The sequence below is a fragment of the Moschus berezovskii genome, chromosome 22, assembly GCF_049115385.1.
Source record: "Moschus berezovskii isolate FMDL1 chromosome 22, NW_MosBer_1.0, whole genome shotgun sequence".
NCBI classification, from domain to species: Eukaryota; Metazoa; Chordata; class Mammalia; order Artiodactyla; family Moschidae; genus Moschus; species Moschus berezovskii.
In genome coordinates this window covers 10,740,146-10,807,404 of record NC_142481.1, presented here as the reverse complement: position 1 = coordinate 10,807,404, position 67,259 = coordinate 10,740,146, and the positions used below count along the sequence as shown (strand labels likewise).

The 67,259-nt window shown below is 53.3% G+C and overlaps 4 protein-coding genes and 1 long non-coding RNA gene across 14 annotated transcripts in view; 2 read left to right on the top strand and 3 right to left on the bottom strand.

The window, feature by feature from the left end:
• The window catches only part of ERCC2 (ERCC excision repair 2, TFIIH core complex helicase subunit), a 16,378-nt gene extending 402 nt beyond the window's left edge, over positions 1-15,976 (bottom strand). Inside the window, exons 1-23 of one of the 2 annotated variants that reach the window (XM_055411878.2) lie at positions 15,919-15,976; positions 15,516-15,615; positions 13,483-13,560; positions 13,338-13,400; positions 13,054-13,167; positions 10,643-10,759; positions 10,444-10,560; positions 10,017-10,140; positions 9,829-9,925; positions 9,611-9,744; positions 9,367-9,535; positions 7,261-7,379; positions 4,931-5,000; positions 4,771-4,840; positions 4,576-4,677; positions 3,525-3,588; positions 2,908-3,029; positions 1,433-1,525; positions 1,263-1,335; positions 1,010-1,080; positions 781-924; positions 539-682; positions 1-164 (exon numbers count right to left, since the gene is read on the bottom strand). The exon at positions 1-164 is cut by the window's left edge and continues 402 nt beyond it. In XM_055411878.2, coding sequence (XP_055267853.1) covers positions 72-164; positions 539-682; positions 781-924; positions 1,010-1,080; positions 1,263-1,335; positions 1,433-1,525; positions 2,908-3,029; positions 3,525-3,588; positions 4,576-4,677; positions 4,771-4,840; positions 4,931-5,000; positions 7,261-7,379; positions 9,367-9,535; positions 9,611-9,744; positions 9,829-9,925; positions 10,017-10,140; positions 10,444-10,560; positions 10,643-10,759; positions 13,054-13,167; positions 13,338-13,400; positions 13,483-13,560; positions 15,516-15,615; positions 15,919-15,923 — 2,283 coding nt within the window. In that variant the 5' untranslated portion in view covers positions 15,924-15,976 and the 3' untranslated portion in view covers positions 1-71. Of the gene's footprint in view, positions 165-538; positions 683-780; positions 925-1,009; positions 1,081-1,262; positions 1,336-1,432; positions 1,526-2,907; positions 3,030-3,524; positions 3,589-4,575; positions 4,678-4,770; positions 4,841-4,930; positions 5,001-7,260; positions 7,380-9,366; positions 9,536-9,610; positions 9,745-9,828; positions 9,926-10,016; positions 10,141-10,443; positions 10,561-10,642; positions 10,760-13,053; positions 13,168-13,337; positions 13,401-13,482; positions 13,561-15,515; positions 15,616-15,802; positions 15,865-15,918 lie in introns of those variants that run through there. The other variant, XM_088829941.1, reaches the window with a different exon arrangement.
• Positions 15,977-22,864: 6,888 nt separating this feature from the next.
• PPP1R13L (protein phosphatase 1 regulatory subunit 13 like) lies at positions 22,865-39,160 on the bottom strand. 5 transcript variants are annotated; one of them, XM_055411869.2, is made up of 13 exons: positions 39,065-39,160; positions 32,995-33,075; positions 32,740-32,885; positions 31,887-32,391; positions 31,681-31,779; positions 31,515-31,606; positions 30,751-31,219; positions 29,138-29,592; positions 26,644-26,775; positions 26,421-26,554; positions 26,163-26,329; positions 24,321-24,520; positions 22,865-23,460 (listed from the first exon to the last, which is right to left on the bottom strand). In XM_055411869.2, the coding sequence occupies exons 2-13, from the start codon at positions 33,047-33,049 to the stop codon at positions 23,422-23,424; spliced, it is 2,493 nt and encodes an 830-aa protein (XP_055267844.2). In that variant the 5' UTR covers positions 33,050-33,075; positions 39,065-39,160; the 3' UTR covers positions 22,865-23,421. The 5 variants fall into 5 exon arrangements, with proteins under 5 accessions (XP_055267844.2, XP_055267845.2, XP_055267843.2 ...); XM_055411870.2 differs by lacking the exon at positions 39,065-39,160 and adding an exon at positions 37,994-38,498; XM_055411868.2 differs by lacking the exon at positions 39,065-39,160 and adding an exon at positions 37,683-37,898.
• POLR1G (RNA polymerase I subunit G) lies at positions 26,008-42,012 on the top strand. Of its 2 annotated transcripts, none has more exons than XM_088830848.1 (3): positions 26,008-26,169; positions 39,973-40,114; positions 40,289-42,012. In XM_088830848.1, the coding sequence occupies exons 1-3, from the start codon at positions 26,043-26,045 to the stop codon at positions 41,718-41,720; spliced, it is 1,701 nt and encodes a 566-aa protein (XP_088686974.1). In that variant the 5' UTR covers positions 26,008-26,042; the 3' UTR covers positions 41,721-42,012. The 2 variants fall into 2 exon arrangements, with proteins under 2 accessions (XP_088686974.1, XP_055267848.1); XM_055411873.2 differs by lacking the exon at positions 26,008-26,169 and adding an exon at positions 39,033-39,492.
• Positions 41,842-56,083, bottom strand: ERCC1 (ERCC excision repair 1, endonuclease non-catalytic subunit). Of its 3 annotated transcripts, none has more exons than XM_055411875.2 (10): positions 55,963-56,083; positions 55,354-55,465; positions 54,148-54,363; positions 51,133-51,236; positions 50,218-50,317; positions 49,163-49,239; positions 43,804-43,903; positions 42,538-42,609; positions 42,238-42,306; positions 41,842-41,950 (listed from the first exon to the last, which is right to left on the bottom strand). In XM_055411875.2, the coding sequence occupies exons 2-10, from the start codon at positions 55,444-55,446 to the stop codon at positions 41,897-41,899; spliced, it is 885 nt and encodes a 294-aa protein (XP_055267850.1). In that variant the 5' UTR covers positions 55,447-55,465; positions 55,963-56,083; the 3' UTR covers positions 41,842-41,896. The 3 variants fall into 3 exon arrangements, with proteins under 3 accessions (XP_055267850.1, XP_055267851.1, XP_055267849.1); XM_055411876.2 differs by lacking the exon at positions 55,963-56,083 and adding an exon at positions 55,822-55,843; XM_055411874.1 differs by lacking the exon at positions 55,963-56,083 and adding an exon at positions 55,685-55,716.
• A 6,377-nt stretch (positions 56,084-62,460) lies between these two features.
• On the top strand, positions 62,461-63,941 carry LOC129546203 (uncharacterized). 2 transcript variants are annotated; one of them, XR_016035969.1, is made up of 3 exons: positions 62,461-62,746; positions 63,361-63,697; positions 63,841-63,941. It is a non-coding gene; the product is annotated as an uncharacterized LOC129546203 (long non-coding RNA). The 2 variants fall into 2 exon arrangements; XR_008683841.2 differs by having other exon boundaries at positions 62,517-62,746; positions 63,476-63,697.
• Positions 63,942-67,259: the final 3,318 nt, after the last annotated feature.

The following is a 67,259-nucleotide window of genomic DNA, read 5'->3' as shown; positions in this document are numbered from 1 at the left end:
GGACCTCCAGGCCCCTCTGAGCACCAGGACCTGGGCCGGCTAAGACTCGGGCGTCACGGCACCACCTGGCGCTACATCTGCTGGGCAATCTGCTCGATCCTCCGCAGTGTCTCCTCTGACTCCAGCTGCTCCAGGCTGAGCAGGGACAGGCCCAGCTGGTCCTCCTGGGAGTGAGGAGAGGGGTGTCAGCTGGCCCACGTCCCCCACAGGGCTCGGTAGTGACAGGAGGTGCCACCCGGGGGCCCAGGACAGGGTGCTTGAACTTGACATGCCCGGTTAACTCGGGGCATCCAGTCCCTGTGAACAGAAGACGGACCCAGGGAGGGAGATAGCAGAGTGCCAGGTCTGAGTCAGAGAGGGCTGGCCTTCCACAGGCCCCACGACCAGCTCGGGACACCCGCTGGGGACACAATGACATCAGGAGCTCTCAACTCTTCCCCCAGCTGCCAGGCACAGGGTGGGGGGTGCCCCTGTCTGGGGCAGGCTGGGGTTGGGGCTCAGGGGGGAAGCCCCGGGGTCTTCCCGGCAGAGGGCTCACCCGGTGGAAGGGCTGTGCCATCTGCCTCAGGAAGTACTTGGCGACTTGGACCCCCTCGTCAACGGTCAGGTTGAGGTTGGCGTCCGTGAGGTGCTCCTGGATCCACCGGGGCAGCTTCCCTCGCTTGTCGGCCCGAGCAAACCGCTGGTGGTGGTGGTGGGGTGTCAGGACCCTGGTGGGGGAGCCCAGGCACCCACAGCCTGGCCCTCCCCCTCTGGTTGGTGAGGGCCCCAAACCCGCACCTTGTCAGCAAAGACCATCAGACCATAGTCCGTCTTGCCCCGGATGGCCCGACCCACACACTGGGCAGCGTGGCGCATGGCATCAAAGGTGAGAAAGTCATTCTCACGAATCTGGAACTGGTCCCGAAGGTATTCTAGTCGTGCCTGTGAGTGCAGAGATGGGGGCCAGGGCCTTTCCTCACACTGGCCCCAGGGGAGGCCTTCACCCGCCCGCCCCTGCGAGGCTCACCTTGAGGATGCGGCTCTGGGTGTAGACGTAGGGCACCCCGAACATGATGACGGCCCGCCCGTAGTGGTGCACTGCGGGGCGAGGGGCAGTGAGAGAGGGGGATGACGGCCCGCCCGTAGTGGTGCACTGCGGGGCGAGGGGCAGCGAGAGAGGGGGATGGAGGGAAGGGGAGGCCCCTGTGTGTGCAAGATGGAGGGCGGGTGGGTGAGGTCCCCTTGGGCCATCGGGGGCGGGGAGGGCCGAGTCCACTCACCAAAGTCGATTCCCTCAGACACTTTGCCTCGGGCCACCGAGAGCAGGATGGCCCCACGGCCGTTCTCGCAGGCCTGGGGAGGGGAGGCCAGGACACGGACGCGTCACCAGGGAGCTGTGCCGCCTCTGGCCCCTCTCCACCTAGACTGCCCTCGTCCCCCCAGTACCCACCTCCTGGTACTTCTCCAGGGCGACGCTGGTCTCAGCCCCATCCTGGGTCTCGATGAAGAGCAGCTTGTTCCTCTGGATGTTCTCCAGGATGCCCTTCGGGGAGGACACGGGGAGGTCAGGATGTGGGCAAAGGATGGTGGGTTCAAGGACGGGGGTGTCCTGCTTAAACTCAGCTCTGCCACTGACTCCCCTGCGACAGGCCACCCCTGTCCCCTGGCCTCGGCCTGCCCTCTGGAGATCTGGGGAGGGTGGTGGCAGAGTCCAGCCTCTCTTCTGTGATTTGGGGAGGGAACCAATCCCCATCTTTTGGACAAGAGGGGTGGGCATATGGCCCAGGGTGACCAATCAGGATGCTCCACCCCCAGCTGGTGATTGGTGGAGAGGCTGATGTAGGCCAGGCAGAGCCAATCAGAGGCTGCCTGGAGCGTTCACATTTGACACTGCAATAGATGCACGGTTCTGATCAAGGACAGATGCATGACAGACCAGAGAGACAGCACGGAGGGTCCAGAAACAGCCCCCAACACAGACCTGCCACATGTGCCACTCGGTGTGGTAGGGGAGCTCTCTGCAGTAAATGGGTCTGGAGCTACAGATTTCCAAATGGGAAGAAAATGAACCTTGACTTACAACCTACACAGAGATGAACCTGCGGTACCTCACAGAGCTCAGATGTGAAAGTTAAGACTACAAAACTGCTAGACGGAAACACAGGAGACCATCTTTGTGACCCTAGGCTACACACAAAAGACACCGAGGTCGTGGGGCTCAAGTGGCTGACACTGTGTGGAAAGAGCCTGAGGACAAGACCGAGGTCTTGCCTGTGTGGGTGACGTTCCCACACGCTCCCTGGTGCTCACATTAGCCACGTTCACTTGCCTCACCCCAAAGGAGCGCTTGCTCTAACTTACCCGAGGGCCGGGCTCATGATACAGATTCGTATCCTGTCAGGGGCCCAGTGCCCAGCTGTGGTGAACCCCATCTCCAGAAAGCTCCATGACCTCGCCCACACACACCCCAGAAGGGACTCCTGCAGGCTCTTTGCCCCGAGTCTCTGTTCAGCCTTAATTCTCCGGAACCTTCCTCTGATGGCACGGCACCCCACTAGTCATGCCTGCTACCCAGTGTCTCCACACCGCACCACATGAGCTGGAGGGACAGTTGGGGTAACCCCCCCAAAGAGCAAAGAGGGAACCAGGAACCCCTCAGGTGGGGTGTGGTCAGCCCTCCTGAGGGGCATGCCTCTGAGGAAGGGGTCCAGCGAGGCCGCTGATGTCCTAGTTCTTAACCTGGATGTAGGGGCACAGTAAACACAGGTCTTTAAACTGCCCTCTGTGTTTTATACACTGTCTTGTCACTTACAATACACATCACCATTTAAAACACTGAGGAAAGAAGCCAACAGAGGAACAGAGCCGAGTGCTCAGAGGGTCCAAGCGCTCAGAGGGTCCTAGCGTGGGGCGAGGCAGGCATACCTGCTCGTACCAGGAGGCCACGGTGCTCTCCATGTACTGGTAGCTGGTGAAGAAGGCCACAATGCCATCAGGGACCACGGCGGACATCTCCAGCAGGAGATTTCCATAGTTCCGGATCACCGCTGTGAGGGGTCAGAGGTCAGACCGTCTCCTGGCTTACGTCCTCCTCCCCACTCCCCATCAGAGCTTTCCTGTCTGAAACTAGGGGTTCCTAGAGACCCCACTGCCGGCTGTTCACACGCATCCCAATTCTCCTTCCAGACACATGGGAGGACTGCCCCTTGACCCACCAAAGTTAGGTGTGGCCACATGACTTGCCACAGCCAGTGAAGAAAGGGCTGTGTCACTTCCAGGTGAGGAGCTTTACGAGCCAGTGCACAAGCCACCAGGACCCCTCCCATCCCGTCTTGCCAGCGCAGTGATGTGGCTGATGGTGGAGGTCCCCAGAAGGGAGAGATTCGTGGAAGGCCCCCACCAACCCACAACGGCACGCAGCATGGGCAGGAAACAACCTCTGTGCGAAGCCACTTTGATTTGTTGCTGCATCATGACCCGGCTGCTGACCGGTCCACCTCCCCTCTTGGGACCCACACAAACCACCCTCGTGGGAACCATACCAATATCTTCCCGGGTCTCAAACTTGGAGCTGATGGCCACCTGGTCATTGCCACGGCCGATGATCTGGAGAGTGCAAGAGAGGTCCTGCTAAGCACTGGCAACAGTCACCCCAGTGTGTGCCCGCGGGCTGCGGGCTAGCGCTGCTGTGTACTTTTTATAGACACAGTGTCAGCGAGTGAACCCTCAGCTACCCTCTTATCTGCGGGGGTGCAGACGAGTGACCTCAAGCTCACAGAGGGCGAGTCGCCCGCCCAAGGTCACCCAGCAGATGGACAACAGAGATGGAACTGACCCCAGGCCTGTCTGTGTGTCTCACCAGCAAGGACCCTCTAGTCTGCCCCGGCCTCCAACCAGGCGGTTCCAGGAAGCTGTCCCTCACCCCACCGGCAAAATCACAAAAGCACCATGTGGTGGAGGGTCCTCACCAGCCCATGAGCCCTGGAGGGCAGCTCCGAAAGCCAAAACACTCAGGAAACTCCAGGTACTCAAGTCTGGCACAAACTCATCTGGTAGCAAGAGTTGCCCTACACGGAGCCTGTTCAGTGTGCTCACGGATCTCCCTTGGTCTGACTTGTCAGAATGTTTGCTGAAACATGATTTCCACTAGAGGGATTTGCTCAGACCCCTTGGGAATGTTTCAAGTCTGGAAAATTCTCAACTCTAAAACACATCTGCCTAGCAACTTCAGAAATGGGACTGAAGGCCCATGTTACAAGGTTCATTTTACAGAGAAGAGGACCAAGGCCGAGTGGTAGGGTCACTTAGCAAGGTCACTGCCAGATAGGCCAGGCAAAACCACATTAAACAAGTAGCAGGCCCTGGGCCACGAAAGCCTGTCACACTCACTGTCTCACTAAATCCCCTCAGCCACCCTGGGAGATCAGAGAAGGGGTATTCCCATTTCACAGATGAGAAAACTGAGGCTCGGGGAGTCAAACTCAAGCCCAGGTCCGTCAGAACCCAGAATCCGTGCCCTCGGCTGCCTGAGCAGTGAAGAGAGGAAGGACAGCCCTCGCTCCCACCACCCTCCCCATCACCTCCCCCACGCACCATGGGGCAGAGGCAGACCCGGGCCAGCGTCATAGTGAAGGTTGCCATGGTGACGGGGTGGAAGTCCAGGATCTTGGGGTAGATATCCAGCGGGGACAGTGTCTACAGTGGGGACAGCAGAGGGATCTCAGCAGGACTGGGCGGGAATCAGCAGCCCCCTGGGGAGGGGTGGGGGCCAAAACAGAGGGTCCTCACCCCGGATGTGATGATGACAGACTGGAAGCGCTCAAACACAGGTTTGATGGCCAGGGAGGCATCCATGCAGCTGTGAGGAGCAGACCAGGGTGGTGAGGGCCAGACAGCAGGGGCCAGGCTCCTGTGGTCCGCTGACATCCCCCCTGGGGTGGGATCTCACCTGAAGTGCAGGATGGGGTTGGCAATGGTCGGGGTCCTGTCATCGAAGGGTTCGATGATGATGGTGAAACCTACGGGGGGCCGGTGAGACTCCTTGAGGGCCAGTCATGACCCTGCCCACTCGGCTATCCCGCCCTCTTTCTCCCTCCACTCCAGTCCCCCTCTCCTCGTGTTCCTCAGTGAATAGGACCAGCCATCAGCAGCCCAAAGCTACAGTCCAGGCCCCTGAGTCCAATATATACCCCAACCTGCCCGCCCCTCCCCTGGGTTGACACCTATGCGAACGTTCACTGAGGACACTGAGCCGGGCACCAAAGGCTCACCCCTCACCCTCCAGGGACCACGGGGTCCCACCACGCCCCTCCAGCCTTCTCCCGAGCAGCTTTCTGTCTAAGCGGTCAGGAGGCTGGTCAGCTCTGCTCCAAAGTCCAGCTGCCCTCTGACCACCTTCCCTGCCCCCGCCCAGACGGGCCGCCATCACCCCCTGCCTGGCCCACCACAGTCGCCTCCTGATCCCCGCTCCCTTCACAGTGGCCAGAGGATCCTTGAAATCTAGTCAGGTCACATCTCTCCCTGCTCAGAAGCCCCCAGGGCTCCCCACAACGTCCCTCCCAGGGTTCAGAACTGTCGGGGGGATCCTGCCACCCCGACCCCCTTTCCTCTGTGCTCACAGGCTTCCTGCCTGACTTTCAAAACCACCAGGGTCACACACACACAAAAAAACACAACCCCACCAGAGTCATTACACCCCAGGGCCTCTGCACTTGCCCCATTGTCTGGAAGGCTTCCCAAGGCGGCTCTTGGTCATTCAGAACTCAGCTCAAATGTCAGCACCTCAGGAAAGCCACCCTGGCCACCGCGGACACTGTGCGCATGCTCCAACACAGCAACATGTTCGTTTCCCGTGAAAACTATCACTTTCTGGAATTATCTTCCTTACCCATGCTTACATCTTTGCTACCCGTCTTCCCTGCTAGAAGTTCTGGGAGGTCAAGAATGAGGTCTTTCTTGGTTCCTACCAATTCCCCAGGGCTGGGCATGGCCCATTTATTGAGCAAATAAATGAATGAACGCATCCACATAATCAATTTCACTTAGTCAATATTTTTTTTAAAATATCACATCCTTTGTGCCGAGCCCTGTACTAGGAACACAGCAGTGACTGAGAGCCCTGGCCTCGCCCTCTCAGGACTCAGTCCAGGGATGGGGACAGAGCTGTCCCCAGAGTGACCACTCTGAGTGGGCAAGGCTGGGACAGGGAAGCCTAAAGGAGGGGCCTGACTCAGTCTGGGAGCCAGAGGGGCTTCCTGGAGGAGGAGGAGATGTATCTCCTGAGCCAAGAACTGAGGAGCGAGGGGGAAGAAAGTTGGGGCTGAGGAGGATGGGGAAGGCTGTTCCAGGTACAAGAATGTGAGGTGTTGGTAGACGGAGAAGGGGAGAAGAGAGGACAGACAGACCGAGAGGGAGGATGGGATGGACAGAGGGACAGAGGCAGAAGGAAGATTCCAGTGACACTTGCCCTGGGGTGGGGGACGGGCTATCTTCCCGCCAAGGCCGGGCCCGCCCGCGGGCCGTCAGACAGGCTGACCTAGTTTGCTGGATAGAGGAGTAATCCCCGGGGATGAGACTGAGCCCTTGGCAGCTTAAAGCTGATGACTGGGGGGCAGAACACTCCCCTGTACCCTCCCAGCAGGCTGGAAATCTGAGCATCCTCTCCCCAAGGCCCTGCACGACCAGGCACCAAGTCCCGGCCTCTTCACCTCCCACGACTCCCTCCAGCACCCCTCCTGCCCTGGCCCAGCCTCTGCCAGGAGAATCCTCTAAAGCACAATCTGACCCTGCCTCTCCCTGTTCAGAACCTGCCATGGCTCCCCAGTGCCGCTAGGAGCAGAATGACCACCCCTTCACCCGCTCCCCAGGGTAAGCGGACCCCGCAGAATCTCTCCCTCCTCGTCTCATGGCACTGCCTACTCCCACCCTCCTCCGTCTGCAGCCAGAGGGAGCCTTTGAAAATAACCCATCTGAGCACAAGTCTCACTCACTCAAGGGCTGTTCGTGGCTCCCCACTGCCCTCAAAGCCCAGAGCACTTCCCTGGTGGTCCAGTGGCTAAAACTCCACACTCCCAACACCGGGGGCCCGGGTTCGATCACGGTCAGGGAACTAAAGATACTGCGTGTCACAGCTAAGACCCGATGTGGCTAATGAATTTTAAAACAAAATCCAAACTCCAGAGCCCAGCTTGTCCAAGTCCCAGGGGCGACCCTCTAGCCTCTGCCGGATTCTGATTCCGGCTGCCGGGGACCGGCAGAGGCAGGGAGAGGCGAGCTCACCCTTGGCGTAGGTGCTGACGAGCGTGGCGAAGTTAGCGAGGAGGGTGAGTGGGGAGAAGTCAGTGAGGTCTGAGATCTCCAAGGTGTGCAGGAGGGAGCGGAGGCGCTCGGCACAGAACCTGGTGGGGTGGGAGATGGGCAGGTGAGGAAGGCAGTGGCCGCAGGCCGGAAGCCCCCTCGTCACCGTCAGAGCACGTGCCCATGCGCCGTCTCCCCAGCTGCCTGGCAGTTCTGGGAGGTCAGGGTCTGGGTCACTCTGTGTCCCTACCTTGTACCACTGCCCATCATGGGGGGCTGCAGCCACAGGAGGGTACACAGAGCAATAATCTCACAGCCCAGAGTCACCGCCTGAATTCTTAGACAGTAAGGAATCTGCCTGCAAGGCAGGGGACCCGGGCTCGATTCCTGGGTTGGGCAGATCCCCTGGAGAAGGAAATGGCAATCCACTCCAGTATTGTTGCCTGGAGAATCCATGGACAGAGGAGGCTGGTGGGCTACAGTCCAAGGAGTCACAAAGAGTCGGACACGACTGAAGTGACTAACACTCCAGAGTCACACAGTCCTGTCACATGAGGCAATGCTCTCACACACAGGTTCTCAACCAAAAGGGGTGACCCGCGACCACCCCCAGCATCCCACAGTCACCACGTGAACCCTGCATGGCCAACGGTCATACACTCCCACCCAGATCTCCACAAGGTCTCAGTCACAGTCCTTGGTGACAGAGTTAAGAGCTCCACACGCTCCCAGACGATCACCTCACACAGCCTCACTGAGCCTGACACAGGCTCTATCAACGGCACACACGCAAGGCCACCCAGTTCGAGTTAGGGACAGGCCATGCATGGAGTGGAAGCACCAGGCTTTGGGACCAGGCAGACGGTGAAGTTTAAAACCTGCCTCCTGGGACTTCCCTGGCGGGCCAGTGGTTAAGACACCCAGTGCAGGGGGCCCAGGTTCAAGCCCTAGTCAGGGAACTAGATCTCACATGCCAAGCGGTGTGCCCAAGAAAAATAAGAAATAAAATGAATAAAACCTATCTCCTGTGTGTCCTCTTTTTCAGTCTGCCTTTCTATCCCCCAGGCTTGATCAGACGGCCCCTCTGTGTTCCCGCAGCCCCCAGGACTCCACCCCCCAAGCCCTGGACTGTCCCTGTCTGGGACGAGTCTGTCTCCCCAACTGGACTGTGAGCCCAGGAGGGCCAGGGCCGTCTCCGCCACTGCTGTGTCCCCAGCACAGAGCAGGCCCTTGGAACACAGATCCTGCGACTCAGATCCCCTCTGTTCTCACAAGTCTCTCGTGAGGGGAGAGGGGTGAAGCCGTACCAAGGGCTCCCACTTCCTCAGAGGCAGAGCAGCCAGAAGCCTCAGAGCCCCACTGGCCGGGCTCCGGTCACAACCACACACAGCACCCTGTGGCTTCCCCTACACGGGACACAGCGTCCTTATTGGCAGCACCAGGCAGGGGCGGTGTTGAGTCCCCGGGACGTGGACTGCAGAGCGCTTGGCTCGACCGGGGTAGGGGGGTGGGGTGGGGGTGGGTTCCTGGGGTCGCTGCTTTGTCATTAAACCACCACAGGAACCTGGGGGTAAAGGGGCTGACTCCCTACCCCCTGCACAGAGGAGGAAACTGAGGTTCAGAGAAGACCAAAGGCTGATCCACAGCAGCAAAGGAAAAGCAGAGGACGTTCCACCCTGACTTCGGAGTCCCTTCATCACTGGCCCTGCCCCCAGACTGCATGGAGGGTTGGATCCTGCACAGGGGTTGGGGGTGGGGGGCAATGAGAGGCCCTGGAGGGAGGAAACAGGGAGTGGGGGGCCCACAGCATTTTCTCCCAGCTCCCACCCTGCTGGCCCTCATCATGAGCCCCTCTCCAGGGCCGCTCCCTCCAGGGCTGGAGTGAGAACACCCCTGAGCACGGCCAGGGCCCTGGGGTCTCGCCCCCACCCCTCCAACCCTCCTCTCCCTGCACACAGTCTTCCATCACACTTCCCGAGGTCAGTTCTCTGATCATGGCGACTGACGCCGGTGACACGGCGACCCCGGGCGCCCACCCCCTACCCCTGCCGGGACCCCCTCCATGCCCAGCCAGGCCGGGGGGCGCACCTGAGGGGCTTGCGCTGGATGCAGACGCGCTGGGCCAGGCCGCTGAGGAAGGCAGGCGGGCTCTCCTGGACCACGTGCTGCACCCGCAGGCGCCACTTGACATACTCCAGCAGGCGGCGCAGGAAGCCCAGGAAGTGCTCAGCTGTGCGGATGGAGCCGGGCACCGCCTCTGCGGGGAGACGGGATCAGCCAGGCGCTGGGCGGGGGGCGCGGGGTCGGGGGCCAAGGCTGGGGCGCGGCTCACCCTGCAGCACTTCGTCAGGCAGCACGGGGTTGGCCAGGTGGGCATCGGTCTCCCGGGCGGCGCTGGCCTCCCGCAGCCCCTCCACCAGGCGGCGGTACTCTTCTCGCAGTCGCTGCTCGTCCGTCTCCTTGATCCTGCGGGGAGTCGAGGTGTGGGAAGAGCTGGGCCACTTGCGGGGCAGGTCAGGCACCAGGGTCTACGGGCCGGGGCACCCCCACCTGAGCACCGTCTTCTGCAGGGTCTCCAGGTTGGCCTGGCACCGATCCAGGGTGCGGCGGGTGAGGTTGACGCTCATGGAGTCGATGCAGACGTTGTCTGGGGGGCCGGGGAGAAGGCCAGGCTCAGGCAAGCGGACGCAGCAGCAGCGGAGGGGCCGCCTCGCTTCCCCGCCCGGCTCTCTGCTCACCGATGTTGTGGGCCTCGTCAAAGACGACCACGGCCTTGCGGGCCAGCTCCTTGGACACCAGGTCAGCAATCTTGGGGTCCAGCAGGTAGTGGTAGCTGTAGACCACCACGTTGGCGTGCAGGATCTGGGAGCCGAAGGGGCAGGGTCACCCCAGCCCACCTGCCAGCGCCCACCACCAGGGCCCCGCCGCCCAGTGGACTCCCTCCAAGGTGGCAGAGGTGAAGCAAAGGGAGGGACCCAGGCAGGTGGACAGACACAGACATGCAGGCAGAGGCGAGGAACAGATAGAAATGAACAGGTAGAGACAGACTGACAACAGATATAGGCACCGACCAGTAGGGAGATCTAGGCAGGCAGGCAGATAGGCAGACAGGGGGTGGGCAGCCTGTATCCCTCCCGCCCGCCCGCAGCCCCAGCGCCTCCTCACTGAGTAGCGGGCCAGGAAGTATGGGCACCAGCCCTGGCGCCGCCCCACAGCCTTCAGATCATCCAGGTTGTAGATGCCCGTAGGGAGGGGCACCTGGCGCCCATGGACATCAAATTCCTGGGGTGAGAGGGTAGCTGGGGGTCAGGGGGGTTGACTGTTGCAACTCACCCTCCCTTGCCCCCCGCTGCCCTGCAGGTACCTCGTAGAAGCGGCAGTGGGGCAGGCTGGAGTCCCGCTGGTACTGCGCCCGCACGTACGAGGCCGTGAGGCTGTGGCATTTCCCGTCCACGTCCTTCCCAAAGCGCAGGGGTGTCACCTGGGGGCCAAGGAACATCTTAGCACTGGGACAGGCCAAGAAGCCCGAGCACGCCTAGAACCCGGGGCTCAACACCTGACGGCTAGGTGGGGTGGGAGGTCATCCTGTGAGATGACCAGAGTGGGACTCGGGCATTTGTGGCAAACTTGTCCTGAACCTGCTTTGTGATTAAACAGTTAAGGCACCTGCAAACTTACTGCAAGGATGCAAGAGTGGCCCAACTGTCAGCCTCTTATTCTTTTTAAATGTGAAACCCTAGGACTTCCCTGGTGGTCTAGTGGATAAGAATCCGCCTGCCAATGCAGGGGACACGGGTTCAATCCCTGGTCCGGGAAGAACCCACATGCCACAGAGCACCTAAGACCACGTGGCACAACTACGGAGCCCACGAGCCTAGAGCCTGTGCTCTGCCACAGGAGAAGCCGCTGCGATGAGAAGCACGCGCCGCAACGAGAGAAGGCCCTGCTCGCTGCGTCTAGAGAAAGTCCGTGTGCAGCAGTGCAAGCCCAACACGGCCAAAAGTAAATAACAAAATGAACAACAGTACGCCTTGTACAGTGTCAATTATACCTCAGTTTTTTGTGGTTTTTTTTTTTTTAACATTAAGGCTTGAAGAACCTTCAGCACGTAGATTAAAGGCAATCGCTTTATCTTTTAAAATGCTACAACAGCCAGAACCCTTGGCAAGGTCTGAGAAGCAGAGGAGGTTCTGATCGCAGTCTGAGACCTTCCTTACCCTGCTCCGAACCCTCCAAGGCTCTGTTGGTGGCACGGTCACAGCCCAGGGCTGCCCTTCCTCGGAACGGAACTGTTCTCTCCCCAAAGTGAGGGCTCTGAGGCTGTGGGCCCCTCCCTCTCCCTTTCCCCTTTCATCAGTTGCAAAGACTATGCTACTTCTTTCTCTTTCTTTACATTTTATTACTATTATCTTTAAATAATAATAACGCCTTTACATTGTATTATCACTACTTTTAACAGGCAATACAGGGGCTTCTGTGGTGAGCCAGTGGTGAAGATTCTGCACTGCCAATACAGGGGGTGCAGGTTCGATCCCTGGTTGAGGAACTAAGATCCCACATGCCGTGGGATGCAGCCAAAAGATGATAAATAGGTACAAGTATGTCATATAAGGCTCACAAGGTTAAATGTGTCGTAGATGCTCCCACAGAAAAGTATTTTAAAAACTCTGAAAACTTTCACTAGGACTGAAGCAGAGAGCTAATGGCAAATCTACTTTGAAAAACTCAATTCAGTCCAGATGAAAACTACAGCTATGCTGTTAAGTCCTTCCAAAGCAGCAGGCCCATGGAGGGAAAAAACCAAGATGGAAATATCTGGCACAACCTTCAGCCTTATCCAGGTCACTATACAGCTCTAGAGACAACTAAGACACCGCCCTGAAATACAGCATAATACTGCTTATGCCCTTACCACATTTCCAGCAAACCTACTCCAGTTTGTTAATTCTCGACTTCCCATTATCCTAAGGGGGATAGAACCACCCTTTGAACGTGTTCTGGACACACCCATGCAGCGATTTACTACATGGTGCCTCTTCATTTATGGCTCTTAATTTAAAGTTCTAAGTCAAACTCTTATTTAAAAGCAAGCATCTCAAGGGACTTCTCTGGTGGTCCAGTGGCTAAAACTCCCAGCACCCCATGCAGAGGGCCCGGGTTCGATTCCTGGTCAGAGAATTAGATTTCACATGCTACAACTAAAACCCAGCCCAGCTAAGTAAACACATAAATAAATAAAGTGACCTAGCACAGTTGGCCCTCCTGATCTGCAGTTCCCGATTCCACAGATACGAAGTGTCAACTCTACATTACATGACTTATACGTTTTATAACTAGAAATCTGTACTTTTTGACTGCTTCACCCTTTTCGCCCAGCCCTGACCTCCTTGCCCAATCTTATCAACAACTGTATGAAGCAGGTAATTAATTAACCCCATTTTACAGACAGGCTGACTGAGGCCCAGACAGCAGAAATCACCTATGCAAGAGTATATGGCTAGTGCATTTCAGAATCAGGAAACCAGGCCTGCCAGACTCCAGGAGCTACCTTTTCACCTCTCCCAGGCTGGGGGAAGTGGGAAGGCTCCCCGGAGGAGGTGTGCCTGAGCCATGAACGATGAGTTGGCATGTGATGAGTGAGAAGAGAACTTTGTGCGTGGCCCCTGCACATTTCCCTGAGAAGTCTGGTCAGGGTGGGGATCTAGAACTCCCGGCTGGACGGACGAGTTTCCTCAACCCTGATGCTCAGGGGAGAGGGGAGGAATGAGCGCTCACCTCGGGATGAATACACAGGTTCTTCCGGGAGCTCAGAGCCAGCCCCAAAAATGGCAGCTTCTCGCCCTCCTGTTTCTCATAGAAGCTGAGTAACTTTCGAAGTTCTTCAATCACCTGTTAAAGATGATGAGGGAGGGGGGAACTGGCCTCAATGGAAGCACAAGCCCCTGTCCAGGCAGGTTCTAGCCCTTCCCCACAGCTCAAAGCTATGATGGCAACCACCAGAGGGACAGATGGCTTAGGGAAGAGTGAGGGCAGGGGGGCTGGGATAGCCCAGGGCTCACCTTCTCAATCTCAGGCACAGTCCTCGAGCAGTAGATGAGTTTAGTCACCTCCAGGGGATATGCCTGCCGACAACCAAGGGCTCAGCCTCGGCCCCCGTCCAGCCTCCTCCTTCTGCCCCCTCCTTGGGCCCAGGGAGTCACTTACCCGCTGGTATGCCATGATCAGGGCCAACAGGGACACTGTCTTCCCAGTGCCTGAGGGCATCTCCAGGACTCCATGACCCTGTTTGTGGTGGGCAGGAGGGACATGACACAGGCACTCAAAACTCCAGGGACACAAACTCTGGGACCCTCCCCCCCAGAATGAAACCATCTTGGAATAATAGGACAACATAGCAGTTAGAAATCTGGGACCCAGGGGCAGTGGATTTGAACCCCACTTTTGCCACTTTGATTGAGTGGTCTTAGGCAAGACCTCTCAACCTGAGGACTCTGTATCTCTAAAAATTTGCCTACAGAGGTGAGGACTCCAAGCTTTCGCTACCGAGGGCCCAGGTTCAAACCCTGGTCAGGGAACTATGATGCAAGCCATGCAGTGCAGCAAAAAAAAGAAAAATAGGGGCTGGGGGTCTAATAAGCTCTTCTTCATCACATGACTATGAGGATTAGTGACAAACTGAGGGCCAAATATTTAGTACATTATCTGATATGTATGTACGCTAAGTCCCTTCAGTCATGTCTCTTTGCGATCCCATGACTGTAGGACTATAGCTCACCAGGCTCCTCTGTCCATGGAATTCTCCAGGCAAGAATACTGGAGTGGGTTGCCTTTCTCTTCTCCAGGGGATCATCCCCATCCAGGACCTCTTGTATTGCAAAGACTCCTTACCATCTGAGCCACCTGGGAAGCCCCATATTAAACTGCTGCTGCTGCTGCTAAGTCGCTTCAGTCATGTCTGACTCTGTGTGACCCCATAGATGGCAGCCCACTAGGCTCACCCATCCCTGGGATTCTCCAGGCAAGAACACTGGAGTGGGTTGCCATTTCCTTCTCCAATGTGTCAAAGTGAAAAGTGAAGTCACTCAGTCGTGCCTGACTCTTAGTGACCACATGGACTGCAGCCTACCAGGCTCCTCCGTCCATGGGATTTTCTAGGCAAGAGTACTGGAGTGGCTTGCCATTGCCTTCTCCGCATATTAAACTGAGGTAGGTGCTATTACTATGGCTATTTACCAAGGTGAAGACCGCAGAGGGGAGATTAAGTGATTTACACAAGGACACACTGCTGTGGATAGCCAATTCCTGAGTCTCTGTATGCCTAAGCCAACCAAGGAGCAGTTCAGCCTTTGATAAAGGTCAACTGCTGCTATTTTTAAGAACTATTATTTGTGATTGCAGCCATGATATTAAAAGACGCTTACTCCTTGGAAGGAAAGTTATGACCAATCTAGATAGCGCAGAGACATTACTTTGCCAACAAAGGTCCGTCTAGTCAAGGCTATGGTTTATCCAGTGGTCATGTATGGATGTGAGAGTTGGACTGTGAAGAAAGCTGATCGCCGAAGAATTGATGCTTTTGAACTGTGGTGTTGGAGAAGACTCTTGAGAGTCCCTTGGACTGCAAGGAGATCCAACCAGTCAATTCTAAAGGAGATCAGTCCTGGGTGTTCATTGGAAGGACTGATGCTAAAGTTGAAACTCCAATACTTTGGCCACCTCATGCGAAGAGTTGACTCACTGGAAAAGACTCTGATGCTGTCACGGATTGGGGGCGGGAGAAGGGACGACAGAGAATGAGATGGCTGGATGGCATCACCGACTCTATGGACATGAGTTTGAGTGAACTCCAGGAGTTGGTGATGGACAGGGAGGCCTGGTGTGCTGTGATTCATGGGGTCGCAAAGAGTCGGACACGACTGAGCAACTGAAATGAACTGATTATTTGAGATACCAAGTTTGGCAGCGCTGGCTATCACAAGGACCTCACATTTCTAAACTCTAGACCACGGGTCCCCAACCTCCAGGATCTAATGCCTGATGATCTGAGACCTAATGATCGAATGTCCTATAGACCTGATGTAATAAGAAATAAACTGCACAAAAATGAGTTTGAATCCCTCCGTCCGCAAATTGTCCTCTCCAAAACTGGTCTTTGGTGCCAAAAAGTTTGGGGACCGCTGCAATCTCAGTCTTAAACGCGCCTGTCAGATGGGCAGCGGCGGGCCCGGCCCACCCACCTTGGCATCCAGAGTGCGTTTGAGCTCCAGCATGTACGAGAACTGCTCCGGGTAGATGTAGTCGTAGGGGAAGTAGACCAGCAGCCCGTCCACGTTGAGCCTGGCGGCAGGGGCTGCCGGATCAGTCCCCCGTCCCCCCAGGCCCTCTCCAGCCCCCACACTCCACTGCCGTCGGGCCGAGAGCGATTGCCGGCCGGCTGGTCCGTCCCGCACATCCCCCCAGTTTCCTAGGAGCCTCCAGGTCCCTTCGGCATTCCCTCGCTGGCCCTCTCCGCGGCTATCCCCACCCCAGTGCGGCAGCCTCCCTTCGCTCCGCCGGGACCCGAGGCCTGACCACGCGCCCCCTCATCTTCCGGACCCCCACGCCCGCCCGCGAGCCGCGAACCCAGGGCCCTCCTCTCACTTCATGGCGCCGGTCGCGGCTTGAAGCGTCGTCGGCCCGCCTCCCTCATGAATATTCAGGAAGACAGGCTCCCTAGGGCATCCTCGAGGCGCTGCTCCACCTTCTTCGCGACGCCATTGGCTGAGCCTGCCCGTCACTCCCCACGGGAATGACTTCGGGCGGCACAGTGCGCGTGCGCACGGCAATTGCGGGAGGCGGGCTCTGGGGGAGGCGGTACCGGAGGCATCGCGGAGGATCGCCGAGTACCCAGAACGAAACGTAGATCGAAGAGAACTGAGAGAATCGATCCCATTTCGCTGGTATTCGGTCATCCCGCGTCTGTCCCGATTACCTGAGCAGCGAATGCATACTCAATTTTATTCTATTATATTCCTGGTTTTAAGAGGTACCCCTCCCTTTTCCCCCAACTTCAATAAAGCAACCAAGTCTAGAATGGGAGAACCCAGAGAGGGTCAGAGCCTGGGGGATCATAGAGGGCTTCCTAGGAATCTTCCCAACCCAGGGGTCAAACCTAGGTCTCCCGCATTGCAGGCGGATTCTTTACCATCTGAGCCACCGGGGATGCCCTGTGCTGTATACAGTGCTCAGTCGTATCCTTCTCTTCGCGACTCCATGGACTGTAGCCCACCAGCCTCCTCTGTCCATGGGATTCTCCAGGCAGGAGCTCCCAATTATCTAATATCCTTTGTATTTGCGCTTCCTTACTTCCGATCCACGCAGTAGTAACCGCAGCTTGCAGCAAGCAGAAGCGAGCATCAGCTGGGAACAAGAGCTCAGTTCCTGATCAGGGAGTCTTAACCTCTAGACCTCGGAGGTCAGACGCTAGGACCTGGATTCCCAATCGTTGCCTGCCGTGTTTAGAAAAAATTCGGGGGAGGAGGCAGAAGGTAAAGAGAAAAGGAAAAAGTTTATTGGAAAAGAAGAGTACGTGTGGAAAGACACAGGGGCAAACTCTGGGGTTACACCTTTGGGACGTTTAAATCTGTTGTAAGGGGGCAGTTTTCCAGATCTTGGTCTTTCTTCAGGCCAGTCATCTTGCTTTGTCCCCCTTCCCTCCCCTGAGGTGCCCACTCACCCCTCCGCCAAGATGAATCTGGAGGTGAAGTCTTCCAGGACCAGCAAGCTTCATTATGGCCTGGAATTATCCCCTGACTTTTGACATCCCGGAAGCCTTTCTGCCAGCATGGTGTGTCTCCCTTGTCCCAGAAAGGAGGGTGGGAGCGGAGATCCCTTAATCCTTTACTCAAACAGCGTTTTGCCCCTCTTTGTCCTTGCTGTGATTATTATCCTAAGGTGTTTACAAGAGACAAAACAGGCTATTTACCCTGTATCTGTTGTTACTTCCACTTCTGAGGGCAAACAGAAGGCTGATTGTAAAGGCCTAAACTGGAGCCCACCTATCTCCTGTCTCAGGAAATGCTAACAGAAGGCTAGTTGTAAGTATCCAGCCTGAAGCCCACTTCTTCCTGCCCCATGAAATGCAGAAAGGAGGCCAGTTGTAAATGTCTAAACGGGAGCTCGTCTGTCTCCTACCTCATTCCCAGTTTGTTCTCCTGCTGTATGGTACTGCAAGGAGCATCACTGTGGCATGTCTTAAGGCTCAGGGTCATGTGTGCAACCTCACTAATTGGCTCAACACCCACGCCACCGCTGCCACCATTACGAGTTCTACTAGCTCTCCAGCCCCTATTTTCAGGGACTTCACCTAACTGGGAGTGTATTCTCCTTTGTATGACTGTGATAGAATGTCCTTTTTTTTGAAGTCTTTATTGGATTTGTTACAATATTGCTTCTGGTTTGTCTTTTTTTTTATGTTTTGACTTTTTGGCCACAAGGCATGTGGGATCCTAGCTCCCCCACCAGGGATCCCTCACCACACCCCTGCACTGGAAGGTGAAGTCTTAATCACTGGACTGCCAGGGAAGTCCCTAAATGTCCTGTGTTGGTGTAAGTGTCATTATCCCCACTTTAGAGGTGAGGAAACTGAGTCTCAGAGAAAAACTTGCCCATGGTTTGACAGCTGTTCCCCATCCCTCCCTTAGCACCACCCTGCCCACTCTGGGTCATGGCTGTCTGGGACGGCTGTCTCCCCTACTGGACTGTGAGCCCCAGGAAGGTAGGGCTGAGACTGTCTTGGTCACCAATGTGCCTTTTGCCACACAATAAAGAGTCAGACACGACTGAGTGGCTAAGCACAGCACAGCACAGGACATGCACAGAGCAGGGGCTCAAGTTCTTTACAATCTGTCCTCCATATCCACGGATTCAGAAGCCACAGATACATAAGATGAACTGCCCTAGGGCATTTTGTTGCGGAGCTTCAGTATTCAGAGATTTTTGGTATCTGTAGGTAGGGGGCGGGGATGGTATCCAGAACCAGTCCCTCCACTTATACCAAGAGACAACTGTATTTTCAGTCCACTGTTGGTCCTCACTGATAGTGAGGACCTAGTGTAGTCCATTCCTTAGAATCCATCAATGCAACAAGCCCAGGGTCAAGGGGAGGGCTTACTCAAAGCCATCAATACCAGAAGGCAGGGGTGATGGACAGCCATCTTAGAATGACTGCCTCCTACCTGCTCCGGGCCTTCATAGTTGCTGCTCCCTGTGTCTGGAAGGCTCTTCTCTCAGATCTCTGTGTGGCTTCCTTCCTCACCTTCCTCAAGCCTTCCCTGAATCTTCCTCAAGCATCCTTCCCTCAGCAAGATCTTCTCTGACTTCCCTATTTAAATTGCAATACACAGCAGAGCACACACTGGATAGGCCAGATGATGGTCCCCAAAGATCTCCTGGTCCTGATCCCTGGAACCTATGAATGTTCCCTCACGTGTCAACCAAAAACAGAACAAAATACAGAAGGTCCCAAATAAGAGTTTAGGGAATTCCCTGATGGTCCAATTTAGGGCTTCCCTGATAGCTCTTTAGATAGATTCTTTAGTTGGTAAAGAATCCCCCTGCAATGCAGGAGACCCCAGTTTGATTCCTGGGTCGGGAAGATCCACTGGAGAAGGGAAAGGCTACCCATTCCAGTATTCTGGCCTGGAGAATTCCATGGACAGTCCATGGGGTTGCAAAGAGGCAGAGCAACTTTCACTTCACTGGTGGTCTAATGGTTAGAATTCTGTGCTTCTACTGCAAGGGGCTGAGGTTTGAGCCTTGATCAGGGAACTAAGATTCCTCAAGCTGCATAGCATGGCAAAAAAAAAAAAAAGTTTATTTAGGGTCTTAAGAATTGCAGTTCGAGAAACAGATTTGGGTAAAACTGAAGGAGTATTCCAGGCTTCCCAGGTGGCGCTAGTGATAAAGAATCTACCTGCCAATACTAGGGATGATTGCAGGTTTGATCCCCGGTACAGGAAGATTCCCCATGCTGTGGAGCAACTAAGCCTGTGTGCCACAAATACTGAGCCTGCACTCTAGAGCCCGTGAGCCGCAACTCCTGAGCCCGCATGCAAGGATCTTACCATTTTTTGCAAGTGTTCTGGATGCCTATGTTAAGACAATAGGTGATTAAAAGGTGAGGTTCTAGCCAGGCTGGGATGTGCAGAAGTCACACTTCCTCAGTGGCCTCCTAGCTCTGTTTTAGAGAGCTCTCTTCGCAATACTGACTGCATTTTAATTTTCCCCCTACATAAAGAGTCTGCCTGCATAACGGCAAGAGGGAACTTACAGGTGTGATGAAGATGAGCGTCTTGAGCTACCAGGTGCATCCTGAGTATAATCAGGTGTCCTCATAAAAGGGAGATTTGACAGCAGGACAGAAACAGAGGGAGTTGGACAATAAAGCAAGATACCACGCCATGGGCTTTGAAGCTGGAGGAAGAGGGCAGTGCCAAGGAATTCAAAGAATGCAGCTCTAGAAGCTGGAAAAGGCAAGGAAATTGATTCTCCCCTGCAGCCTCCAGAGGGAGTGCAGCCCCGCCAACACCTTAATTTCAGCCCAGACTTCTGATGTGACGAACTGCAAGAAAACAAATGAGTGTTGGGGCTTCCCTGGTGGGTCAGGGGTAAAGAATCTGCCTACCAATGCAGAAGACACGGGTTTGACCCCTGGTCTGGGAAGATCTCTTAGAGGCCTCGGAGCAACTAAGCCGGTGCGCCACAACTAATGAGCCTGTGCTAACTACTGAGCCCACATGCCTAGAGCCCGTGCTCAGCAACAGGAGAGGCCACCGCAATGAGAAGCCCGAGCACTGTGACTTGGAGAGTAGCCCCTGCTGGCTGCAACTAGGGAAAGCCCATGCAGCAACGAACACCCAGCACAGCCACAAATAAATACAGACATTATTTTTTAAAAATGTGTGTTGTTTTAAGCCACAAAGTTTGCGGTCATTTGTGGCAGTAGCCATAGGAAAGGAATGGATACACCTGCAATCAAGCACAATACATCCACTTCTGCTTTCTGATGGACTATGTTTTTTGCTTATCACTTTGTGCATGGTCTGTCTCTTCTGCTAGCATGTCAGCTGTACAAAATCGGGGGCATTTTATCAGCGGGTGTTGATGACAGGGAGAGAATGAAGGGACAAAATAGGTGCTTAAATAGTTAATCCCAGTAAGGGATTGTAAGCAGAAAAATAGAGACCCCTGTAATTTAATGATGACTCGAGAACACTGGTTTGCTTACCCGCGAAAACAAGCAGGCTTGCTTAGCAACAAAACCAGGCAACAGAAGCACAGGACACGCCCCAAAACAATAAGACAATGGTGGCATGAGCCCCACTTCCTGCCCAGTGAGCTCAGTAAGTGAATGATGCCTAGGACATGCTCTCTGTACACATAAAAACAGTAATTTGTGGACATAGCTGGACCACGCAGGGACAAGAAAACTCTCCTGCTCAACCTGGAGGAGGAGCTAATGATAAAAGCATGACATCTACTCAAGAAAGAAGGTCTTCTCCCCCTCCTCACTCTTCCTTTGATAATGAAACCGTAGCCCACTAAGTTCTCCGGGCGGAGCATTTCTCACTTGCCCCCTTGTCAGCCTCACAGTCGTCCTAGTCTAATAAATCCCTTCTTGTCTACCACTTCGCTCTCGCTGAATTCTCTGCACTGAGACCTAAAGGGCTATGGTAGCGGAGCTCTCTGGACCCCCCTGAGATGACACCTAGGGGTTTTATTAAGGATAATTTCAAATGTTTGATCCCCGATCCAGGAGGATCCCACATGCTGCAGAGCAACTAAGCCCCTGTGCCACCACTATCGAGCCTGTGCTCTAGAGCCCAGGAGCCCCAACCACGGAGCCCGTGTGCCGCAGCTACTGAAGCCAACGTGCCCTAGAGCCCGTGCTCCACAAAAAAGAAGCCACCGCAATGAGAGGCCTGCGCGCCGCAACTAGAGAAAAGCCCGTGCAGCCGCGGAGACCCAGCACAGCCAGAAAGTAAAAAGAAATAGCAAAGTCAGCATGTTTAGAGACATACAAGAAAATATCAGAGGAAACAGCTAAAGCAGTTGAAAGCAGAGGCCTCTGGAAAACAGATAGGAGCGGGGAGAGGTGGCAGAGGGGACCGTGTTTCTTCGTTACACATATCTTGGCACCAGTACCATTTGACTTTTAAAGTATATTCATGAAAATTAGGCAGCAGTGATAGAAAGGATTACTCCTTATGGGGAGGAAATGTGTATATACTGAGAAGAGGCACAATGGAGCTTCTGGATGATGGAAATGTCATACGTCAGCTTTATCCAGTAGAACTTTCTGGGATGATGAAAAAAGTTCTATATCTGCACAGTTCAAAACAGTACCCAGTAGCCATGTGGCTACTGAGCATTTGAAAAGTGGCTAATGTGACTGAGGAATTGAATCCTTAATTTTTATTTAAATCAATTTAAATGTTAATTTAAAATAATTTAAATACTCGCATGAGTTGTTTTGGACATTGAAGATAATGAGAATGACTGGGAAAATGTTCACAATATAATGTTTATAATGTTAAATGAAAAACAACAATTACATACCATATGCATAGTATGGCCCCAATCTTAAAATATATATCATACTGTATATGAAGTTTAAGAAAAGACTAGAAGGAAGTATACAAAAATTTTTCATAAAAGTAGAAGCTTTATGATTTGTAAAGAAATGCAAACCAGAAGAGAGAAAGGCTTGTGATTTATCAAAAATCTTCACGGAGCAGTTTATGAAATAAAGAAGTGGGGCAGAAACCAAGGAAAATCACTCTTTGGGGTCAGACCCTCGAAAAAAAACACGTGGTAAAACCCTGTTGAAGATGATCTCACAACCCATCATTTCAGGACACTTGAGGAAACAAGCCACCGTGAGTGAGAACCAGCAGACACAACAAATTAGAGGAGCAGATGGTCCCAAACTGCAGATGACAGAATCATCAGCCATTTAGATCCCCTGGAGGAGGGCATGGCAACCCACTCCAGTATTCTTGCCTGGAGAATTCCATGGACAGAGGAGCCTGGCGGGTTACAGTCCATGGGGTCACAGAGTCCCTCACTGAGCGACTGACACTTGCACTACTTTCACTTTCACGTCTTTAAGCTTAAGTAAGTGTTAGCGCTCAGTCCTGCCCAACTCTTTGGGACCAAGCTCCTCTGTCCATGAGATTTTCCAAGCAAGGATACTGGAGTGGGTTGCCATTTCCTTCTCCAGGGGATCTTCCCAACCCAGGGATCGAACCCAGGTTTCCTGCACTGCAGGCAGATTCTTTACCGATTGAGCTACAAGGGAAGTCCAGTTTAAAGAAGAAGCCAGGAATTTACCTGGTAGTCCAGCGGTTGAGACTCTGCGCTTCCACTTGCAGAGGTGTGGTGCAGTCAAAAAAAAAAAAAAAAAAGCATAGTTGAAAGAGGGAGGATTGGATTCACACCAGAGAAATCCCTTCCAAAGGGACCACTTTAAGACTGGTTTACCAAACATATTAACAATGACAAGCACTTATTAAGTCAGGATGGAATTCAAAGAGAAGGAAGTCAATTTCTGTGCAAACTACCTTTATTTAAAAAAGAAAACTCCCCGTTTTGTTGTCATACCAGCGCTATGTGAAGGCACGCGACTGGGGAGAGGTAGAGCAGGGATGCTGATAGAGACAAAGACGCCCACGCCTCACCTGGCCCCTGAAGGCTGCTGGTCGATAGGGGGCACAGGTGACTCCCAGGGTAATCCAGTAGCGGTGACCCACTCCAGGCTCTGCTGGGATGGTGGGTTAGCTTGCTTTGGGGGCGCGGGGGGTGGGGGGGTTGGCAGTGGAAGTAGGAGGCACTTCGGATGAGACCTGATTTGGCAAATGGGGGGATATATCTTGCCCCCGATGATTCCCAGACCCACCACGACCTCCCACAGCTAAGACAGGCTTCTAAGTTTAAGGCTGGGGTCCTCGTTCTCCCCAGGGTTTCCGGAGAGCTGTTGACAAGGACCCCACCGCTGCAAGGGCTTGGGGGTGCAGAGAGATGCAGCAGAAAGGGAGGAGGAGGTCTGCAGTGAAGGCAGCTGTTGCTTCATCCTGTCTCCCTTGGAAACGTCCTTCTCTCCAGCTACACCTTACTCCTCTGAGGCTTCACCCTGGGGAAGAGCTGAGGGAAGACAGGCTCTTCAGACGCCGGGAGCTCCCACCCTTTCGCTTCACCCCAAATGTAATACAGTCACTTAATCCAGCCCCCAAACACGTGTACCGTCTCCATCCTCCCATCCCTTCCTCACAGACCCTCTCAGCATTTCGCAGACCACACTGGAATCCCCTGGCAAGCACCAGATGGAGCCTTCCAGTTGGCAGCGGGGCCGGATGAAATGGAGTCTTCTCCATCGTAAAAAAGACGCCCACCTCTCCCGCCCACCATTACTGCCTGATTGGGACCCACCTGCCACCTATGCCGTAATTAAAGGCATCTTCTTGTCTCCCAGGAAAGTCATGAGATCTTCCTGGTCTCCTCCCCTTACCTAGCAGACTCGCAATCCTACCGCGATCATATTAACGGATTCTTCCTCACCCTGCCCAGTGCAGTGTAACAAAAACTTTCCATGCCGGTAATACACAGTTCTTCAAGTGCCCCCCATCACCAAACTGGGATTCTTCATAATCCTCTTGGCTAAAATACATTCTTCTTTACCTCTCCATGAATATAATTAGGGATAATAAAAATATTTGCTTGAGCAGAAACCAATCACATAATCGGGGAATAGAGTACTGGTGAGTACCGCTATGAAGTACCACCAGCAAGGGGTTCTTCCTCTTCTAAGAAGGGATTTCCCTTACCTCTCCTGTTATTATAATGGGCTCTTCCTCACCTCCCCACGACAGATAATGGACTCTTCTGACCGCCCTTCCACCCCAGTATAAAGGGCTGTCTCTTTTGCCATTCTTCCCACCCCGTGGGATCAGCCCTTTACTCAAACAGCCAACAGGAGACCCACACAACATTTCTTCTGGGCTCACCCCGAAGTAGTTACGGGGCACGTAGCCCTCCTGGCCGTGCAGCGTGGCCCACCACCAGTCGGTCTCCTCTAGTCCGTCCCTCCGCAGCACGGTGACCGAATCGCCCTCTCGGAAGGACAGCTCGTCCCCAAACTCGGCGCTGTAGTCCCAGAGGGCGTACACCACCCCGTTGTACATCAGCCCCATGCTCTGCTCCACGTCTGAAACAGGAAACCGCAGGGATGGTCAGCGCCCGGTTCAGGGCAAGCCAGGAACACTCAGGGACAGAGCCTGAGACCTGACACCAGCCCCACCTGGGGGACTGAGGCCCTATTAAAGTTGTGTGTGTTGCCCTGTCTGGAGTGGGGCGCCTGAGCTGCATTCAGCTGCTGGGACTGGGAGTCTCTAATGGGGTGCATCAGGCCTGGCCACGAACCCCCAGGGAAGGGTCGGTGTCCCCATTTCCTCTTATACCTGGTTAAGTTCCTGGACCGCTCCTAGAAGTGTAATTGTCTGCAGCTCCCCCCCGTCCCCCCTACTTAAGAGCTTCAGTCTCCATAGAGGACTCAAGCCGTCCTTCCAAAGGTACAGCCCTACTCCTCCCCCGGAAGTGGTCCCAACGCCCCGTTTCCAGATGGAGCAGTGCACACTGCGCACTTCCCACTCAAAAGATGAAGTCTCCAAAGAGGATGTAATCGTTTTCCAGATAGTATAGCCCACCCGCACCGACTCCCGTAAGTGTTGAAATACCCAAGGATTTCCCCCCTTTCCAAATGGTACAGTCCGCCAGGCTCCCCCCTTAAATGGTCCAGCCCAGCATGCTCCAGTTTCTTCGCCCCTCCCTCCCCCTGCGTGCGCTGTCCAATCTCCGCTGCAGCCTCACAGGACTCTCCGGGTGCAGGCTACTACAATCAGGACGCTACAATCCTCGTATCTCTAGGCTCCACCGACCTATGACAAAGGGGGTCACAGTCCCCCCTAACCCGGAGGTTACAGCCCTTCTCCTCTTCGGTGGAAGGTCTACTTCTCCCCTTTCATCCCCCAGTCCCGGTCTGCCGCCGCTCACCGCTAAGGCAGGTGTTACAGCCCCCGGCTCCAGCCTACTTACCGCCACAGCACAGCATGCTGTCCTGTAGTCCCTGCAGGCTCACCTCTTACAAACGCTGTCCCACCCCTACGTCCTGCAGCCTGCCTTACTCCAACTGTGCGACGCTCTGGAGCCGACCTTAGGCTACAGTTGACCCCACCTTAGGCTACAGTTGACCCCTCCGCTCCAGACCCTAGGCACATCGCCATGGTACTGCCCACTTAGCTCCTCCCATCACCTGTTTGGATGATGTGATTCCACCTCCCCGCCCCCCACAGCTCCTGGAGATACAGGGTACAGTATCCCGTCTCCCTACAAGTGGAGGAGGCCCCAAGCCCCTCCCCAGAAGCTAGGGCCTCCTCACCGACCACTGTGTGGCACTGTATCTCCCCCAGGTAGCCCTGGGCCAGAAGACAGTATAGTTGGAACGTCCAACTCCCCCACCCGCACAGATGGGAAAGCAGATAAAGCGGCGCAATCTCCGCAACCGCTCTCGTTCCCACCGGTGTCCAGCTTGAGGGCACGGTTGCCCTGCCCCCCTTTCCCTGGAAGGTGGCACAATCTGCTGCCGTCACACACCCTTCTCGCACCTGCCAGGTGGGAGGCCCCTTCCGCCACCGCCGCAGGTGGTCCCTCCCGCCGGCCCCTCCTCGGTGATGCTGTCACAGGTCCATACAGCCTCTCGCCTCCCCAGGCATCCTCTCTGGGGAGCCGCAGTCGGCTTCCTTTCCCTGCCCAGTATCTCTAGCAGCTGGACCCCTCGACCCGCCTCGCACCTGCCAGGTAAGTGGCGCAGTCGGCGTAACCCTCGCGGTACGGGTCGCACTTCTCGATGGCGGTGGAGCCGTCACTGAGCGTGGTGGCGAAGATGGCCGCGCCGTGCTGCACCAGCGCCGTGCAGATGGCCGTGTCGTTGCACGACGCCGCGCAGTGCAACGGGGTCCTAGGCGTGGGAGGCGGGCGTGAGCGGCCGCGCGGGGCGCCCCCAGCGCCGTCCCCGCCCCACGCCGGCCGCGCGCGCCGTCAGGGCTCACCAGCCGTGGCTGTCCGGGGAGTTGACGTTGGCCCCGGCCGCGATGAGGAAGTCCACGATGGGGTAGTTGGCGCCGCAGATGGCATTGTGCAGGGCGGTGATGCCCTCCTCGTTGGGCTGGCTCGGGTCGTTCATCTGGACGGGCCGGGGAACCGGAAGGCTCATTCCCGCGTCGGGCCGCCCCCACCCCGCCAGCCCTGCTCTCCCGCACCCCCGGCACTCACCTCCTTCACGGCCTGCTGCACCACCTCCAGCTCCCCAGTCAGTGCGGCGTCCAGAAGCAGCACCAGCGGGTTGAGGCGCGCACGGCGGACCTTGCGCGGAGACCCGGCCTTCCGCAGCACCGAGCGCATCTCCTGGGGGACAAGGGTGGGGATGCTTCAGTGACTTGGGGGGCGGGTAGCTAATATACCCATTCCTTGGAGGGGAGAACAGAGGCTCGGGAACCCGGTGACTGCTCCAGGTCATCCACCTAGACAGGGCTGGAATTGGAACCCAGGAAGGTACAGAGCCTGAGTCCAGAGGGCCATGGGGAGGAGGGTGCCTCAGTTCTATAGTCTCTGGTTCCCTACAACACTCAGGGAATCCAGAGATTTTGGAATCTAGGGCCCTGAGGCTTGAGAGGAGGCCGGGAGACCATCAGGTTGATGACTATGGAAGCCAGATATTCAATTCATAGTTTCATTTCATTTAGATAATAAACATGACGTTACCAGGTGTTCATTTTAGATGTTTGAAATTTGAATATTTGTCATACTATTCCTTCTGCTTTCCTATTTTTGATTTTCAAGTATTCTACAAAATTCATTTATTCTGAGCACAAAGCATTTGTGATTCCAGCCTTTGCTGTCAATGATTTCAGGATTCTGGAATCTGAAGATCCCAAGAGCCACTGATTTCAAAATTCTCTGATGTTGTTTCCAGTATACTGTGAGTCCAGAAATGCTAAAGTTGTGCCATTTCAAATTGCTGGGGACCCAGGACGTTGCATTCTCAAGATTCTGTGATTGAGAGCTTGAATATTTTATGGTTAGAATTTCATTCCAGCCTCTAGAATCTAAGAAGGTTATGAAAAAGGTCCATAAAGTGGCCCAGACAGCCTGCAAAGAATGTCAAACATCATCGCCATATACCATAATGTTGCCTTACAAATTTTTAGAAAGGATAATTTCTTCTCTTCTATCAAAAATTTTCTCAACAGTAGCCAAAAAAAAAAAGAATTTCATTCCAAAATATTGGAAGGAAATGCTCAAAATGTTCATCACGGTTCTGAGTGTTTGTGATTTTGGCCTCTTTATTCTATTTCTTCCTAGTTACTATGTGTTCCTTTCTAGTGGTAAATGCTCACTTAAAATCTTGTATTATAACATATTAGTGCCCTCATCTGTGATTTTTTTGAATCAAATAAGTCTTTCACTTTCAGTTTTGGGGACTTCAAGAATCAGTACAACCAGGGTTTGTGCTACTAATTTTTTACTTCTACTGTTAGCATCCTCAGTGTCCTAGGATTCTGAAATTTCAGTTTTGAGTTTGTGACGCCAGGATTTAATGATTGAATGCTGTGAGTTTTCAAGTTTCTCTGTGGCCAGGACTTTGTGATTCTACCGTGAGGCAATTTGACCATTTCAAGACGTTTTTATTCTTCCATTCTTGATTCAAGATCCTGAACCTCAGGATCTTGGCTGAGCCAACATTTCTTGGCTCCACCCTCAGGAAGGCCTAGGAATCGGCATTTGGGGGTCCACCTGGCCCCCACTTCTTCTCTGGGAATTGTTTCTCTCCCCGTCTACCCACGCTGAGCAATTAAGATTATTCCATGTGACTATGCTCCCCACCCCCAGCCTAGATGCAGAAACCTGAACAAGATCAGCAGGAGACTGTCTCCTGGTCAAATGATAACAGTAACAATAGTGGTTAACAGTTAAGTGCCAGGCACTATGCTAAGCGTTACATTAATGTATTAAATTCTCACCACAACTCTGTAGTTATTCTCATTCCCATTTTACAGATGAGGAAACTGAGGTCCAGGGAGGCTAAATGTCTGGCCCAAGGTTGCACAGCTAATAAGTACAGTGTAACTGGGATGTGAACCCAGGCAGCCTTGCTCTGCAGCTGGGACACTTAATCATGAAACCCACAGGCTCAGAGACCAGAGACTGGTTCTTGAAAATCTGAATGGAAGAAGCTCTGACTAGAGTCAGAGGACACCACGGACTTGAACTGAGAGGTCATTTTGAATCAGGGCTGGGTGGGCCATTTCTAGCCATAGCACGGGCTTGCTGAGGTGTAAGAGGAGAGTGGATCTCCAGAGAAAAGGGACATGAGAAGCTGTGCAGCAGCTCAAGAGAGAAATGGTGACCGCCTTGATTTCGGCAGGCTTTTCAGATCCCAGAATAAACCCTCTGTCCTGCCAAGACAAGTAATTTCCAGGCTGGAAGACTCAGATTCCTGAAGGGAAGCCATGGCAGGGACAGGTTACTGGAGAGGAGCAGAGGAAGCCTCTATATGGTCAACACTTCCAGATGCCCCTCCATATATGTTCTCTTTCTTTTGACCCTTGGTTTAAAAACTACATTTCCCAGCCTCCCTTGCAATTGGGTTCCTGGCCAGTGGAATGCAGCAGCTGTGAGGTGTGCAATTTCTAGGTTCTGTCCTAAAAGGGAAGGAACACTTCCATATGCTAAGTGATATACCCTGGGTTCCTCCTGTATTACTTACCATGCTCTGTGGCTGCTCTGGTGGGCTGCTCTGGAGAGGGGCTGAGGGTGGGATGGGAGCCGGTGGGGCTGGAGCAGGGGGCCCGGCCCTGGCCTCAGATCCTTCAGTGATGGGGGACAGCTCAGGTTCTGGGCCCCCAGGCCCACCATGACGATGGAAGAGGCGGCTGATGATTTGTTGGTATTGCTTCTTGTGGGTGGGGGGCAGGGCTACAGCCGGGCTCTGCTCCATGGAGCCCCGGCGTTTGAGGGGCCGTGGAATCTCTGCCAGCACCCGGGCCACCTCCTCCAGCTCCGGCACTGACTGTGCCTCAGGCGGCAGCGCTGGCTGCAGCCGTGTGGGACTAAGGGGCCGAGTCACAGCACCTTCGTCTGCATCGCCAACCTCCAGCACGGGCGTCAGCAGCCCCTCCAGCTCTGGTTCAGGTTCCAGATCAGCGGGAGGTTTGGCGAGGCCTAGAAGGAACAAGCGCCCCATTAGAGGAGGGATCCCTGGAGCCCCTCAAGACTCCCTCCCCAGAGCTTCCAGGACCTGCCACCAATGCCTGATTTGCTGTGTGTCCTCAGGGCAGTTCTTGCTCTCTCTGGGCTACAACTTCCTCGGGTTGTAAATAACAGACAACTATGACCTCCCCCATCTATCACGCACTCAAGCTTGTGCCTTGTGCTTTCTCCACGCCTGCCTTACTGAATTCTCCCCACTACCTTGTGAAGTTGATGTGACTATCATCTCATTAAACTGAGTCTCAGAGAAGGCAAGTCAGTTGCCCAAAGCCACACAGCTGGAATTAGAACTCAGTTCTATCTCACTCCAGAATCTCTACTCCTACTATTATGATAGACTTGACTAAGACTAATCATTTCCTCTCTTAACATCTCAGGCAGACAATTGCTGGGACTAGAATCCTGGTATTTGATGGTCTCATCGCTGTTTCCTGCCTCCCAATCAGTTTCTAAAAGCAGGTTGAAATATATAATGCTTGTTCTCCTTGTTTTTCTTTTAATAATGATCATTTTCTACATGATTTCATTGAATGCCCATCATAATCTATGAAGTAAGTATTATTCATCTCTCTTCACAGATGAGAAAATGGAAGCTCGTATGGCTTAATTAATTTATCCTAAGTCACACAGCATGTCGATCGCAGAGAGGGGCTCAAAACCTACTCTGTTTAAGTCCAAGCCCTGAACTGGTCTCACCCAAAAACTATTAATAATTATTATGACTACTATGATAGCTACTGAGGGCTTAGTAATCTATCAGGCCCTATTTTAGCCCTAAAGCCTTTATAGGGATTATATAATCCAATACCATACCCAGTGAGGTAGGTTCTACCACTATTCATCTTTCCACTCAAGGAAATGGAGGTCCAGAGAGGTTATGTAACTTGCCAAAGGTCACACAGCATGCAGCCAGCCAGTCTGACTCCAGAGTCCCTGCTTAAGCACTGTGCTATGGCTAGTTCCTGAGCAAACCCCCAAGCTCATCTGGCCTCGTGCTCTGCAGGGACAGTTCTACAAAGATATTTGATTGATGGGTCTCCCAGCTGGTTTGGTCGCCAGCCATCTGTCCTCCCTTCACCCAGCCCTCCAGAACCCCCAGCGCTGACTCACCTTCACTTACAGGGGCCCAAGTTTGTTGGGGGGCTTGGGGGGCTGGGGCAGGGGCTTGTGGCTGAGGCTGGGGTTGTAGTTGTGGCTGGGGCTGTGGGGGCAGCTGGGGCTGTGGTTGGGGCTGGGGCTGGGGGGGTGCCTGGGGCTGGGGAGGCATCTTAGGTGGGGGAGCTCGCGAGAAGATGGAGGAGCCCGGGAGCATGGCCCTGCTGGCTCCATGCTCCCAAAAAGCATTCTGCAGCTTGAATATCATGCTGAGGGGGATGGGGCGCTGGCGGGGGGCACTGCGGGGCTGCGGGCTGGAAGGAGGCATGGGGATGCGACTGACAGGCTGCCAGCTTCGGGGCAAAGTGCCTGACGGCCCCGTGGAGCCCAGTGATCGGCGGTAGCTGCCCAGATCAGAACGCCTGTCGTTGGCCAGAGGGGAGACCTTGTAATTGCGGGGCAGAGTAGCGCTGGTGAAGTTGTCCTGGGGGAGAAAGAGGGAAGGAAGGAAGATAGAAAGGGCTCAGGTGGGAGAACGATAGGCTTAAGGGGACGAAAGATAGAGGAGTGGAGGAAAGGACGAGGGAGGTCAAGGCAAAAGGCAAGAAGGGAGAGAAGGAGCGGAGGGCAGAGGAGAGAGGGAAAGAAAAGGGGGTCGGGGAGGGGGTGGAGATCCAGGGTAAAGCCGGGGAAGGGTATGGAAACTGCGGGCGCAGCCAGAAAGGGGAGACTAGTCCTGACCCCACAAATCCCCTCCCCAAGTTTCTCTGGCCGCTCACCTTGCCGGTGGTCCCCAGCCCATCCAGGCTGCTCTCTCTCCAGGGTAACAGCTGCAGGCCTGGCGAAGCAGGTCGCGGGAAGACATCCAGACCTGTGAGGCGGGAATCATTAGGGTCTGAGGGATGCCTCTCCTGCTCCCCCACCCTCTGGCCTTCCATCACTCACGTTCATAGCTCACGGTTTGCGAGGGCTTCTTCTCATAAGCCACATCCAGGTCGGACTCGTTCCAGGCTTTGGGGGGCCGCCGGCGCAGGGTTAGGTCGTCTGGGGGAGAAGTTGCTCATGAGGATCCCGGGTGGGGAGTAGGGGAATAGAGGCTGGTCCCGGGCCCTGCACCCCTCGCACCCGCCAAGTTGGGCCCCGCGGTTCACCTTGAGCGCGCAGAGGCGGGGCGAAGGCGCTGCCGCCGGCGCCCAGCAGAGGGCTCCCAAAGGCAGCCGGCGCGTCGTAAGCTGCGGTCCCGGGGCGAGGCGAGGGCCCGCGCTCCGGGAAAAAGGCCTGGGGCCCTTCCGCCAGGGGGCTGCCACGCGGGGAGCCAGCGCGGCCCAAGAAGTCAAAGGGGGTGGGGGGACCCTGCTGTCGGAGCGGGCCGGGCCGAGGGGAGGGCGCCCGGCCGTGGGGGCTGCCTGTGCCATCGAAGGCGCGGGGCCGGGGCGAGGGCGAGCGGTCTAAGCTGCCGTAGGCGTCCGGCTGCAGGTAGAGCTGGGTGCGCGGTGATGACGGCCGGCCCTTCGCGGATAGCGAGCTGTAGGGGAGCAGAGACGGGGCGCTCTCCGAGCGTCCGAATGGGGTGTCTGCGCCGTCGGTGGTCGCCTTCCGGGAGGACCCGCGGCTGCCCATGGGCTCAGGGACCGGGCTGGTGCTGTACCGGGACAGCTGTGGGGACATTGTGGGGTCAAAGGAGACGTCAGTAGAGGATTGGTAAGTCAATCGATAGCGGTGATCGAGAGCCAACCCTGGAGAGGTAGGCGGGGTTGGAGATTCAGGCCTAGGGAGCCCTGCCGTCGGGGCTGGGGCCAGCACACACAGTGCCTTTGTGCCGCTTAGAAAAAAGCCCCTTTTCTTCCGAGGGTCCTGACAGACGTCCGCTTCCACTGGCCCCCTTTATCAGATGCCCTTAAACAGCCCACCGCCTGCCCCATGGGACAGGCTTGCCTGAACTCCTGGACAAAAGAAGCTGACATTTCAGGGTGCCAGGGTGGGGACCAGGACCCGCGGGCTCACCCTAGCCGGCGCTGCAGCCTGCGAGCCAAGAGGCGCAGCGGGAGAGTCCGACCACAGCGACTCCAACTGCTTGGTCAGTTCGTCCACCTTGGCCGCCGCCGTGTCCAGCTCCATCTGCTTCAGGTCCATATGCTTCATGGCTAGAGCTGGGCGGGTGGGAGTGGCAGTGAGGACCGGGACCACTGGGCTCCGCCCACACCGCCCTGCCCCCCGAGAGCCGCGCCCCGGAAAGCCCCGCCCCCTACCCCGGCTCACACTGGAATTTCAGGTCCAGAATGTCCCCCGAACTCTGGAACGACTCACTGTCCATGGTGCCGGCCAGCCGGAGCGGGGCGCCTGCGTTTGGGGAGGCGGGGGCGGGGAAGAGTCGGCTCAGGGCCCGCCTACAGGGAACCTGAGGCCCTAAGGAGCGCGAGGGTGCCTTTACTCTCCTAGTTCCTTCCACTGGAAGTTCTGTGCCCCTCCAACGCCACTGCTGGGAAATGCCAATTCCTGTAAAACCCTCTGGCTCAGGACAATTCACTTTCTTTACGTGACTCCTTGTTCATCTCTGTCTCAGCCTTAATAAAACTGGATCATTCCTTCAACCATTATCCACTGACCACCTACTATGTGCCATGCATTATAGTGAACAGAGGTTGCAATAATAATAACTATCAATTACTGAATGGCTACTAGGGACCAAAAGACACTGTGCTAGATGCTGGAAATCTTTTTAAAAATAATGATGGTGTTGCCTTCTATATGTGCCTATTATGTACCGACTCAATGGACATGAGTTTAAGCAAACTCCGGGAGATGAAGGACAGGGAAGCCTGGGGTGCTGCAGTCCATGGGGTAGCAAAGAGTCAGACACGACTGAGCAACTGAACAACAACATTATGTGCTAGGACCTTTGCTAGTTGCCTGAGGGTTTAATGAAATAAAACAACTATTTATTGAGAGGTCACTGTCACCTAGAATTGTACCAAGTGCTTTACACCCAGTACCTTATCCCAAGATCAAAACCTCCATAGCAGGCATGAAAGTGAGGCTCAGAAACATACATTTCAGATCACCCTGCAAGAAGTCAGCATACTGGGTTTCACATTTGAAACTAACTTGACATTCTGGGTCATCTCTGTCAGTCTGGAGCGGCTCCAGAGGACAGGGACCATTCAGCTTCCTCTCCCCAGAGTCCCCGCCCAGAGCAGACTCAGCGTGTTCACACAGGCCCAGCGTCAACAGAACTGGGAAGTGACCAGGGGCCACTGAAGTCGCCAACCCAGTGGGAATGAGCCAGGACCCCAGGAACCAGTCGGGCCAGCACCACCCCCATCTCCAAGGTAACCGCCACGCCCGCCAAGTCTGCCACCTCCCCGCTGCACCAACCGGCGGCTTAGCTTTGATTTGGGGCACAGGCGTGGGCAGCAGGGCACGCTGGGGCATGCTGATTTTGGCTTCAGTCTGGGAAGCCTCAGAACAGAACCTGTTGGGGCTGGTGGCTCATTTGGGTGTGTTAGGAGTGTGTGACCTTGGACTCGGAGTCCCCTCCACTCCTTGGGCCTCAGTTTCCCCAAATTGTGAAAGGAGGAGGCAAATCGGCTATTCTAAGAGGCCTCCTTAATCCCTCAGAGCCCTAGATTCTGAAATTATAAGCATCTTGAGGTTGTAACTATATTCCTACGGAACCTAAAACCCTCCGCTTGAGAAGTCTATGGTTTGAAAGTTCTGAGTCCAAGATTCTATCTTTGGGACATTCTAAAATTCTCCACTTTGGCTAGCCTAGACTTCTCTGTCTTCCTGCACCAAGTTCTATCTATTCTAGGATTCCAAAGTCCTAAAAGTCTAGGTGAACGTCTAGTTTAGTGGAGCTGCTGAAAGCACAGTTAAGGAGAATTCAAATCTGGTAACACCTGTCCCACTTGACCAGATAGCCTCAGTTTCCTGATCTGTAAAATTAGAGTCAATAGCAGTTCATTTTCAGAGGACTGTTGTGAGGATCCAACTGGCCAGAAAGTGCAACAGGAATTCAGGTTCTGAGAATTGAGGCCTCAAATTCCCTGGTGGCTCAGAGGTTAAAGCGTCTGCCTCCAATGCGGAGACCCGGGTTCAATCCCTGGGTCGGGAAGATCCCCTGGAGAAGGAAATGGTAATCCACTCCAGTATTCTTGCCTAGAGAATCCCATGGACGGAGAAGCCTGGTAGGCTACAGTCCACGGGGTCGCAAAGAATCGGACACGACTGAACGGAACGGATAGGAACCAAAACTCGGCATCTTTTAGAATCTTAGAGATACACAGGAAACACTCTGTTAAAACACAAAAACGAACGATCTATGCTACCTCCAGGGCCAGCACTCTGGTAGCAAGTGATTCTTTGGGCCAGTTTCTGATTCTCAAATTCGAAGACACATCCCACGCTGACGTCCTCTGGGTCTAAGGAAATGCCAGGGCTGGGCGTGGAGCCGTCCCTGGGCTGACGCGGGCGAAGGGGGCGTCGGGGCCGCCAGGGGGCGCTCCAGGTCACGGCACGACCCCAGCTGGGAGAGCGGACAGCGCCTGAGCTCAGACCCCGGGAATGCGCGGCGGGCCCAGGCAGGTGCAGCACCTCCCGCGGCAGGAGAGCGGGGACCGGGCGGGGCGCAAGGGTGGCGCGGGCCGCGCCTCTGCTCGCGGCCCCTGTCCTCCACCCCCAGGTCCTCTCCACCGGGCGCCCCTCTCCTCCGCTCTTAGGTCTCCTTCCCCAGAATCTTCTGCACCCAAGCCAGGTTCTTTGGAATTAAAAATCAGGGGCGGAGGTGGAGGTCCTGGAGGAGGCATCCTCCGTAGGAACCGGGTCAGAGTGCTAGGCTGGACTGGCAGTACCCAGGTTGGAATCCTCCTAGACAGACGCTGGGAGCCGCCACCCCCCCATCCCCCCACCATCCCCGCCCTGGGACTTGGTTTCCTCCTCTGTGGACATCTGTGCAATGAGCTTGGGCCTTCCCATTCTTTAAATTATTTATCTTCTCTGTGCCTCAGTTTCCTTAAGTGTATAAAGAGGGAATCAATACCTTCACCTCAAAGAAATGTGACGTTTGAATGACATAATTTATGCACAGAGTTTAGAACACTGCAGGGCAGGGTAAAGTTCACACGGAAAAGATTCCTAATTCCCAGGCCTGGAACAGACAGAGAGCTCAAAACCCAAAGTGACTTTCTCCAAAACGGCCCTTTCAGATCTTTCTGAGATTCTAAAAGCCCTGAGCTTTGACCCTGCCATCTTGATTTCAGTCCTCGGATTTCAGAACCCAACCTGTGGCCTCTATGACTCAGCTTACCCCCTCCTCTCTATATAATGGCTGTATTGTGCAAGCCCACCACCGCCAATCCCATCCCATCTTCTCCCCTGCTTTCCTGAGTTCTGGCCATCTCTAGTTCTGGTCCGTTCCAGGGCATAGGAATCCCTGGAAGATTCCAGACAGAAGGTGGCAAAAGCCGAAAGTATTGCCTTCACTCCAGCCCCAGTTTCCCCAATGGACCAAAGAGAAGTCATTCCCTGGGGTGGGCTCAGCAAACCCCAGTGGAAGCAAGACCTTTGGGCAATTGCTGGAGACTTCTGTAGACAGTGGGAACCATCTCTCTACCTGCCAGCCCTCAGCCTGGCACGCTGTGAGCTCTGCCTTGGCAGCCACGGTTATTATTTTTAATTTCATCCCAGGCTATCAGCAAATGCCCTTCAAGCCCAGACATTAGGAAGTTCTTCCCTCTCTCACCAGAACCCCCTGCCTCCCCCACCCCCTTGTATAATCCCTTCACGTGACACATAGGGGTGGAGAGAAGGGGGGGTCTTGGGAGGGAGGTGCCGGGCGGCTGCCCTCCCCCAGCTTCAAGGACAGACACACACCTCCAGAATTAGCCTCTATCCTCCCTTATCTGCCACACTACCTCAGGTCAGACAGATGGGAGGGGAGGTGACATTTCTCACCCCAGGGTCAGGGCCAGGAGCCCTAGGAGAGAAGTCAGTCAGAAAATCCGGTGGGAGGGGATGGAATCCTGACGCCCAAGAGAGCTGTGTGGAAGGGAGAGGGCAAATCCTGACCCCCAACGATGCTGCCACTGTGATCTCTATGACTCAGCTTACCCCCTCTTCTCTGTGTAACGGCTGTATTGTGTCCAGCCTTGCAAGCCCCCCTCAACCCCACCCCACCTTCTGGAATTCTGCCCTGGATTCTAGAACCCTCTTTGCAAATCCCAGATATTTCCCACCTTCAAGGGGTAATAGGAGGTTCCCCGCCCCCACCAGGGGGCGCCCTGGGGCGGAGGTCCCTCCTCTGGTTAGGCAGGTCTGACGCCCCGGTTAATGACATGTTGGGGATCGTGCAGCGGCACAGAGAAGGTTGAAGACCTGCCCTAGTCCTCCCCACCCCAATCCCGGCCCCCACCCCAGAGCCAGAAAGAGGGGGGAACGCCGGGGTGCAGTCTTCAGAGGGACCAAGAGTGTTAGTTCTGATTCATTTCAGGAACCCAGGTTCCACTATCCCCACCCCGTCCCTCATTCTGCTCCCAGACCTAAAGACTCGGTCGAAAAGGCAGCTGAAGGGTGGCAGGGATGGCCACCCATTCCAGAGCCCCAGCAGTCCAAGTCTCCCATTTCTCCCCAAGAGATCCGATATCCCAATTCTACTCAAGGTCTCAGGATTCCTAGAGCTCCCAACTCGAGAGACTGAGGAGCCCCAGTTCCGAACCTTTCCCCAGGACTACTGTGTCCGCGCCCACCCTTCCAAGAACTCAGGCATTCGAGCCCCCTTTCCTTCTGCCCAGTAAAGCAGGTATCCAAGTTTTAGCCTTCTAATGTCCCTGGCATCCTGCGCACCCCCAATTCCGCCCTGGGACCTGGCGTCCTAGCCTCTTCAGGACCCTCCCAGGGACGCGAGTCTCGGGCTCCACCAGAGCCGCTGAAGCCAAGGGGGTGTAACTCACAGATCCGGGGCAGACTTTGGCACCGGGGGGCTTCCTCCGGCTCCGGCTCCGGCTGCGGGGAGCCGAGGACGGGGCGGGGCAGGCGCCGGGAACAGGTTAGACGACGTGACTCCGACCGGAGGGAGGCGGGTCTCGGAGGGGAGGGGGAGTGGGGGTCGCCTCGAGCACTTTGGGACTTGTAGTCCCGGAGCAGCGGGACAGAGCCGGTACGGTCCCATTCGAAGTGACAGAAAGTCCATTTCACAGACAGGAAGGGCGAGGTCGAAAAGCCAAGGGTGACCTAACTAAGTAAATAGAATTCAGACTCTTACCTTGCTGCGGTTGCAAGAGACGAAATCCTGAGTCCCTGCCCCACCCCTCCAGGCTCAGTTTCCCCCTTCTTGAATGAAGATTCGGACACCACCGAAGAGGTAGAAAGTTACAGAGGCTGGGGGAGACACATATCCCGCCCCCAAGGCGAGAAGAGGGCTTCGCTAAAATTAGTATCCCCTCGAGTCTCTAAGCCTCAGTCTCTCCATCCGTAAAAAGAGTGGTTGGGATCTTGACAGAATTTCTCAGTACAGCTCCCAAAGGTGGAGGCTGGGACTACAACTCCCAGCAGCCTCCTCGACCGACGTCCGGCACCACCCAGTCTCGCGTCCTCTGGGAACTGTAGTCCCGGAGCTCGCAGGGGCGGCGCCCGCCTGTCTCGCCCACGCACGGGAAACTGGCGATCCTGGGAAGAGGCAACCCGTCCTCTTTCCCTGACCCTCCCTTCGCTCTGGGTAGCCGCTGGCTCGCTGAGAAGGTGGGCGCCCCAGTTCTAAAGTAGGATCCGCAATCTCGGCAGAGGGGGCGGGAATCAGCGCTGACACACCGGTCAGGAATGCAGTCTGGTCACCCTGTCTAGTCACCGTCCCGCGGCTCCGCCCGTCTCCCCACGCGGCACGATTCCCGTGGGAAGGGACGTGGGCGTGTCCCCCAGATCTGCGTCCACGTGCCGCTGTTTACACGCGCCCGGGGACAGAGACGGGGCACTGATCAGGACTTCTAATCATTCTCCCTTTCTCAAAGGCTTTGGAAATGCCCCCAACGCACGAGATTAAATCCTCGAGGGAATCGACCCGTCTCTTCTGGCCCACTGCCCCTTCCCCTAGTCCGCAGCCCCCCACGCGAGTCCAGCTCGGGAGCCCCGAGGCTCCTCCCCGGGATCCACAGGCTCCTCCCCCTATATTTCCCGCTCCCCCGGAGCCCCGAAAGCCCGCCCCTGGCTGGTAGTTAAAAGCCCTCATTCCTCGGCTTTCGCACCTCTCCCAGTCAAGTTCTGAACTTCCGAGGCATCTGGGCCTCCCTAGAAGGGTTTGTAACACTGAAACCACAGTCCTGCCCACCTGGACTCTTACCGGTCTCTTTAAGGTTTTCAGACCACTCGATCTTCCTGTCTCTTTAAGAGTTAGGGCCTATGAATGTGGCGGCCCCTTTAAGGCAACGTTGGACCAAATCACGTCTGAAACACTGTGGGGATACCCGCCGGGACCGTGTGCGGCTCTAACTCCTCCCCACGCCCCAGACAGCGAATCAGCTGCTTTTGGGAGTAGACTTTCAGTAAAAGATGACTTTTCTCGCTTCTCGGCCGTGCACAAGTGGAAATTTCCCCTAGTTATGCTCACAGACAGAGCGGGATCCGAGCGACACCTCCCGCGCTCCGGTGCCACATGGACGCTCCCAGACGAGGCCCCACCCCTGTGGTTCCACGTGGTTGGCGGCGGGGCCTGAGTTGCTTGGTCTACCTGAGGCATGGGTCCCGGGATGGCGGGGACCCTGTCCGGCGGTGAGTTGCTTCACGGCGGGCCGACAGGGTGCAGAGAGTTGGCCGGCGGGAGGAGAAAGGGGCGCCCTGGAGCGTTCGGACGGAGAAAAGAGACATCCTCTGAGACCGGACCATGCTTCTCACCCCAGTGGCTAAACCTGGAGGAAATCTAGAAGGGTTTTCCTCGGGAACCCAGAAATGCCTCTTCTCAGCTGCTGTCCCCCCGTCTCACCAAAAGAATCTGTCCAAGCGGAGAATATATCCCCCGGGGGATGGTGGGGACGGGGAGGCATTCAGATAGAGGATATTTGAGGGTCGTGGAGGGGATACTGGTGGGGAGAACTAGGGTTAGGATGGCGGTCTAGACGCGCTTCTGGGGAACAGACAGGGAAGAGGAAAGGCGTGGTAAGAGAATTGGGGCGCTCAAGAAGTTGAGACCAATGGACCGATAGGCGCCCTGGAGGACTGGACCGGAACAAATGACCATTTACCCTTCTGTAGGTGCTGCTCGGTTTTCTTGTCCCCCCAACTTTACTGCGACGCCCCCAGCCTCAGAACACAGTCGTTTCTCTTTGGAGGCATTGACCGGCCCAGATACAGAGCTGTGGCTCATCCAGGCCCCTGTAGACTTCGCTCCAGACTGGTAAGAGGTCCCATGCCAACTCCCGGGAACATTTCTCACCCCAGTAGCTGAACGAGGTGGGGTACTTAAAGGGGGCTTTCCTGGGGAACCCAGAAATGCTGCATCTCAACTGCTGTCCCCTGTCCCACCGAAAGAATCTGATCAAGCTTCTGCCCTTCTCTTTTCAATTTTCAGCCTCAACGGACGACTCGTGCCTCTCTCTGGCTCCCAGATTGTGAAGGGCAAGTTGGCAGGCAAGCGGCACCGCTACCGGGTTCTCAGCAGCAGTGGCCCCAGAGCTGGAGGAGAAGCAACCCTGCTGGCCCCCTCAGCGGAGGCAGGAGGGGGACTCACCTGTGCCCCGGCACCCCAGGGCAGCCTGAGGATCTTTGAGGGTCCCCAGGAATCCCTGTCAGGGACTCTACTGCAGTCCATTCCCTCAAGTCCCCCACCACAGATACCCCCTGGCCTGAAGCCTCGGTTCTGTGCCTTCGGAGGCAGCCCACCAGTCACAGGGCCTGGGTCGGTCTTGGCCTTGAAGTCCCTGGCCTCAGGGAAGAGGAAAAAGAAGAGACACTTGCCAGAAGCCTCAGTTCCTCAGGAGGCAGTGAATGAGCATGGGACCCTGGAGGTGGACACAGCTTTGGGGTCCCCAGAGCTGGATGTGGGGAAGAAGAGAAAAAAGCAGCAGCTGAAAGAACTAGAGGTGACAGAGCCACCGGCAACAGAGCCCGTTGTTGAGATGTTGGAGCCTCCAGGAGCACTGTCCCCGTCCACCACCAAGAAGAGGAAAAAGAAGCCCAAAGAGTTTGTCGAAATGGTCAAGCCAGAAACAGGGATGCCAGAATCCAAAGAAAAGATAGTGGAGGAGCTACAACTCAGAGTTAAAAGGGAGCCTCTGGAAGAGACAGTCCTGTCCCCCAGAAAGAAGAGGAAGAAGCAGAAGGAGCCAGGAGAGATGGAGCCGGTGGAGGGGACGACAGCGGAGTCTCAGCTGCAGGTGAAGACGGAGCCGCAGGAGGAAGCCATCCCACTGCCGTCCTCAAAGAAGAAAAGGGAAAAGAGCTACAAAGGGAAGAGGGAGCCAGGGATGGAGGTAACAGAGCCAGAGGTGAAGCCTCTTGAGCTCGCAGGGGAGGTGATGGAGCCTGAACTGCCACCTGATGTGGAGCCACAGGCTGAGGCAGCTCTGGGATCCCCCAAAAAGAGAAGGAAGAAAGAAAAAAAGCAAAATGTGATGATGGAGCCAGGGACAGAGGTGGTGGAAACACAGGCAGAGGGGATGGAGCCCGAGCTGCCAGGTGCTGCTGAGCCTCAGGCAGCTGTAGCATCCACCAGGAAGAAGAAGAAAGAAAGAGGGCACCTAGCGCCAGAGCCCAGGCCTGAGGAGACTAACCCCCATGGCGAGACGATGGAGCCCGAGCTGCCAGATACGGGGCAGCCTGAGGCCAGGGCAGATCCAGCATGCACTAAGAAGAGGAAAAAGCAGGGCCAGAAAAGCCAGGTGCCCGAGACAGCATCCCAGGAGGAGATGCCAGAGCCCCCGCTGAATCCCGAGTCTGGGCAGGTGGCTCCCACGGGACAGGAGACAAAGCGGAAGAAGAAGCCGCAGCAGGATCCCGTGTAAGTGTCCACCGGGGAGCCTGATGGCTGCGACTCAGACAAGCTGAAGGTGGCCACCTGGGTCATCAGAAAGCAGGAGCAAAGAACCCCCCTCCCACTGACCCCACACCACACCAGCCAGAGCCTAGGCCAGAAAAAAGTGCTTTATTATTACACCGAGGACCTCCTTGGCATCTGGGGTCAGTGGGGCACTTTCAAGAAGGGCTCATGGAAGACATCAAACAGCCTTCGGGCCTGGAGAGGGGGGAGGAAGAAAAGGAACTGGTCATTAAATGAGCCATTTGTTTGGTACATCAGAGGGGGCTTCTGGTTCTTTTTCTCCTCACTTGGAGGGGACATTGTGGGGGCGAGGAGAGAAGTAGTCAGATCTAGATTGTATCCCAGACTGGCTGTGTGAGGTTGGGCTAGTTCCTACCCTCTCTGGGCCTTCTGAAACCTCAGAACTTTGGAACCTGCGGTCCCATTTCTTTGGAGCTCCCTCCTGCCCTTAGCCCTTCAAGCCCATTTCCCCGGGCTCTTACCTTCTGGGGTCCCAGACCTGGGCACAAGGACAGATCTTCCCGGGATGCAGCTATGAGCTGTTCCAGAGACTGAGGAAGGTAGAAGCGAGTGGTCAGGGGAGGTAAACCCAAAACCTCCCCTGCCCCCAGCTGCTCGGTGGGTGTACGATATTCCTGGAGGGCAGGGAGATCCTGCAGGGGCCGGGGGAGGCAGGAAGGATGGGGAGGGGGCACTGGGAGGTAGAAGGAAATGGGTGGGCAGCTTCCTCGAAAAGCAAAGCAGGTAGAAATGTCAATCGGCACAAGGCAATTGCTCCTCACCCCAAAAGTAGTCAGGAGGGTCTGACTGTCCGTTTTGTTGACTGACTTGACGGTGGTCAGACATTCAGTCACCTGGAGGGAAAGGAGAGAGGGGGGCAAAGGTGGGAGAAGAAAACAAGACTGAGCCTGTGAGGGCGGCCCTGTGTCACTGCTGTGTCCCTAGGCTGCTCTGCATGCAGGAAGCGCTCAGTAATGCTTTGGGGGTGTGTTTTTTGATTATGTGTTTTGATGATTAAAAGGTCATCTCAGAGTGATCTCCAGCTAGCTGAGAGGGTACTGGTCATGGGATGAGAAGATAAGTCATTTACCTTGAGCTTGTTCTGCCCCGGGGAAGACTGTAGACTCTGAAGTTGGACCCCAGTTCAAAACCAGGCCCCACTGCCTTCTCCCTGTGAGTCCCTGGGCATAGGAACTGACCTCTCTGGGCCTACGTTTTCGAAAAATAGGGGTTCTCACAACACCCTGCACAAGGGTAGCTGGGGGCATCCTCCATTACCCTTTCGTTGGAGCCCCAATTCAGTTCATTCAGCAACTATTCTCCGAGCACTCCCTGAGTGTTTGGTGGTGCTGGGGACATAGCAGGTCTGAGACAAACCAAGCCCTGCCCTCCTGGAGCTCCTATTCCACTGTGAGAGGCAGATCAGTTCCAGACACAGTGACCCAGACAGGCAGGGCTGAGGGAGCCCAGTGTGGGCACTTGACCTGACCTGGGGATCCCAGAAGACTTCCTGGAGAAGGAAGCATTGGAGCTAAGATAGGAGAAAGACCAGATCAGGCAACTAATCAAGAGAGGAACAGGATGGACACAGGAGTGACAGAATGAGGAGGCAGGGGCTGCTGGGTCAAACAGGCAGGACCTTGGGGAGTGTGGTGAGGGCACTGGGGAGCCATGGGAGGGTTTGGGTGTTTGTTTAATATTTATTTATTTGACTGTGCCAAGTGTCAGTTGTGGCATGCAGGAGGTTTAGTTGTGACTTCCAAATAGTTATGGCACATGGGATCCAGTTCCCCGACCAGGGATAGAACCCAGGCCGCCTGCATTGGGAGCTCGGAGGCTTAGCCACTGGACCAACAGGGAAGTCCCCACCCAAGTGTTTTGAGCTGAAGAAAGCAGGCTTAGGAAGACCCTGCTAGCTGCTGTTGGGGCAGAAGTGACTGGAAGCTGAGGGTCGGGGTGCGGGGGGGAGAGGTATGACTTGAGGACTGCAGTTCAGACCCCCAGGAGGAGCTGGGGGAGGCCCAGACAGGGAGGGGAGGGTGCCTCACCCGGGAAACGAAGTCCTGCTCCAGCTTCTCCATCAGGAGATCAGCCGGCTTCTGCTCGTAGGCCTTGTATGTCTCCAAGTACCGCCCGGCCTCCTCGGGGCTGGGGTGAGAGACATTCGGGTCAGGGAAAGAGGGCAGGGGGGTCATGTTTTACATTAATTTCATTTGCTGATGCTAGAATTCCAAACTTTTAATATAGAGAAATGAATGTTCTCAACCTCACCTAAATGTCCCCTGGCGGTAGCCCCTGCTGGGCGGGCACACCTTGACAAGTCTTTTCTAAGACATGGCTAAGGGCCATAGCTTGGGGGCCTGACCAGTGGGGTTCAGGCCCCACTTCCCACCTGAGTTATCCTGGGCCAAGAACTTTCATCTCTCTGGGCCTTGGTTGCCTCACCTGTCAAGTGGGGGGTGTGTGTGCTAAGTACTAAGTGTTAGTCACTCAGTCATGTCCGACTCTTTCCAACCCTATGGACTGTAGCCCGCCAGGCTCCTCTGTCCATGTGATTCTCCAGGCAAGAGTACTGGAGTGGGTTGCCATACCCTTCTCCAGGGGATCTTCCCGACCCAGGGATTGAACCCCAGTCTCCTGCTTTGCAGGCAGATTCTTTACAGGCAGATTCTTTACGGCTGAGCCAGTAGGGAAGAGGGGTGGATGCTAATGACAATTAAACAAGTCCATGCCTGGTGCTTAGAAGCCTATTTAAGAAATACTAGCCATTCTGGGCGGAGAAGGCAGTGGCACCCCACTCCAGTATTCTCACCTGGAAAATCCCATGGACGGAGGAGCCTGGTGGGCTGTAGTCCATGGGGTCGCTAAGAGTCGGACACGACTGAGCGACTTCACTTTCACTTTTCCTTTCATGCATTGGAGAAGGAAATGGCAACCCACTCCAGTGTTCTTGCCTGGAGAATCCCAGGGACGGGGCAGCCTTGTGAGCTGCCGTCTATGGGGTCGCACAGAGTCGAACAGAGTCAAACACGACTGAAGTGACTTAGCAGCAGCAGCTATTCTGGGAGGGAGGTTTTATATGCAGCACACCTTCAAAAGGGAAGTTCTAGGAGCTGACTGCTGCAACTAACCTCACAGTCACCATTCATGTTTCCATTAGGCACTGGGTTTTTCTGACATGTAATTAACTGTCTCAAAAGTAGCTGAAACAACTAAATCACTAAACGGGCCTGTCGGTGTACAGAATAGAGGAACCCAAGTTTATTCACACCAGGAAAAAGCTAGCCTTTTTCCTCAAGTGTTTGTCTTGAGGCATTTTGTCAGCCTTCAGAGTCTAGCTAGAGGACAATGTTTGTTGATTAAACATTGATTTGTATTCTCAATGCTCATTTTTTAATTCTCTGTCTTTCTGTGGGCTTTGTTGCTTTTGCTCTAGTCGCAGAGGGGACTGTTCTTAATCATTTGTTCAGGACATGCTGTATTCACTTCCTCACTTTCACTTTTGTTCCCAAGTACAGTGAGGACATTCTTCCACATCGGAAGGCAGAGCGCAACCCCATTTACTTTTTTAAAAATATTTGTCTTTATTTGTCTGTGCCAGGTCTTGTTTGCAGCAGGCAGGATCTTCAGTTGCAGCACATGGTATTTAGTTCCCTGACTAGTTCAGGGATCGAACCCGGGCCCCCTGCCTTGGGAACACGGAGTCTCAGCCACCGGAGCACTAGGAAAGTCCCTTGACCCCATTTATTTAATGGGTCCAAAATATTCCCTAGTTTGGATGTAAAGACATGGGAAATATTCCCCGTGTGGGGGCCTAGCTGCATTCCAGACACTGTCCAAAACCCTTTATCTTCAGAAGCTTCTGGGCTCTCTTGAGAGATCTTGTAAGGCAGTTATTTTCAATCCATGACAATGGAGGGGGAAACTGAGACGAGTGGGGCTGAGTCACTCGCCCAATATCACACAGCCGGGCTCCCCATACACCGCTGTGCTACTTCCCACAGTAAAGAGAGACCAATTTTTCATACTTGCTTCTGTTTTAATATATAACTAATACACAAGTACATTTTTCTAAGTAGTCAAAAAGTATAGCGGTAACACATCCCTAGGGAGGGCACAGAATGACAAATACATTTACCCTTTGGCCTCAAAACCCATCCCTGGGGCTGGGGGCAGTAATGGGAGTGTCGCTGTAACAGCAAAACCCTGGGAATCAGCCAAGTGTCCACCAATACGGGGCTACAGGTAGAAGACTACACAGCGGAAAAAGAATGGATTCAGACAGTGAGTAGCAAAGTGATAGCAAATGAACTACCAAGACACGAAAAGACGCGGAAGGGAGCTTCCCTGGTGGTCCGGTGGCTGAGACTCCGCGCTCCCAATGCAGGGTCCCGGTCAGGGAGCTAGATCTCACATGCAACCAAGAGTCTGCATCCTGAACTAACTATCCCACATGCTTCAAGTGAAAGAACCTGCATGCCACAACTAAGACCCCATGCAGCCAAACGAATTAAAAAAAAAGACATGGGGAAACCTTAAAGAAGCCAGTCTGAAAGGCTCCTATGAGCTAACAGAAGATATATACTGGTCTCTGTCCCTGTTCTGACACAGCGCTCCAAACCCCTGTAAATGCCCAAGTGATAGGATCACCAAGGGCTGCTTCTGCTTCACAGAGGTGACCCTGGGTGGCTCCTAGATGGGGGGCTGGTAACTGGAAAGTCCAAGCCAGGATTAGAAGCTTGGAATTTCCCACCCCACCCCCAATCCTTTAGAGGGAAGAGGGGCTGGAAACAGAGTTAATAAGTAATCATGCCTATGTGAGAAGCTGCCATAGAATCTCAACACTAATCCTGGGATTGAGGGAGCTTCCAGGCTGGCAAACATCCACACCAGGAGGGTGACACACACCCAGCTCCCTGGGTACAGAAGCTCCTGTGCTCAGGACCCTCGCAGACCTTGCCCTGTGTACCTGTTTGTATCCTTTAGTGTATCCTGTAATGAACTGGTAAATATAAGTGTTTCCCTGAGTCCTGAGAGCCATTCTAGCAAAATAATCAAACCTGAGCAAGGGTCATTGGAGGTCTTGACCTGCAGCCTCTGTTCAGAGCACAGGTGATTCCCTGGGCTTGTGACTGGCGCCTGCAGCGTGTGTGGGATGGGGCAGCACTGTGAGCCATTAACCTGGGGGATCCGACCTCATCTCCAGGCAGAGAGTGTCAGAACTGAGCTAAACCTGAGGAGTGAAGGAGACTCACAGGATGAAGAACTGCGTTAAAAAGCATGACTATTTTCCACTTTAATCACCAGTCAAGTTTCCTGCTAACCAGCCATGCAGGTGCCTGTTTCTTGACATTTTCACCAAATTAATGGGTGAAAAATAACACCTCATTCTTTGAAAATTGACATTTCCTGACAAGCTGTATGACTGACAGTTTTTTCATGTCTTCTTGACAACCTGCTTTAGACTTTTAAAATCGGGCTTTTTTTTTTTTTTGGCAGCACTGCATGGCTTGCAGGATTTCAGTTCCTCGACCAGGGACTGAACCCAGGCCACCTCAGTGAAAGCCCAGGATCTCCTCACCACTAGGCCACCAGGGAGCTCCTGGGCTATTTTTCTTACTGATTTGTAGGAGGTCCTTTCTCTATATAAATACATAATACATGTTTAAATACATTCCTGTGAATATAAGCATGTAAATATTTTGAACTGTATAAATAAAACATTTATATGTAAACATATAAATTAGGGATCTTAGGACTTCCCTGGTGTCGCAGTGGATAAGAATCTGTCTGCCAATGCAGGGGACACAAGTTCGATCCCCGGTCCAGGAAGATTCCACATGCCTCACAGCAACTAAGCCCATGAGCCACAACTACTGAGCCTAAACTCTAGAGCCTGGAAAATGCAACTACTGAAGGGCCTGTGAGCCACAACTACTGAAGCCCAAGCACCCTGGAGCCTGCGCTCTGCAACAAGAGAAGCCACCGCTCTCCACAACTAGACAAAGTCTGCAAACAGCAACAAAGACCCAGCACAGCCAAAAACAAATACATAAATAAAGTTTCTTTTAAAAAATAAAAGTAAATTAGGGATCTTAAGTCTTTTTATCATATATAGCAAGTATTTCCTCTTCATGTGTCACTTGTCTTTTAACTTTGAGCAACTTCACTTTCACTTTTCACTTTCATGCATTGGAGAAGGAAATGGCAACCCACTCCAGTGTTCTTGCCTGGAGAATCCCAGGGACGGGGAGCCTGGTGGGCTGCCGTCTATGGGGTAGCACAGAGTCGGACACAACTGAAGCAACTTAGCAGCAGCAGCAGAGTATCTCTTACTATCCAGCAGTTTAAAATTTTAATTTTCTCAAATCAGCCAGCCTTTTCCTTTATCGCTTCTGGGTTTTGAGTCTTGCTTTGAAAGACTTTCCCAGCACAAGAACATATATATATATATATACACACACACACATACACACACATAAGTGAAGGTCGTTCAGTCATATCCAACTCTTTGTGACTTCATGAACTATATACCGTCCATGGAATTCTCCAGGCCAGAACACTGGAGTGGGTAGCTGTTTCTTCTCCAGGATATCTTCCCAACCCAGGGATCAAATCAGGGTCTCCTGCATTGCAGGTGGATTCTTTACCAGCTGAGCTACCAGGAAAGCCATATATATATATAATTTCTTATACTTTTACTGTAGCTTTTCTTTTTATGTCTATAATCATCAAGACTTCATTTTGATTATGGTGTAAGGGAGGGATCTCTTTTCCCTATGAAGAACCAATCAAAATGATCTTTATAAACCTAGACTTAGAATTAATTATTCAGCCAGGTTTTATGTCTAACTCATAAGTACCTAGCATGGTCCTGGGAATTTGATCTATGTCACCTTTTGTGCCTACAACCCTGTAAGAAAGATATTAAGACGCTGTTTTACAGATAAAGGAATTGAAGCCCGGGGACTTTCGTGGTGGTCCAGTGGTTAAGAATCCGCCTGTCAATGCAGGGGACACAGATTCGATACCTGGTCGGGGAACGAAGAGCCCACGTGTCTCAGGGCAACTAAGCCCGTGAGCCACAACTACTGAGCCTGTGATCTCTAGCGCCCAAGCTCCACAGCAAGAGAAGCCACTACGGTGAGAGGCCCACGCACCACAACTAGCAAGCCGCCCCTGCTCGCTCCATCACTGTCTGCGCGCAGCAACAAAGACCCAGCACAGCCAAAAACAAATAAATCAAAAATAAATAAAATATTTTAAAAAAGAAATTGAAGCCCAGAGAGGCAGTGCCTGGACCAGGTTCACACAGGGCATTCCTGGGAGGAAGAGGGAAGGTCTGGAGGTGGAAGGGGGGAGAACTCTTGGGATGGAGCCTGACCTGAGGGGGAGCCTCCATCTCACCTCCAGGCAAGGATCAGGGTGCAGTCGGCCAGGATGCACATCTTAGCCAGCTCCTTGAGGGCCTGCTGAGGATCTTTCTGAGAGAAGAAAACCAGAATGAGGGCTCTGGGAGAAAGCAAGGAGTTAAAGAGTCTTAAAAGCTGAGCACCTTAGGAAGCCAAGAGTCTTTCACTCAACTGACACTCCCTATTCTCCGATGGGGTGCCTGACCCAGGCAGGGCAGTCCCAGGATCCAGCAGTGACCAGGCCAGCCCTGACTCTGTCTTCTGGGGACTCACAGTCTGATGAGGGGGACAGACCCATCCCTAGACAGTGATGACCCAGAGTGCCCAGGGCTGAGGCGGAGAAGCCAGAGGAGCATCTGTTGTACCCGGAGGATCAGGGAGAGCTTCCTGGAGGAGGGGACATCTGAGCTGGGACCTGAAGGAGGATGAGGAGTGAGGGTAACAAAGGACAGCAGAAAAGGGAATTTCTGACAGGGGAACAGTGTGTGCAAATGAAGGAAAGGGAGAGAGGGCTTGAGGAAATGGAATTCACTGCTATAGGATGGAAGATGTGAAATGAAAGGGTGATCATTGGAAGCTGAGGGATGAGCTGGGAGAGTAGGGCAGGGACTGGGTCATACAGGGCTTCACAGAGGGCACTGGGGGGCTATGGGGGTTTGGACCTCAGGTCTGTGTGTTTGAAGAACCCTCCGCTTGCAGAGGGGTAAAGCTGGCGGCCACGAGATGAGAAGAGGCTGGGGCAGAGACCCAGGCAGGAGAAGCAAGGGCCTGGATCAGGGTGGGGCTGCGAGGACAGAGAGAAAGAAACAGGTTCAAGAAGTATTTAGGTGGCAGAGGGCTGGTGCGTGCGAAAGGAAAGATGGGTAATCTGACCATCCCACCTCCTCGCCAACACAGGTTGCGGCTCAGATGCAAGAAACTCCCCATTGAGGTTCCGACTTGCATTCCTCCTTGGAAAGGACTCAACACCCACCTGGCAACCAAGAGACCCAAGGCTCCTCATTTCACAGACAGGGACACTGAGGCCCAGGGGGAGTGACCCCTGCTTACCACATCCACCTGGACGAGCAGGACCCGCAGGGCGTAGCTCTTCCCCAGGCTCTGCAGCCGCTGGTGGATGTAATCTGGGTGGAGGTTGTGGTAACGGAGGCTGGTGGGTGGGGAGAGAGAGAGGAGTTGGGAGGTCTCTGCCTGAAACACACCAGAAGCCCTCTGGCTGGAGGGCTGGAGAGTGAGGCAGACAGGCTTGCTGGGGTCTGAGGCTCAGAGAGTGACTCGCCCAAGGTCATCCTTCAAGAATGGAGCACAGCGGGGCCTGGCAGAGAGGGCTGCCTGGCTCTGGCTCCCTGGAAGGGTGGATCCCCAGATTCTTCACCAAGGAAGAGAAGACCTCTGGGTTTCGGGTGGAGCATTCGTTCCCCAGGGGTTAGGGTCAGGGGGTGCTGCATAGCTGGTCTGGGGAAGCAGGGCCCACCTACCCGCCCCCAGGACTGCCTGCTTTGGCCTCTGAGGGTGCTGGCAGGGAGGGGTGGGACAGCTTTGCCACCCAGGAATGAAGGGGCATCTCTGCCCAGCAGCCGCCAGCTCCATACCCCACAAGGAGGACAGGAACTTAGCAAGTTTCACTTCCCCTGTCTGGCTTTGTCTGGAGAAGGGCCCCCAGGAGTGGAGGGGGGAATCCTGTTTAACTGGTGAAGGTTACCAAAACCTTGGCTCTAGTTCTGAGGGTCTGCGACATGAGGCCCCCTCCTCCCTCAAGAGGCAGGAGTTCTGGCCTTAGCCTCTCCTCCCTTGGACCCGAGACCTCCGCTCTTGTTCTGGGTACTTACGGGCCAAGATCTCTGCCTCCTCCATGGGGTCACACCAAGGCCCACGCCCCGGGGTCTCCTCCTCCCCCGACAGCCCAGAACACCCAGAGCACCCCACTCCCAGGCTGTCTGGAGGGTGGGCGGCCCCAGCGCTCACCTGAGGAAGAGGGCACAGGTGCTCTGGCCCAGCACGTAGTCGGGGAGCACGTCCCCAAACTCCCAGGGCACGTTGCGCACGAACCTCAGCACTGGGTTGCCCCTCTGGGTGAAGGGAGGAGCAAAGCCATTAGTGGGGGGCCCTGGGACCACCCCACCCACCGCCACCCCAGGGCCCTCCTCCCACCTCTGCTCCACCCCTCTGCACCCTCCTCCTGCTTTGCACCCGGGGCTTCTCCAGCTCTGCTCTCCTCCTCTCCCCAGACCCCTCTCCTCAGCCCGGAATGTTCTGGGTGCTGGGGCTCTGACCTAGGCCCCCCCTCTCCGGCCCTGTTCTTTAGTCGCTTCAGTCGTAGCCCGACAGGCTTCTCTGGTGGATTTCCCAGGCAAGAATACTGGAGTGGGTGGCCAATTCCTTCTCCAGGGGGTCTTCCTGACCCAGGGATGGAACTCACATCTCCTGCATTGGCAGGTGGGTTCTTTACCATGGAGCCACCAGGGAAGCCTTCCCTGGCCCTCGGCCTTAATCTAAGGGTCCCTGGACCTCTCGGACTCAGTCTTCTCTCCCAGCCCCAGTTTGTGTCCTGTGGCCACTGGATGCCTGTCCCCACGTGTCGACCTCACTGGCCCCATACCTGCCACCCCTCCCAGCCCCAACTCAGGGATGGCCCACCATCCAGAGACCCAGGGCTTCCCTCTGCCTCCCCTCCCCCAAGCAGGACACCTAGCTTCTAAGCATCCCCCAGAAATGCCTCCCCTTCCAGTGCCACGGCTCCCACCCCACCTCCTCCTGTTCCCCTGCCCTTCCCGGCTACCCTCCAAACAGGAGCCAGACAGCTCTTCCTAAAGCACAAGCCTGCCCTTCCCCTGCTCTAAGCCCTGCTGTGGCTCCCCAGGGTCCTCAGGAGGAAGCTCCTCAGGGTGCCTGTGACTCTCCACAGGGTTAGACCCCTGGCGTCTGCTGAGCAGACGCCTCCCTCTAAACACCCCTGACACTCTACTCTGTAGCCCAAGACAGATATACTCTGAGCAAGTCAAGCGCTGATCTATTTCTAAGTCTGACCAAGAGAACACAGATCCCGGCCCCTGTGGGGGACACAGACATTAAGCAAAGGCAGCTTGGGGGACTTCCCTGGAAGCTCGGTGGTAAAGAATCCACCTGCCAATGCAGGAGATGCGGGTTCGATCCCTGGTCTGGGAAGATCCCATATGCTGTGGAGCAACTAAGCACGAGCACCACAACCACAACTATCAAGCCTGTGCTCTCGAGCCTGGGAACCACAACTACTGAGCCCACGTGCCGCAACTACTAAAGCCCATGCCCTCTAGAGCCTGCGCTCGGCAACAAGAGAAGCCACCGCGACGAGAAGACCGCGGAGTGCAACTAGAGAGCAGACCCCAATTCCCACGACTAGAGAAAGCCTGTGTGAGGCAACAAAGACCCAGCACAATGCCCTCCAAAAAAGCACCTGGGGGATGGACATGTAATCACCAAGTGAAGTGGAATTCAGCTCGAATGAAGGTGTGGATCTGCTCTCGTGTGGGGAGCAGGGTGGTGGTGTGTGGTCAGAGAAGGTGGTGGGAAGGGTCTGCAGCCCTGGAGCATCTTGACCTGAGATGCCAGTAGCCGTAGAAGGGCTTTGGGTAAGGGAGAGGCGGGATCCGATTTTAATTTTTAAAGGATTGTTCTGTCCACTTCACACCCTCCTAGAATGGCCAAAATCCAAAAGACCAACAACGAGAAGTGGGGAGGATATGGCAGAAATGCAACCTTCACCCACGGCTGGTGGGAAAGTAAAGTGGTGCAGCCTTTTAGAAGACAGTTTGGGGGTGCCTGAGAAAGTTAAACACAGCATTGCCACATGACCCAGCCAATCTACACCTAGATAAATACCCAAGAGAACTGGAAACATGTCTACACAAACACTGGTACTAAATGTTCACAGCAGCATTTTCACATTCAACAAAAAGTATAAACCCAAATGTATATACCTAGGCCATAAAACCCAAATGTATATACCCAGGATACACTTCCAGGTATATCCTAGAGGTGGAGTTGCTGGGCCATATGGTAACTGCATGTTTAAACATTTGAGGAACCGCCAGACTGTTTTCCAAAGTGGCCACACCGTTTCATATTCCCACCAGCACTGTACGAGGATTCCAGGTCCTCCCCACCCTCCCCACCCTTGGTACTGTCTATCCGTTTGATTCGAGCCATCCCAGTGGATATGAAGTGGTATCTCATTGTGGTTTTGGCTCGTATTTCCCCTATGGCAAATATCATTCTTAAAAAAAGAATTGGGGCATTATGGACTGAATGTCTGTGTCTCCCCAAAATGCACAGGCCAAATTCTAACCCCAATGTGATGGTACGTGCTATGTGTTGCATCACTTCAGTCTTGTCCAACTCTATGCGACCCCATGAGCTGTAGCCCTCCAGGCTCCTCTGTCCATAGGATTCTCCAGGCAAAAATACTAGAGTGGGTTGCCATGCCCTCCTCCAGGGGAATATTCCCAACCCAGGGATCGAACTTGCGGCTCCTGCATTGCAGGCAGATTCTTTCTTAGGAGGTAAAGGCAGGTGATAAGGTCATGAAGGCGGAAGTGTCATGAATGGGATTAGTGTTTTTATAAAAGAGACTCCAGGAGCTCCTCTCCCCTTCTGAAGCTGTGAGGACACAGTGAGAAGACAGCTGGCTATGAACCAGGAAACGGGTCCTCACTAGACATGGAACCTGCCAGCACCTTGATCTTGGACTTCCAGCCTCCAGAACTGTTAGAAATAAATGTTCACTCTTTAAGCCACTAGTCTGCGGTATTTTTGTTAGAACAGCCCGAAAGGACTAGGACACGGGGCATCCTCAACCCACACACACTAGCTGAATGGATGAATGGCGCTGTTGAGAGCACAGCGGGTGGAACTCAGACCTTCCTTGCCAACCAGAAAGCCCTCCTTAAATATGCATTTCCCACCAGAAAGTCCAAAGTCCCGCTTCTCCGTTCCCATCCTCACCTGCCGGGGGCTCACAATGATGCTGTTGGATTTTGCTCCTGGTTTGGGGGCCTGGTTGGGGGTCTCTCCTGCCAGGGGTTCTGGCCCCACGGGGTGTGCGGCTTCAGCCCCGCCTGGAGGTCCAGAGAGGGCGTACTCAGCATAGGTCTGAGGGCCTGGCTGGGGTGAGGTCTCCACGGTGGGCAGGCTCCGTGTGGATCTGAATAAAGGCTTGGCCTGTGGGAAGAGATGTGAGAGGGCACACGAAGTCTGAATCCAGCCACTTCTTCCTACCTCCTCGGCCACCACCACCCTGGCCCCAACCACCTTCTCCTCTCCCTCGGGCGGCTGCAGTCACATCCTCACCAGTTCCCTCACCGGCCCTTATCCCCAGTCTGCTCCCTGCACTGAGTCATACATGTCCCTCCTCTGCTCAGAGCCCTGAGGTGGCTCCTGCCTTAGAGTAAAAGCTGAAGCTGTCACCACAGCCCTCCAGACTTTTAGAAAAAGAGCTGTCCCTGCCCCTCCGCCTCAGAGATCTCACTTTCTATCTCCTCCCCCTTGGTTTTCTCTACTCCAGCCCCACTGGCCTTCCAGCTGCCCTAAAATGCATCAGGTTTTCTCCCACCTCAGGGCCTTTGCACTTGCTGTTTCCTTCCGCCCCATATCACAGTGCTCGTTCCCTCACCTCTTTTACATCTCAGCAAAGGCATCATCTCCTCCAAGAAGCCCTCCCTTGACTGTTCTATCTAAAGTAGCTCTCGCTTCCCATCACACCATATATCCTTAGCTTACTTTCTTTTTCTTCATAGCACATAGGTGGCAGCCAGTACTTAGCACCAGCCAATTGTGTTCCTGTGGGGTTGAGAATTCAGTGCTGCCAGATCCTTTATTTACCAGATGTTAGATGTGCAGACTTACTTCAAAACCGCAAAACCTTCCAATTCTTAAAGTTCAGCAATAAATTCACGCTTTTGCAGAACCAAGATGCTGAGCACGTGAAACATTCCAGAGCTAGTCCCCTTGGTACTGGTTTTCTAACTCTGCCTGAGCCCTCCTATGACATTTTACAGGTGGGGAAACTGAGACCTGCATAGATCAAAGGACTGTCTTCTCAAGGTAACTCAGGCCCCAACATTTCCTAACCCACACTGCGGTTCTACAGGCCCCTTCCTCCTAACCAACCCCTCCAAGCCTCTCAGCGGTTCCCTCATCTCCTAGTCCTACCCCAGGAGGAGGGACCACATCCTCGTCCATAGGAATGAGAAATTTCTTCCTTGCGGGTGGGCCAGCGGGCTTGTGTACTCCCTCTTCGTCCATCCCTAGCTCCTTCTGGGGCCTGAAAATGAAGACGTGGTGTTGGGAGCCAATGAGACATCAGCATTCCCCAGCAGGAACCGCCCCTCCAACCTCCAGTCACAGTCGCTCCCCCTACCCTCACCGCAAAAAAAAATTCCAGGGCTCGATAGCGTCTACCTCCAGACACCCAGGGAGCGAGATAGGTTCTATAAGGCCCCGCCCCATACAGCCACCACCTCCGGCTTGCCCCGCCCCTTACCGGTCCACTCTCTCCATTCGCCACGCCCTCCAGGGCCCCAACCTTCTTTTCTCCCGCCCTCACAGCTCCCCACCTTCCGTCTGCCAGGCCTGACCACTGTCACCAACCATCCGTCCGCCCCGCCCCAGGGCTCGCACCTGGATGCCTTCCCCTCGCTCCACCTCCTCAATCTCTTAGACGCTGTACCGATTGACTGGCAGCTGCCAATCGCCGCCGGAAGTCTCCACCCCCGACCCCTCTCGCCCTAGCCCGGCTGTCTTAGCTCCCCGAGGACCCACCTCCTTGCCCCCGGGCCGCGAGGAAAAGACCGGAGGGAGATAGAGGCTTCCCACCGCCCGCGCGGCCAGCGCGGCCCCAGGCTCGCCGCACTTCCGGCCTCTCTAGCCCTGTAGCCAGCTCCCAACGTTCCCCAAAAGAGTAGAGTAGAGGGGCGGTCCCGGCGCAGCACTCTATGGTCCTGGAGGACTGCAGCTCTCTATGGTCCTGAGGTTTGTGTTGGAGAGAGCTGTCGACCTCTCGCCCTGAGTGTCTTGGGCTGCCAAGCCGTTTGATTTCGGTGCCCTTATTGAACGCCTCTAGTGTGCCCGGGCTCTGGGCGAGGCTTAAAGGAGAAGAGATGGCAGGATATCAAACTAGGTTCCTTCTCTCAGTACAGACTTGGGTTTGAATCCCAGTTCTGTCACCGACTTGGCCTCAGTTTCCCCGTTCACTCATTCTTTAATTCCACATATGATCCCCGAGTGTCTCCTCTGTTCCCAGCTCTGTGCTAGGCACTGCTAGTGACACAGTGGTGACCAAGGATAACGACAGCCCCGCTCTGCTCTCCTGGAGCTCACAACGCATTCGGAGGGACAGACCTGTTCCCCAACAGGGGCGACCCAGAGTGGGCAGGGCTCGATAGAAGACTCCAGAGGGCCAGGGAGCGGGGTGGGGACAGGGACACCTAATCCAGCCCGAGGGCCAGGAAGAGCTTCCTAGAGGAAGGGACATCTTAGCAGAGACCTGGTTGATGAGTTAGTATTAGTCATTTCCTGAAAGATCGTATCACACTGTTCCAACTTGTAACTCTCTGATTACTAAGAAGAGAGAACATTATTTCGTGAGTTTATTGCCCTTAAATATTTTGTTTTCTGTGATTTGGTTGCTCATATCCTTTGCCCATTTTTAAAACGGGGTTGTATGCCTTTTTTATTACTATTAATTTGCAGGAGTGCTTTATGAATTCCAATCCTGTTAGTCAGTTACATATATTCCAAACATTTCCTCCTAGTTTGCACTTTGTATTTTAACTTTATCTATTTATGTTCCTCACACAGAAATTCTTAGTGTTTATGTGCACCTATTTATCAATCTAGTCTATCCTGACTTTTGGTATGTATAAGAGGCTTGCCATACCCAAGGGGGCTTCCCAGGTGATGCTAGTGGTAAAGAACCCACCTACCAATGCAGGAGACATAAGAGATGTGGGTTCAATCCCTGGGTCGGGAAGATCCCCTGGAGGAGGGCATGGCAACCCACTCCAGTTTTCTTGCCTAGAGAATCCCATGGACAGAGGAGCCTGGCAGGCTACGGTCCATAGGGTTGCAAAGAGTCGAACACGACTGAAGTGACTTGGCATGGAAGCATGCATACCCCAAGGTCATAAATATAGGCTATCATTTTTTTTAATACTTTCCTAGTTTTGATTTTCTTTCTGTGTTGAATCCACATGAGACTTATTTTTGAACATGTGTTAAGGTAGGAATTTATGATGGATATAGGCAGTTGTCCCAGTACCATTTATTTTATTATTATTATTTTAAATTTATTTTGCTGTGCTGGGTCTTAGTTGCATAACTCAGGATCTTATATCTTCATTGCAGTATGTGAGATCTAGTTCCCCATCCAGGGCCCCCTACATTGGGAATGTGGAGTCTTAGCCACTGAACCATCAGGGAAGTCCCCAACACCATTTATTTGAAAAGGCAGTTCTGGGAATTCCCTGGTGGTCCAGAGGTTAGGAATCGGTGCTTTCATTGCTGGGATCCAGATTCCATCCCAGGTTGGAGAACTAAGATACCACAAGCCTCACTGCCAAGCAGCCAAAAAAAAAAAAAAAACAAGAGAGAGAGAAAGTCAGTCCTTTTCCCTGGTTTTTTACATTCCACTGTTGTCATCTGTCAAATTCCCACTTATCCACAGGTCGATCTCTGACATTTCTATTATATTTCATTGATCTCTAAATCTGCTTCTTGCCTCCATGCCAAACTGTTTATTTAGATATGTTTTGATATCATATGAGGGTAGTCTCCCACTTCTGTTCAGTTTCAAATCAGTCTTTACCATTCCTGTCCATTTTCTCTTCTAGATAGATTTTAGTAGCTGCTTTTCTAGCTAGTTCCCTGAAAACTCCTATTGAGATTGGGATGGGAACTGCATTGGACTGATGAATTAATGACAAGATTGACATCTTTTTTCATATCCATGAACATATTGTCTCTATCTCTCCATTGATTTCACCTTTTGTTAGGAGCCTACTGTAAAATATTTTTTCTAATTAATTTTTTATTTCTATAATTGACTCATAATTTCCTGGGCTTCCCTGATGGCTCAGTGGTATAGAATCTGCCTGCCAAGGCAGGAGACACAGGTTCCATCCCTGATCTGGGAAGATCCCCTGGAGAAGGAAATAGCAGCCCACTCCAGTATTCTTGCCTAGGAAATATCATGGACAGAGGGGTCTGGTGAGCTACAGTCCGTGGGGTTGCAAAGAGTCAGATGTGGCTGAGCGTGCATGCACCAATTACCCCATTTTTAACTTGTCTCTGTAAAGGTGAAAGTAGCTCAGTCGTGTCAGACTCTTTGCGACCCCATGGACAGTATAGTCCATGGAATTCTCTATGCCATAATACTGGAGTGGGTAGCCTTTCCCTTCTCCAGGGGATCTTCCCAACCCAGGGATTGAAACCAGGTCTCCCCCATTACAGGTGGATTCTTTTCCAGTTGAGCCACAAGGGAAGCCCACAAATACTGAAGTGGGTAGCCTATCCCTTCTCCAGCGGATCTTCCTGACCAAGGAATCAAACCTTATTTCCAAATAGTCACATTCTGAAGTAATGGAGGTTAAGACTCAACGTATCAAAAAAAAAAAAAAAAGACTCAACGTATCTTTTGGGGGGGCACAATTAAACCCTTAACAATTTTCTGTTCAGTTCAGTTCAGTCGCTCAGTCGTGTCCGACTCTCGGCGACCCCATGAATCACAGCACGCCAGGCCTCCCTGTCCATCACCAACTCCCGGAGTTCACTCAAACTCATGTCCACAGAGTCGGTGATGCCATCCAGCCATCTCATTCTCCGTCGTCCCCTTCTCCTCCCGCCCCCAACCTTTCCCAGCATCAGAGTCTTTTCCAGTGAGTCAACTCGTCACATGAGGTGGCCAAAGTATTGGAGTTTCAGCTTTAGCATCAGTCCTTCCAATGAACATCCAGGATTGATCTCCTTTAGAATGGACTGGTTGGATCTCCTTGCAGTATAAGGGACTCTCAAGAGTCTTCTCCAACACCACAGTTCAAAAGCATCGATTCTTCGGCAATCAGCTTTCTTCACAGTCCAACTCTCACATCCATACATGACCACGGGAAAAACCATTGCCTTGACTAGACGGACCTTGGTTGGCAAAGTAATGTTTCTGCTTTTTAATATACTATCAAGGTTGGTCATAACTTTCCTTCCAAGGAGCAAGCGTCTTTTAATTTCATGGCTGCAATCAGCATCTGCAGTGATTTTGGAGCCCCAAAAAATAAAGTCTGACACTGTTTCCACTGTTTTTCCATCTATTTCCCATGAAGTGATGGGACCAGATGCCATGATCTTTGTTTTCTGAATGTTGAGCTTCAAGCCAACCTTTTCACTCTCCTCTTTCACTTTCATCAAGAGGCTTTTGAGTTCCTCTTCACTTTCTGCCATAACTTCTTCCTTCTGAATTCATTTGCTTCTTGCTAGAGTACATTCTCTTCTAACTCTTTCAGAGAATGTTCTAGATAGGTAATTTCTGAGTCTTGTTCATCTGAAAATGTCTTTATTTGACCCTCACAAAAGGAACCTTAAATTCTGGGGGAACTTCCCTGGTGGTTAAGACTCTGAGTTCCCAACTCAGTGGGCATGGGTTTAATTCCTGGTTGGGGAACTAAGCTTCCAAAGGTTGCATGGCTTGCCAAAAAGAAAAACAAATGGAATCTCAAATTCTGGGTTCCTAGTTATTTTTCTTGCAAAGTTAGGAAACACTGGCCCACACTTCCCTGGTGGTCCAGTTTTTAAGAATCTGCCTGCCAATGCAGGGGACGTGGGTTGGACCCCAGGTCTAGGAAGATCCACGTGCGAAGAACAAGGCAACTAAGCCCATTCACCACAACTACTGAGCCCACACGCCTAGAGCCCCTGCTCCACAACAAGAGAAGTCACCGCAGTGAGAAGCCCGCACTCTGCAATGAAAAACAGTCCCCACTGCTGGCAACTAGAGAAAAGCCCACGTGCAGCAAGGAAGACCCAGTGCAGCCAGAAATAAATAGAATAAAAAAGAAGGAGATACTGGTCCTCTCTATCTGGGTCACTGATGATAAGTCTTTCGTCATAAGCAGTCTCAGCTCTGAGTGTAATTTTTCCCCAGGATTCTTTACTAGCAGTGTGACCTAGTGCCAGCAACTCGCTTTCTCCATGTAGGTCAGTTTGCTCACCTCTAAAACGAGAACAACAATAGCAGAACTATTAGGAAGACGAAACGAGGTATGTGAAACATGCCTACATCTGTATTTGGCACACAGTATATGCAATACTCAGGCCTGTCATAAAAATAATATAATCCTTGACCACATCCTGGGCAAGCAGGGGCTGAAGCTGTTGTGACCACTGCTGTATCAAAGTGCCCAGAAACCAGAAGGGACTACTGAACCATATATTGTTTGAATGAACAAAGAACAGAAACAGGGTCCTCCACCAAGCGACTTTACTACTGGAGCCGCTGCTTCCACATCTGTAACTGCTGAGGTTGTGAGAATTCAGTGAGGCCACAGAGACATGTCTTGAGCTGCACGGTTCACTCATCCTTGACTAACCACGTATTAAGCATCTATTGTGCGACAGACACTGGGGATACGTGTGTGCGCGTGTGCTAAGTCGCTTCAGTCGTGTCCGACTTTTTGCGATCCTATGGACCCTAGCCCACCAGGCTCTCCTGTCCATGGGATTCTCCAGGCAAGAATACTGGAGTGGGTTGCCATGCCCGCCTTCAGGGGATCTTCCCCACCCAGGAATCGAACCCGTGTCTCCTATGTCTCCTGCATTGACAGACAGGTTCTTTATCACTAGCGCCACCTGGGAAGCCCAACTGGAGATACAGCTAATAGCAAATCAGACCAGGTCCCTGTACTTATGTGGATGGTTTCATGGGAGACAGGCGGTAAGAAAAAAACACAAAAGAGTTCCAGACAGTCATTTAAGCTCTGGAGATGGTGTCTTTGTTTTTTTTTTTTAAAGTGATGTGAAGTAGATGATGGAGGAGACCACACAGTCTCAGGAAAAGGGACTTTATAAATTTAAAAACATGTATATATTACCATCAACGAGATAAATATCAAAGTAGATTGAGTGCATGCTGTTAGCTAAATCCTCATAATTACCTTTCTCTTAGGGACTAGTGTTAAAGAATTCGCTTGCCAGTGCAGGACCCGCAGCAGACAAGGATTCCATCCCTGAGTCGGGAAGGTCCCCTGGAGAGGAAGATCTCCTGGAGGAGTAAACGGCACCCCACTCCAGTATTCTTGCCTAGGAAATCCCATGGACAGAGGAGCGTGGCAGGCTACAGTCCACGGGGGTCGCAAAGAGTCGGACACGACTTAGCGACCGAGCATGCATGTAGGTATCGATAGTTTATTTAAAAGATGAAGGAGCTGAGGCCCCAGTGACAGATGGCCTATGAAAATTTGTCTCTAAATCCAAGGGCACAGAGGGTTTCTAGAAGGAAGCCAGCCTGGGCGGGACTCAGTTTCTCCCGAGGGAGAATGGAAATTGCCAAAGAAACCTGCAACACGTGTCTTTTCCGCCAGGGGGCGATGGCATCCCACAAGAGGATTTGAGCTGTAAGGGCGCTGGAACAGGTACCCACCCTCGGGCAAGACCCCCCAGAGAAGCGGCGGGCGGTCCCTACCCATGTCCTGACCCGTTTCTCTCTCGCTGAGGTGCAGCAAAGGCCCCGCGGAGCGCGGTTCAGGTTAACTCTGAGCCTATTTGATTAGTTGCGCGGGGAGAAAGTTGCTCTCAATTCTACAGCATATTTTCCAAGTTGGATTCCTACTTTCAGTTCCCAAGTTGAACTTTCGGATCCTGAATTCGAATCTTTCCAGCTCCCAGAGTTGCGAGTTCGAGTCTAACGGCTGTCCGTACTGTACTCATTTCCCCATCCTTCTTCCAAATACTCCAAAGTTCAGAGTCCAGCCCCAACCGAAGTTCCTGGGCAACTCTTCAGAGTCCAGACCTTGCCCCATTTCCAAACCTTCCCCTAACCCCAACTTCGACTTTCCTCTGAACCTCCAAAGGACCAGGGTGAGGATGGTGAACATTGGGACACCTCGCCCCTAATTCCGCCCAAGAGACTCTGGGCGGGGGGCCGACTGCCGCCGGACCGAAGGTTCTGGAAGCGGGGGCGCGGCCGAGGGGCGCAGTGACCCGGCCAGAGTCCCCACCCGCCTCTAAACTTAGCCGCGGTGACGCGCGGCCCGGCTATCGTGGCGGGGCTGGGGACGCAGGGGGGCCCGAGCGGAGGGGGAGCGGCTCAGCTCCGCTAGCCTCTATTTATAGAGCCCGGAACCCGAAATAGCGCGGAGCCGAGCGGCCGGGATGACGCGGGAGCCGCCGGGGGCTGACTCACCCGGCCCGGAGCGGCGGCCCCCGGATGGGGGACAGTGAAGGCGCTAGACTCGACCCCCGCCATCCCGGGCACCTCTTCTGCTGGGACGTCCCAGGTTTCCACAGGGCACTGTGGTTGGATACGCAGCAAAAAGGAGGATCTGCAGCACGAGAGACTGAGGTTAGATCAGAGGTGGGACTTCCCTCAAAGCGCACAGAATCAAGGAACTAACTTTATACAAGAAGAGGGGTTGGGAAGGAGGGGAGAGGAACCAGATATACACATGTATTTATCACCAGCAACAGGATTGAGGCGTCTTGGGGGCAGAAAAATGGACACAACCGAGCCAAACCCCTGGGTCACAGCTGTCCCCCTCTCCGCTTGCCATGGCTCCTTGCATGCTGTTCCTACTCCCTAGAATGCCTTTCCCTGCCTCCACAGTCTTATGAACTCATGCTCCTCAGAGACCTGGTGCTAAGGGCAATCCCTCACTAATTAAAACTCTGACCCACTGGACTGGGAGCCCCATGAGGGTAGGGCCAGGCGCTTCTCAGTCATCACCATTTTCCCAACATAAGATAGACCTCTGGAGAAATTAACTGCATGAATAAAAACTGTTGGTAATAAAAAAAAAATGACGTTTCCCAAACTATCACAGCAAATGTTGGTTGTATGCTACATGCCAGGTGTGAGTTGGACAGTTATCTCCTATGGGTCTCACTACAACCTTAGGAGGGAGGTATTTTTATTATTTTCATCATCACCAACCTCATGATGTTGTCTTTTTTGTTTAGTCACTCAGTCGTGTCCGACTCTTTGTGACCCCACAGACTGTAGCCCGCCAGGCTCTCCTGTACATAGGATTTCCCAGGCAAGAATACAGGAGTGGGTTGCCATTTCCTTCTTCAGGGGATCTTCTCAACCCAGGGATCAAACCTGAGGCTCCTGCATTAGCAGGCAGATGCTTTACCACTGAGCCGTCTGGGAAGCCCAACCCCATGTTAGAGATGAAGAAACTGAGGCTCAAAGAATACCTTACATGGCCTCAGAACTGTCTCCTGAACCAGGTACCCTGGCCCCAGAGATGTTCAGTTCCCAGGATACTGTTTTTAGTTCCTATTGGACTGAAAGGTAAGGGGTGATTCTCAAAGTGCAGTCCACAGAACCTTGGGGGGGGGTTCCCCAGCACTCTTTCTTGAGGTCCCCGGGGTCAAAATGATTATCATAGTGCTGACACTTAACTCCCTCTTTCACTTTCTCTCTCAAATGTTCAGTGCAACCTGCAAAATATCTCAACCCACTGAGCACAGAAGCAGAGGTGAAGACCTAACTATCTTCTGTCTAGCAGGACATTAAAGTAATTTGTAAAACACTGCCCCTCTTCTTACTAAATGTTCTCTTTCTTTCAAGTACCGTTGGTTTTGTTTGTTGGTTGGCTTTTTTTTTTTTTCTGCCAAGACTCAAGGTTTGTGGGGTCGTAGTTCCCTGACCAGGGATGGAACCCGTGCCCCCCGCAGTGGAAACTCAGAGTCCTAACCACTGGGCTGCCAGGGAATTCCCCAAAATATGGTTGTTTTAAATGTAAAATATAGGATTTATGTTAACCTGATTTTTAAAAATTATTTTTAAATGAACCAATAAATAATCCTTAAATATCTCAGCTTTAATTTTTAATACAGTAAATATGGATAGATATAATCCATATCAGCAGAAGTTCTTTGGAGTCCTCATTACTTTTTATGCATTTATTTTTAGTTTTTGCTGCGCTGAGTCTTCGTAGCTATGCCCAGACTTTCTCTAGTTTCAGAGAGTTGGGTCCACTCCTCACTGCGTTGTGAGGGTTCCCCATTGTAGTGGCTTCTTTTGTCACAGAGCTCAGGCCGTAGGAGCTCGGGCTTCAGTAGCTATAGCACTTGGGCTCAGCAGTTGAGACTCGTGGGCTTAGTTACTCCTTGGCATGTGGAATCTTCCAGGACCAGGGATCAAACCTATATCCTCTGCACTGGCAGGTGGACTAATCTATTGTGCCACTAGGGAAGTCCAGTCCTCATTACTTTTTAAGAGCATAAGCGACCTTGAGACCAAAAGTTGAAGAATCACTGAACTAATAGTCATACATACCTAAGTGTTATATGAAAGACAAGAGTATGAAACATCAGTTTAACTGGGAGTGGGAGAATGGGAGGGCAGGAGAGTTTTTTTCTGTCAAAGAAACATTAAAGAGATCTGCAGGATGACTGGCAATCTGCTAGGTGAAGGAAGGAGAGCTTTCAAGGCGGTGGGAAGAGTTTGTGCAAAGCCCCTGTGGTAGGAAATTGCTAAGCCTACAAAGATGAAACACACGGAGTGAGGGGGAGAATGGCAAGAAATAAGAGCAGGCAATCAAGGGACCAAATCATGTAAGATTGCAAAGGCCATGGTAAGAATTTTGGATTTTATTCTGAGTGCAGAATGGCCAAGGATGGAAGTTGGAACCCCAGTAGGGAAGTGATCTCAGTTGCACAGGGAAGATCAGATAGTCTAGACAAGGGTGATGGGAAGTCAAAAGAAATGTGTGGGGGCTTCCCTGGTGGTCCAGTGGTTAAGAATCCACCTTGCAATGCAAGGGACACCAGTCTGATCCCTGGTCCAGGAAGATCCCACACGCCAAGAAGCAACTAAGTCCCAATGCCATAACTACTGAACTGTGCTTTAGAGCCCTCGAGCCGCAACTACTGAACCCACATGCTGCAACTATTGAAGCTCCATCGCCTAGAGCCCATGCTTATTTCTATTATAATTTCTAGTTGATGAATGTTACTGAATATTATCAGTTGGCCAGGCAATCTGGCCTAATTCTCAGTTTAAAATAATTTGCTGATTCTCTTAGTCTTTCTTTGAGATGGCAGCATTATCTCTTGCCTTCCCATCTTTATATCTCATTTACTTTTCTTGTCCTATAGCATTTGCAAAGACTTTCAGGACAATGTCAAATGGCAAAGTTGATCAGTCCTCATGTACTCCACATCGCAGCCTTCTGAGAAGACTTTTTCTTCTTTATGCTGTATCAGGTCTTAGTTGTGGTGTGCTGGCCCTAGAGCAACATGGGCTCAATAGTTTGGACGTGCAACCTTAGTTGCCCTGTGGTATGTGGGATCTTAATTCCCCGACCAGAGATCGAACCTGCATCCCTTGCATTGGAAAGCGGATTCATAACCAATGGACCGCAAGGAAAGTCCCTGAGATGACTTATCTTGTTATTCCTATTTTGTAGAAGGAGAAAGCAAGGTACGGAGAGGCTAGTCTCTTGATCAAGGCCACACAGCAAGGAAGCAAACAAACCAGGACTCCAACAAAAGCTTGTGTTCTCAACCACTGCCTTAAAAGAAAATTCAAGCTTTAAAAAAAAGAAAAAGAAAATTCAATAGGCATTCTGTATTTTTTTTTTTAACAGGCAAAATAACTTGTGAGTTTCCACAGTGGCCCCTGGATCCTGAATGAGGTTCTGGGGAGCTGAGATCTGATTCTGACTCTCCCTTCTTTTTGAGCCTCAGTTTTCTCCTTGAGACAGCATTTGAAAGCCACAGAAACTCCGTCTTCAGGGTGTAAGGGGACAGGCCCCCAAACAGACTGTATTCATTTCCTGTGGCTGCCTAACAAATTACCACAAACTTGGTGGCTTAAAACAACAGAAATTTATTCTCAGTTCTGGAGACCGGAAATCCTATTATAAATCAAAAATCAAAATATCAGCAGGGTCACACTCCCTCTGTTTTGTTTTTTTTTAACTTTTCTTCTTATTACTTTTATCTATTTATTTTTGGTGGCACTGCATTTTCGTTGCTGTGCTTGGACTTTCTCTAGTTTCGGCCAGTGGGGGCAGCTCTTTGTTGAGGTGCTCGGGCTCCTCATCACGGTAGCTTCTTTTGATGCAGAGCACAGGCTCTAGACCGATGACTCAGTAGTTGTGGCACTCCGGCTTAGTAGCTCCGAGGCATGTGGAATTTTCCTGGACTAGGGGTCGATCCTGCGTCGCCTGCATTGGCAGGCAGATTCTTAACCATTAGACCACCCTCTGAATTTTCTAGGGGAAGCTCCTTCCCTGCCTCTTGCAGCTTCTGGTGGCCGCAGGCGTTCCTGGGCTTGTGACTATGTCACTCTCATCTCTCCCTCCATTTTCACATGACCACATCTTCTCTAATCCGTCTCCAGTTTCCCTCTGCTCTTCTCTTTCTCTCTTAATATCTACTTCTCCATTTATGTCGTCCCTAATTTCTCTCAGCAATGTTGTATTAGCTTTCAGTGTACAGATCTTGCACATCTGTTTTTTGGGTTTGTTTTTTTTTTTTGACCATGCTGCAAGGCATCCAGGATCTTAGTTCCCTGACCAGGAATTGAACCTGTGTCCCCTGCAGTGGAGGTGTGAGTCCCAACCCCTGGACCTCCAGGGAATCTCCCCCCCGCCCCGACTGCCTTTCTCTTGTAAAGACACTTGACGTTGGGTTTAGGGACCACTTGGATAATCCACAGTGATATCATCTTGAGATCCCATCCTTAATTATATCTGCAAAGACACTTTTTCCAAATAAGCCATTCACAGATCTCAGGTGGACTTCTCTTGGGTTGGAGAGGGGCATGTCATCAAACCCATTACACAGATCAAAACAGAAAAATGAAAACAGGAAAACATGTGGCAGAGTTTAGACTGGGAGGT

Excerpts from the sequence above, each read along its gene's own strand:
- ERCC1 (XM_055411874.1), bottom strand. Across the intron at positions 50,318-51,132 it reads ACCTGTGCCCTCTTCCTCAG|CCTCCGTTACCACAACCTCC; the intron begins GTGAGCGCTGGG and ends CCCACCCACCAG. Across the intron at positions 42,307-42,537 it reads CCCTCCTGACTACTTTTGGG|TCTCTGGAACAGCTCATAGC; the intron begins GTGAGGAGCAAT and ends TACCTTCCTCAG.
- POLR1G (XM_088830848.1), top strand. The coding sequence starts at position 26,043 with ATGCTGTCACAGGTCCATACAGCCTCTCGCCTCCCCAGGCATCCTCTC. Across the intron at positions 26,170-39,972 it reads ACCCGCCTCGCACCTGCCAG|GTGCTGCTCGGTTTTCTTGT; the intron begins GTAAGTGGCGCA and ends ACCCTTCTGTAG. Across the intron at positions 40,115-40,288 it reads GTAGACTTCGCTCCAGACTG|CCTCAACGGACGACTCGTGC; the intron begins GTAAGAGGTCCC and ends TTCAATTTTCAG.
- PPP1R13L (XM_055411869.2), bottom strand. The coding sequence starts at position 33,049 with ATGGACAGTGAGTCGTTCCAGAGTTCGGGGGACATTCTGGACCTGAAA. Across the intron at positions 26,776-29,137 it reads CAGAGCAGCCACAGAGCATG|GAGATGCGCTCGGTGCTGCG; the intron begins GTAAGTAATACA and ends CTTGTCCCCCAG. Across the intron at positions 23,461-24,320 it reads TGCCCCGTAACTACTTCGGG|CTCTTCCCCAGGGTGAAGCC; the intron begins GTGAGCCCAGAA and ends GTCTTCCCTCAG.